General features: G+C 50.2%; 1 protein-coding gene across 1 annotated transcript; it reads right to left on the reverse strand.

Annotated features, from left to right (window-relative positions):
* Positions 1–9140: 9140 nt before the first annotated feature.
* Positions 9141–52485, reverse strand: Kcnk5 (potassium two pore domain channel subfamily K member 5). The gene is made up of 5 exons (XM_059273788.1): positions 51983–52485; positions 15519–15630; positions 13724–13890; positions 13376–13544; positions 9141–10644 (listed from the first exon to the last, which is right to left on the reverse strand). Exons 1-5 carry the CDS (start codon positions 52166–52168, stop codon positions 9773–9775), a joined length of 1506 nt encoding a protein of 501 aa, XP_059129771.1. The 5' UTR covers positions 52169–52485; the 3' UTR covers positions 9141–9772.
* Positions 52486–71609: the final 19124 nt, after the last annotated feature.

A 71609-nucleotide genomic window follows, 5' to 3' on the forward strand; every position in this document is an offset into this window, starting at 1 on the left:
TCTGGACACAGAACTCTCAGCTACTTCTCCAGCACCATGTCTGCCTGAGAGCCACCCTGCTCCCTGCCAGGACAATAATGGACTAAACCTCTGAAACTGTAAGTCCTAATTAAACACTTTCCTTTGTAAGAGCTGCTGTGGTCGGGGGCTGAAGAGATGGCTCGGCGGTTAAGAGCATTGACTGCTCTTCCAGAGGTCCTGAGTTCAATTCCCAGCAACCACATGATGGCTCACAACCATCTGTAACAAGATCTGGCGCCCTCTTCAGAATAAAAAAAAAAAAAAAGTTGCTGTGGTCATGGTGTCTCTTCACAACAATAGAACACTAAGATAATTCATAAACACAGTAGGGCATCTTTACATGTGTAGAAATGGCTATTAAGATCACCTGGCTGGCTAGGTGGTGGTGGCACACGCCTTTAATCCCAGCGCTTGGGAGAGAGAGGCAGGCAGACCTCTGTGAGTTTGAGGCCAGCCTGATCTACAGAGTGAGTTCCAAGACAGTCATGGCTATACAGAGAAACCCTGTCTGGAAAAAACAAAAACAAAAACAAAAAACAACAATAACAACAACAAATCACCTATCTGGATAGTCATAGACTCCAGACCTCCCAACACATTTTACAGATAACACAGAGGTCTGAAGACATGGAAACAGATGGGTCTTCAACATCCTGAGGATGAGAAATTGGACATGAGTGACATCTGGTCTCAGATTTGCTGTGTCCGAGGACAGAGTTTTCAAGTCAGGGTAAAAGGTGCTCTTTGGATCACATATACCCAAAAGCTGGCCCACTTTGCATATTTTAGATGTGTGTGTGTGTGTGTGTGTGTGTGTGTGTGTGTTTCCTGAGTTTATGAACACCCCCTGTTTGAAGGAGCCCTTGAAGGCCAGAAGAGGAAATCGGATCCCCTGGAACTGGAGTTACAGGTGATTCTGAGCCATCATGTGGGTGCTGGGAACAGGGCCTAGGGTTCTCTATGGAAGCAAGTGCTCTTAACCACTGAGCCGTCTCTCCAGCCTCCTGCCTCACCACTTTACATTTTACTGTAGCTGTGGTAGGTGCCAGGGTGTCTCTTGACGTGTCTACCTCACAACTTTCTCCACAGCCCAGCAGACAGCCATTTGCTTGGGATAGGCAGCAAATGTTTCAGTTTATTTCCTGCTGTGTAACAAACCATCCCCAAAGCTACAGACCACTGTATAGTCTGTCTACCGAAGTCAAGCTGGAGGCTTGATCCCTAGTGGAACTATATTGAAGGTGATAGGACCTTTAAGAGGTGGAGTCTAGGGAAAGAGGACTAGACCTTTGGGGGCACCTTCCTTAGAAGGAATTCATGCCTGTTTTGTGAGCATGGATTGGTTATCCCAAGGGCAGGTTATTAAAATCAAATTCAGGTCTGGGGATGTAGCTCAGTTGGTAGAGTCCTTGCCTAACATGCATAAAGCCCTGGGGTTCAATCCAGGCATCCTATGAACTGTGGAAGCACATGGGAGAGAGGTAGAGGTAGGAGAATCAGTAGCTCAAGGTCACCCTTGGCTACATAGGGAGTTCAAGGCCAGCCTTGGCTAGAGACTGTTTCAAAAAATAAAATAAAAATCAAGTTCGACTTTCTTGACTTGCTCTCATTTTCTCTTGGTTCTCTCTCTGTCTCTGTCTCTCTGTCTCTGTCTCTTTCTCTCTCCCTCTTGCCATGTGATGTTATCCACCTTGAAGGCCTCACCAGAAGCTCATGTCATTCCTATGCTCTGAGATCCCCAGCACTGAGGTGAATAAACCTCTTTTCTTTATAAAGTACTTTATCTCAGGTATTTTGTTATAGCAACACAAAACAAACGAAAACACAGGCTTACTACAACAACCATCATTTATTTGCTCATAATTCTGTAATTTATAGGAGGGCTGGCTAGGTTCCTTGTGACATCACCTAGGGCTGGGATGTTCAAGTTGTTATCTCAGTTGGCCAATCCTCTCACCGCGTGGTTGGCGTTAGCTTTCTTCATAGCCTGGGTCTCAGGGTGCTTGGATTTCTTAAACTGTGATCACCTCCCCCGGCACGAAGTGTCAGGCTTTCCTATCGTGTCCAAAAGTGGCAGAAACCACCTCTCTATTTTATAGCCCCAAACAGCCCAGGTGGGCTGGAAATGTAGTTCAGTTCTAAAGAGTTTCTCTTCCCAGAACTGCAAAACAAACAAGCAAATAAAAGTTAGCCACATTTAAGGGGGCTCCTTTTGTTGGGCAATGTAGCCAGTTCTCATCGCTAACAAGTTAGCAGGAGGAAGGCGCCTGTCTGAGGCATCCGTGAGTAAACCTGTCCCATCCTTCACTGTGGAGGATGGTAGGGAACAACTCCCCTGGGGCTGTTCTCAAGCCCTGAAAGTGGGAGCTCAGGACGAAAGAAGTCCTCCTGTCAGGAGAAGTCAGCGGGAGGGGAATGGCCTGCTGGGTCTCCACAGAGGCTCCCCAGCAGGAGAGAGCTCAGGCTTCACCCAGTGTGGCTGGTTCAAAGTGCATCTCAGCAGTTTAGAGCCCTTAGTGGGGGATCTGAGTTCTGCTTTTAGCACCATGTTGAGCAGTTCACAATTGCCTGGAACTCCAGCTCCAGGGGCTCGACCTCCTTGGCCATCCACACACATGTGGTACACACACACACACACACACACACACACACACACACACACACACACACGAGAGAGAGAGAGAGAGAGAGAGAGAGAGAGAGAGAGAGAGAGAGAGAGAGAGAAAGAGAGAGAGGCACATAAGTCAAACTTGAAAATATTTTGTTTTTGAGATAGGATTTTTCTGTGTAGCCCTGGCTGTTCTGAAACTCTCTTTGTAGACCAGGCTGGCCTTGAACTTAGAGATCCGCCTGCCTCTGCCTCTGCCTCCCAAGTACTGGGATTAAAAGCATGCACCACCACCACTCAGCTCAAAATAATTTTTTTTTTAAAGTATATCTCTATTGGCTCTTCTCCTTTCTCCATTATCACCCCACCTCTCTTTCTGTTACTTCTGACCATCCCCCAGATCTTGCCTGAGGCCTTGCTCTCCTGGGCCCCAAACCAAGACACCACCAGATTTCCTCCTTTGCAAAAGGCCCTTCAGTCTAGGCTGTAAAATACTGCACCTGTCCGCCCCAGCTTGTTGAGCAATCCCACACAGGAATGGGTGTGAAAGGGCTTTGTAAACCAGGAGGCTGGACACAGTTGTGCATGGCTGGTGAAGGCGGAGGTATTCCAGAAAGAACTGGGGGGCTGAGGAACTCTGCTTCCATCATCTGGAAACACTAAGAAGTAAAGATGAGGAGATGCACAGGAGAGGTCTGGAGCAACAGTGCTCTCAGGTGGGGAGACGTCAGGTATGCTGCGTCCTGGCCCTGCCCTCTCGACTCAGATGACTTGGCATAAGACGAGGTGACTCATCAGGCCACCTCACTCTGCCACAAGGTCCTTCAAGTTCATCCACCTGGCTTTGTTGGGACTCGCCCTCGTGGAAAGAAGCTTCACCCCTGCGTTGGCCTCTGCCCCAGGAACAGAGGGACAGAATTGCCAATGAGAAGGGTGGGACTTGGGGGACATTCACCCTGAATTTTCCCAAACACCAGAAAGCAGAGCCCATCTCCACACAGCCAGGCCCTGGTGGGAATCCAGTCCTTGCTACCCCAGTGAGTGGCTTTCTGCCAGGGGAGAGGGTACAGAGACAGGGAACGTGAACAGGTCACAGCAGTTTGAACAGAGGTGGTTTCCTGAGGGGACACTACCACACAGGAAAAGACACCCAGCCCCGAGTCAGGGAGGGCTAACGAGTGGCTATGGAAAGTTAATAGTAGATAGCTCCAAGAAAGTAAAGGCAAGTGGAGAAGTGGGTCAGGAATAACACGAACATCCCGGAGCTTCACAGGCTAGCTCGCACCTGGGGCCTGGGCCAGTTGTACCTGGGTTTCAAAATCGGGAATCTGGGGCCAGCAAGACAGCTCAGCAGGTAAAGGCACTTGCTCTCGAGCCCCAGGCCCTGAGTTCGATCCCCAGAACGCACATAATGAGAGATTTCCGTGTCCTGTAAGCTGTCCACTGACTTCCACAAATACAATGTAGTTGTCCACTGACTTCCACAAATACAATGCAGTTGTCCTCCTCTCCAAATAAATGCCTCGTTTGTTTGTTTGTTTGTTTGTTTGTTTGTTTGTTTGAAATCAGGAATTTGTTATTCAAACATGGAGAGCAGATGGGCAGGGCTGAGACCAAACCTCAGGGGTCTCCCGAAGAGAGGTCTTTGCCGGAGACCTCTCCTTGGCCAGAGACCTCTCCTGGGCAATCTGCCCACTTCCTTCCCAGATTTAGGCTTCAGAAACTCCCCAAGCAATCACCCTTGCCAGGCCTTTGCCAGGGTGAGGTGACACCCAAGGAGGTTGTTTTCTCCTCCTGCACCCTGGCAGGGTGACTCTTCTGGGGTCTCACAGGAAGGCCTAAAGGCAGCTGAGACAGAGTACGTGTGTTGGTTTCTCCATTTCTGGCCTCCCCAGCCCCTCAGATGGCAGGCTCCTTGAAGGCCAAAGCCTCAGCCACCTCCATCAGATTTTGAGGGTGTCTTTCTTATCAGATTAGGGACTGCCAGAGGGAGATGTGAGGAACAGGAAACAAGTCTGGGCAGGTGTTTTCTGCCACCTCACAGCTGTTTGAACTTGGGGAAAATTACTTTCTTCAGCTTCTTCATTTGTAAAATGAAGTTAATAATACGTTAGGCTTAAAAGACGTAGATAAAAGAGATCTTAGAGCATTCTAACGCAGTGGATGGGGGTTAATGCAAAAACTCACAACCAGTCAAGTGCAGAGAACAAGCGTCTGCTGGGTGCTCAGTCACAAATGGGACATCTGTAGCATAACCCCTACCCCAAGGCTCAGGGAACATTGTGGAAGAGGGGGCAGAAAAATGTTAAGAGCCAGAGGTCAGGGAGAATGAGGGCAAACCGTGTCTTTTGAACATGACAGGACCACTGCGCGCATGAACTCGACAACATGCTTGCCTGCGCAAGACCCACCACACAAGGTCCCCCCAGTCAACATGGCAGCATGCGTGGGGGATGCACCGGCCCCATCCCTAACTGAGGAGCTATTGACAACTTCTAACTGCAAGAGGAAGCAGAGTCCGTTTTCTTGAAGACTGTGGCCCTGGTATGTCCACTGTGCTCCAGTGGGTGGCTCACCCATGTCCACAAATTGGACTCAATGGGTTATTTTTAAAAATGAGGATATGAAGTTGGGAGGGGGTGAGAAATGAACCTGGGAAGTGTTAGGGGGAGGAATAGGGTAATATTCTTAGAGTAAATACAATAGAGTAATATATAAGATAAACATAAGAGTAGATATAATCAAAATATGTTGAATGCATACATGGGATTCTCAAAGAATTAATGAAGTGCTCTATTTTTTGTTTTTGTTTTTGTTTGTTTGTTTTTAAGTTCCAGGAGCTGGAGAGAAGGCTCAGCTGCTGTTAAGGGCATGTACTGCTCTTGTAGAGGACCTGAGCTCAGTTCTCAGCACCCACATCAGGCAGCCCAAAGCCACATGTAAACTTCAGCTCTAAGGGATGTGACGCCCTCTTCTGGACTCCTCAAGCAGCTGCACTCATATGCGCATACCCACACAAGACCATACATATAATTTAAAATTAGAAAATAAATCTTAGAGAAAAAAAAAAAAAAGACTGGGAACTACTCAAACAAATGAGTATCAATACCCATCGCACACTCTGAAAAGTGTCCAGCAGCACTCTCATTCCCTGGATGCAGGGTCATCTGTCAGCCCCACCTAGCAGCACCAGAAGTGTGGGCACCTCACCCAGCACAGAGCAGGTGACCAGTGACCAGTTATCAGTGGCCGCGGAGCAGTGAGCACAGTGACTCCAATGGAGAGAAGGGAGCTCTCTGACGCCAGGGCAGGCAAGCTTCTGGCAGCAGCAAGGCCTAGAGGCCGCTGGGAGGGGCCATGCTGGAGTAGGAACACCATGGACTTTCACTGAGTCTGCTGGTCTCACTCATCTGGGACACTGGCCCAGCCTATGGACAAGCCAGTGGCTTCAATGGGGGCTGTCCCTGCCAGAGTGTCCAGTGACTTCTGAGCCTCAGGCCTGCTCAGAACTCCCCACACCTATTCCTCTGTCCATGGCCATTCAGGAAGCTGGGGAGCCCAGGGCTCTGCTGTGCCTGCTGTTCAGCCTCTCCTACACGTTCAGAAAGCTCCAGATTAAGTTTGACCATAGGAAGACCACACCCTGACCCTCTTCGGTGTACGCTGATAATCTGCAGTGTGTCCGCTTCAGCTGTGGCCCCAAAAGCCACTCCCCGAGTCTCAATTCCAGTGTACGGTAACTGGTGGTGTTGGGACAGAAGGGCTATGCTGTGTCTTAAATGGCAAATGTCAGAGGAGTTTGTGAAGCAACCTCTTGCTAATAAAGGGTGTCGGTGTGATGATGCTTTTATCTTAAGGTCAAAGTCAAACCACAAAGTAGAAAGCCTTGGACCTATGTCTGAGTGTGTGTGTGTGTGTGTGTGTGTAGGGGAGGGGGATGGATAGGCAGACAGGAAGAAGGCTCAGTGGGTTAAAATACTACAGTTAGCTGCATCTGCGGACCATGCCCTCGTGAAGGACATTTATTCCCAGACGCCCCTGCTTTGGGCTCCTGAGCACTGGGATTACAGGTGTGAGTGACCATACCAGGCACAATTTTTTTTTTTTTTTTTTTTTCCGAAGACAGGGTTTCTCTGTGAAGCCCTAGCTGTCCTGGAACTCACTCTATAGACCAGGCTGGCCTCGAACTCTGACCGCCTGCCTCTGCCTCTGAGTGCTGGGATTAAAGGCGTGTGCAGCCGCCACCCAACCCAGGCAAAATTTTTGATTTACTTGTGTGTGTGTTTATGAACACGAGCACGTATGTACAGGTTGGTCAGGGCTTTTCCAGAATAGTTCCCTCCTTCCACCCTAGTTTTTGAGACGGGGTCTCAGTATTCCTGCCACTGTGCCATGCACGGGAGCTTCCACCTGATTTTCCCGTCTCTAACTCACGTCTCACTCTAGGGATGCTGGGGCTGGAATCGGACTCCAGCCACCTCATTCAGCTTTTTAATTGTACTCTGGGGATCAAACTGCAGTCAGGGCCACTTGGCAAATGTTTCTACCTGTGACTAATCTCTCCAGCTCACTTTTTTTTTTAAACGGGGTGTCCATGCTCTGCTTCCAAACTTCTTGAGTTGAGAAAGTCCTGATTCACCCAGTTGGTGATGGGAGGCCCTTCTAGTGATGTCAGACCCACCACAAACCTACTAGCCATCTCCTCATCCCATCATGATGGCTGTGGACAGACCAGGAACTGTGCTGCCTGGGTTCAAATCCAACCTCCCCATTTTTTTTTTACTAATGTTAGCACAGCTTTGTGCCTCAGACATCTGTCTGCTTCTTGCTCCATTCGTTTCTGGGGCAGAACCACTGCAAGGTGAAGGCTTTTCCTTTATGCATTGCTGGGTGTAGTCTGTAGAAAGGTACTGGAAGCTAGTGAGGGGCAGACTTGGCCACCACCATCCTACCTGTCCTGATCAGTCTTAATTGTCAACTTGACACTATCCGCTGAGGAGCTGCCTAGATCAGATTGGCCTGTGAGCACAGCTGTGGGGAATTGTTTCGATTATAACTCATGAAGAAGGGATCAACCCACTGTGGGTAGAGCCATCCCTAGGTGGACCTGGGCTGTCTAAGAAACCTAGCTAAGCATGAGTCTGTAATAAGGCATAAGTCAAGCCAACAAATGATGTTCTTCCACGATTCCAGCCCCCAGGTTCTTGTCCTGGCTTCTCTTGATGATGGACTGTGGCCTGGAAGCGTGTACGCCAAATAACTTTTCCTGAGATCGCTTTGGGGCAGAATGTTTTGTGACAGCATCAGATCAGTCAGAATAGCTCCTTTGCCCTGCTCCTGGATGCTCGAGTCCTTCTCGATCTCCACACCTCTTCTGCTCCACCCCAATCCTTCTGACCTACTGACATCAGCCAGTCCTGAGTCTTCTTGCTCACCCCACCCTCCCCTACCCTGCTCCCAGCCCCACACACCACACAGCAAGTGGGCTTGTTCATGTGTTTTATTGTAAAAATGTTCAAATAAATTACATCTGCCTTCACCACCAGTACATGCATACACAGTGGTTAGTGTGGCTCCGGGACTTTCAGCCTAGGGCATCTGTCACAGGAGCCAGGCTGTTCCTCCCACCCTGAGGCTAGCGTGGCCTCTACAACCGCTTAGAGAAAAGTGGGGGTGTGGACACACACCTCTCACTGTCATCATGTGGGGGGGCTCTGGCCCTATATGCCCCTCGGCAGAATGCACGTGGCAAGGGAAGGGGCTGAGGCAGGTTATCCGCTGAACTGGCAACTCGTGTCTCCTGCCCAGTACACAGTGACCTGCAGTGGTGTTCCCCCCAGCTCTGCTTGAGGCCTCAGCTGACATTACCACAAAAGGACAAGCAGAGTTGGGAGGACAACAGAGTGCCCTGTACAGACATCCATTCCACCTGCAGGGACCCTGTTCTGTATTGGCTCTGAAGCCAGTGACAGATTCTGGGTATAAAAAGAACAGTTCATAAAAAAATATTAATAACAAAAAATATTTAGGCCAGAGTGGGCTGGCTGGAGGTTGAGCATCGAGGACTTATACAGCAGCTAGTTCCCAGACCTCACCAGGAACATCTGGTCCAGTAAGATTCACATTTTCTTTTCTCCCCAGCCCAAACGCACACACACATGCCCATTGGCACCCATACACACTACCACCACAGTGGCTGGGGAGGGGAGCTCAATTCACAGTTCTAGAAGCCAAGAACAGTATGGCCTCACCCCACAGGCCCCACTAAGAGAAGAGTGACAGGGAGAGGCAGTGAGGGAATCCCCAGGGAAAGAGACGGTGGTTGAGAGTGTGGGTGCCCAGGCTGGGGCTGGGATTTCTACCTCCATCAGGCAGGGGCTGAGGGACCTGCACCTCCTCTCTGAGCCTCCTGACCATGCCCCAAGTCCTAGTTCCACAGCCACCCACATTTCCCCCGCACTCCCAGGGTTTAGAAAGCCTTGGGGCCTGCTGTTGCTATGCAGAGAGACTCTGGGATACACAGAGGACACCACCCTCCCTCTCCCACAGCCCCTGCCCTGAAATTTGCAGTAAAGGGCTTGCTGGGCAGAGTAACGAGTGGATGGGCAGATGGGTCCTGTTACTACTGGGGTACTGAGGGGCCCCAAACCCCCATCATATCTGTGCTTCCCCAGAACACTTGGGAACTCCTACACGACAACCCTGGGTCTTACAAGCTCCTTCTTCCAAACGCCTAGCTTAGAGCCAGGCACACAGGCGTTGCCCATTAACACTGGTGAACTCGGCTGAAGCTCCTGGCCTCAGAGAACCGTGTGACAGTCAACCGAAAGATGGGGGAAGATGAAGGCAGCAGACATAGGCCCTCTAGGGTGAGTGCTGCAGCCTCCATGCCCCGAGTCAGCAGATACTCTTGCCAGGCAGGCCCAGGACAGCAGCCTCCCCACGGGGGCCAGAGAATGGAGGCCTGTCCTGGGCCGACGTCACATCCCATGGAAGCAACCAGCTGGAGAAGACAGAAGGAAAAGCAGGCCCCTGGCTCCCCATCTCGTTTCCAGGCCCTCTCCTCGGGGGTCTGGCCATCACAGGAATAACCCGGGTGAGGAGAAGAAGCCAGTGGAGAGCAGGTGGGGAGCCAGGCCCGCCTCACGTGCCTCTGGGGCTGTCCGCCTTGTTGTACTCATTCATCAGCTGCTCATAAGGCACGGAGAGCTCGGACTCGGTGCTGGTGAAGGTGGACTCGTCTGATGACGGGAATTCGCCCGTGCTCAAGGGCGCCTCAACCACAGCCCCCTGTTGAGGCTGCTCCTTTGAGGCCAAGTTGTCCTCCTCGGAAGACTTGGAGGTCTCCTCATCCGAGAGGCCGGTTTCCTCGTTTTCAAAGGTAATGTTGGCGTTTTGGAAGATGAGCGGATGGTAGTCCAGGGCCTCCCATGGCTCGCCCTCCTCGCTGATCCGGTCTAGCTGGTTAATAAACACCTCAGCATTTGGGTAGCCGTCTTCGGGGGCCTGCGCCTCAGTCTCCGCACCAGCTGGCCTCGACACGTGACCTTTGCTTCTTAGAGTCTGAGATACCTCTTCTAAGCTGGGCACTCGATTCTTGGAATAGACCACCAAAGGTACCAGGGATGCAGGGATGTTAGATAGTCCATCCCCTTGAGGTCCCAGCCCGTGTCCCGGTCCTGGGACCCTCTCCCCACCCCCACTAGCTTTCATTGCCTTCTTCCCAATCTGTTTGATGAGGTCATTGTAGGTCTCCTCCTTTTTGGACAGGAAGCTGAAGATGTTGACGTCTTTGGAGGCTGTACTCCCAGCCATCTGCAGCGCCTTCCGGGAGTGTGGGGAGCTCTCGAAGGATTCCTTCCGCCGCCGCCGCCTCTTCTTGATGGCTTTGTGCACTTCCACAAACATGCTCACCTTCCAGTTGACAAAGAGGGACAGCCAGGCCAGCCCCAGGTAAATCCAAAGCTCCACAAAGTAGCGGTACAGGGCATGGTAGTTGGCATCGGGGTTCACACCTGTGAAGACAGGGAGCCCAGAGGGTCAGCAGAGGCCTACCCAAAGCAACGGCCAACGCTGTGCTGTCTGAGTGAACACCATGCAGAGCACAGTGTCAAAGAAGGGACCTGGGGAGACAGCCCAGGAAGAAGTGCTTGTAAGACAAGGGCCCGAGCTCCAGCATCAGAATCCACACAAGGGCTGCAGAGTTGGCTCCACAGTTAAGAGCGTTGGTTGTTCTCTTAGAAGACCCACGTTCGATTCCTAGCACCAACATGGCTGCTTACAACCCTGTGTAACTCTAGTTCCAGGGGCTCTGATACCCTCTTCTGGCCTCTGAAGGAATCAGACACACAGACATCCATGCAGGCAAAAACCCCTTGCACATTAAAAAAAAAAAAAAAGTTTATTTACTTTTCGAGAATCCACATAAAGGGGCTGGAGAGATGGCTCAGCCGTTAAAAGCACTGGCTGCTCTTCCAAAGAACCCAGGTTCAATTCCCAGCCCCCACATGGCAGCTCACAACTGTCTGTAATTCTAGTCCAAGGGATCTGACACCCTCACACAGATATACATGCAGGCAAAACACCAATCGCTGCTCATAAAATAAAAATAAATAAATTATTTAAAAAAAAAAAGGCAGAAGAATCCACTTAAAAGGCCAGGTGTAATGGAATGCAGCTCTACTCCCAGAGCTGAAGACAGGCGGGGGCCCTGAGGCTTACTGGCCAATCCACCAGTCTAATAGATGAGCTCCAGGATAATGAGATTCTGTCTCAGAAAACCCAAGGGTGGATGGCTTCTGAGCAAATGACCCGAGGTTGACTCTGCGTGCGCGCGCGCGCGCGCGCGCGCACACACACACACACACACACACACACACGCACGCACACGCACACGCACACGCGCACACACACAGGATAGGACGGCCATGGCCTATCTTCTTCCTCAAGGACTGTGGCTCCTGCCTAGCCCAACTCTGAACCCCAGTTTCTCCAACTGCAAAAAAAAGCCAGAACCGAGGCTACTTTTGGGTTGAGGAGACTTAAAGGGCTCTGGGGGTGACTGTTGAACAACAGCTAGCTCATTAGTAGGTGAGCTGTCCATTTCTCTGCTCCTCCTAGCCAGTGAGTGCACCACAGCTCAGTTAAAAACAGAATGGAAACTCAACATTAACCGGGGTGCTGGCAGCCTCAGCACCAGGGAGGGACTAACTGATTTACTATGAATGATGCTGGTGGACGGGTCAAGACGACCTGGCAAGAAGCACTCTAAACTCTTTGCCCCCCTCCAAGGTGGAGCCTGCCTCCCTGTCTCTGCCTCTTCAGGGTAGCTCTTCGACCGGTCGGCCTGGAGGGCTCCACCATTCTGTAAACTCCTCTGTGACAACAGGCTCCAGAAAGTCTTTCACCCTGCAGCTTCAGAGGTTCTTCTCCCTTCTAGAATGAGTTAAGAGTTCTTTCACGGTCAGATGACATGGCTCAGCGGGTAAATCTGCTTGCCTGAGGACCTGAGTTTGATCCGCAGGACACACACAGTCAGAGAGAACCAACTCCTGAAAACTGTTCCCTGATCTCCTATACACAAATAAATAAACGTAATTTTCAAAGACAGCCTTTCTAACTCTGTATTTGCAGCTACCTCGATCTTCATCCAAGATGGGAAGTAACTGAAGTGAAGGGCCCAAAAGAGGCAGCCTCCAGCCCCGATGAGAGCCTTCCCCAGAGCAGGAGCTAGAGCCCTGACTGAGGAGGTGCCCTGCTCTGACGGCAACCTTGCACAGGGCTCCTGATCACGAGCGGAGTCGGATAATGGCAGCAAAGAAGTCACAGCCTCACACAGCCCATTTCTACCTTCAGTGCCGGGGAACTGAAGTGGATTCAAATGTGCAGCTATTGTTACAGACGCTAAACATGGGAGGACGGGTCTGCTGTCTCCCTGGAGCTCAGAAGTACGGCTAAAGGTACCACAGGCTGCCCCTCAGCAGGCTCTGGGGCCCTGGAACTAAATAATGCACAGGCTGTGCCTCTCACTTTATGTCCAGACAGCAGGCCGGCCCCAGGAAGCTGGGGTCAGGAGTGTCCGCTCGAGCAAGCGTCCCGTTCCCTCCAGCTGCCCCCTCACAGCGTTCCACACAAAAAGGAGCATGGCATGACCTCCACCTGCCCTCGGGGCAGGGCAGCTGGTGCAGTGACCTCTGGGAGCGGAGGTGGAGGTCAAGAGGGAGGCCACAGCCTGACAGTGGTTCAAAAGGGCTTCAAGAAAGTTAGGGACCAGGAGGCTATGCAGGCCATAGGCACAAGGCACTGAGCATGGGCGGCTGGGACAGGCACAGGCCCCCACACAAAGGGGACAAAGAACCTCTTCATTGCCTGTGGGGATTAAGCAGAGGAGGGGTGCAGGGCTGAGGGGGCAGGGCAGTGGGGAGAAGGCCTCCCTTGTCTGGGAGCCACCCTGGCTCAGCTGTGTGTGGGGGTGGGGGTGGGGTGGGTGCTCGTGCACGCACGCACACGAGAGAGTGTACGTTTGGATCTATAGCTCTGGAAAAAGGCTCACATTCTACAGGTAGGAAGGTGAATCCAAGTGAATTTGGTGTTTGTGTGTGTGTTGGAGCAGGGGCAGGAGAGAGGTAAAACACTAACAACCAAGAGGAGAGGATACTTATCAGGCACCCCAGCAAAGGTCCTCAAACTGACTGAAACTGGAGATGGTGATGTGGCAGAGGTCAGGGGAAGGAGGCAGGGACTCACCGGCCACAAAGTCCCCAAAGCCAATGGTGGAGATGGTGATGAAGGAATAGTAGAGACCTTCGATGTAGTTCCACTCTTCCGTCACCATGAACACAAAGGGTGGGATCACCAGGTGGACCAGGACGCCCCACACGATGAAGATGGCCGTGCACGTGATCTGAGCCTTCCGCTGGTGGGGTGATGGGAAAGCGAGTCAGCCGTGGGAAAGGACTCCGGGATCCCGGCTGGGATTCAGAGCCCAAGGTGCTCCAGCAGATCTAGCAGGACAGCCGACATCCATGCCTACATCTCTCCTCCCGTCACGGTCCCTCCCACTCCTTAACTCTGTACCCAGGCTTTGGGACATACCAGGCTCACTCCTCTCCTAGTAAGAAACTGGCCCAGCCTCTTGGCACGTCCCCCGAAGAACTTGCCCAGGGCGCTGATCCACGTCAGGCACAGAGGCACCCCAAACAGACCATAGAAGACACAGAAGAGGCGCCCAGCTGGGGTCTTGGGAGCCACGTTGCCATAACCTGAGAGAAGACAGAGTGAAGCAAGGGGCACATTACAGCCAAGAACATGGAACCACCACAACTGGGTTCTTGCCTCTTGTGTGTATGCAAACATGCACACGCACGCACGCACGCGCGCACGCACACACACACACACACACACACACACACACACACACACACCACCCACACACACCAGCTTCAGAGGGACACATTCTTTAAGACAACCTGATCCTGTTCTAGTAACATAGATATATAAGCAGTATTTTCCTTGATCATGCTCTGACCCTGGTCATTTAAACAACTATTTCTACAGGAAGGGCTTTGTCCCCTCCATTATATTGGGACCTCCCTGGAGGCAGGCACGGGGCCCACCATCATTAGGGGCTCCACTGGTTCATTTGGTACAGAGATGCCCTGCCCTCACTGATTCGATACCCAGAAGTAGTGTGGAGAACAGACTCCAAAGACGGCCACTCCTAATCCCCTGCCCTTATGCAAATGCTCATGTCAGGGTGTAGTCTATGAGTGAGTATCAGTGACTTGGTTGGCCAGAGGGGCAGAAGTGGTGCAGGCAGGCGAGGCTGGGAAAGCCCACGGAGATTCCCTGCCTTCACGCACTTTGGAGAATCTTCCTTCTTGGAGGCCAGCTGCAGGGCCACATGCAGAGGCCCTGTGCATTCAGTCACAGCCAGCCATCAGCACCAATGGTCAAGCAGTAGGTGGGAGAAGCCAGCCCGGGCGCCAGGCCAGTGGTTAGCCACTATTTGATTACCCTATGCTGCAGAGCCCCACACAAGAACTGTCAGCTGAAACCAAACCCGGAAGATGGGAGACAGTAACTGCTTTAAGCCACTGACTTCTAGAGTGGCCAGCCATGTAGCCAGAGAACATTGGAGCTTTGTGCGGTGAACAGTCTATCTAAGCTGTGTGGCTCCGGCCATCAGGCCATGCCAATATTTCTGCTTAAAGGGACCAAGCAGAATTCAGAACCTTGGAATCCATGTAAAGGTTGGGTGGGTGTGGTGGCCGGCCTATAGCATCCCAGCACACAGGTGGAAAAGACAGGGATGCCTGGAACAAATTGACTACACTAGCCAAAATGGTGAACTTTTGGTCTGGTAGGGACCATGCCTCAGTATATAAAGTAGAGAGCAATCAAAGAAGACACCGATGTCAACCTTGAACTCCCGCACACATGCATACCATGCCTCAGTATATAAAGTAGAGAGCAATCAAAGAAGACACCGATGTCAACCTTGAACTCCCGCACACATGCATACCATGCCTCAGTATATAAAGTAGAGAGCAATCAAAGAAGACACCGATGTCAACCTTGAACTCCCGCACACATGCATCTACGTACACGTGTGTGCCCACACAAATACAAACACACATACACTCACATGCACACACCAACACACATACGTAAATAAAGATACAGAGTCCCACTCAGTTCCTATGGTAGTAGTTACACAGGTAAAGCCAATCACCCAGGACTTACTAAGTCCCTCCTAATCAGAAGGCCAGGGTAGAACTGTATGTGACTGGATGGCCAATGTGGCTTCAGTCACCAAAGTTGGATTCCTACAAGGTTCTGAGGAGTGAGGATGTGCATGTGGATATACCAAAGGTCTAAGGGGACTCACCAATGGTGGTGATAACCGTGGCCGCGAAAATCATGGCATTGGGCCAGTTCCAGTTGTTGAAAGTCTGGTTCCCTGTAATGGCCACACCCTGATCTGCAGCATCCGACACCACCTATAAAGAGAACCACAGGGAAGGTCAGGGCTGAGACGATTTCTGGGCGACAGAGATGTAGCTCAGTGGTAGAGTCCCCCTTGCCTAGCATGCATACATACTCTGACACACTTATAAATGCCAACACTGAAGAGGGAGCAGGAGGAGCTGGGCAGCGGTGGTGCATAATCCCAGTACTCGGGAGGCAGAGGCAGGAGGATCTGAGTTCGAGGCCAGCCTGATCTACATGGTGAGTTCCAGGACAGCCAGGGCTACACAGAGAAAACTCTGTCTCGAAAATCCAAAAAAGAGGGGAAGGATCAGGACTATCCTTTGAAGTCAACCTGAGCTACCTGAGACCCCACCCCAGACCACAACACACCTCAGAGCATCTTCATTTAATCATCCTAATATCTAGCAGTGTCTGTACTAAATAGATCAAACATTTCAGAGAGGACCAGGGAAGCTGAATGATCTACCCAGGTCCACACAGCTAGGGAGAGACATGAAACCAGGCACCTTGTTCCCAAATCACCCACAGAGCTGAGAAAGCTTATATTACAGGCTGCTGGGAAGAGGCCTTTTCAAAAGAGTTCCCAGGTGGTGCTGGTCCCGGGACTGAACTCTAAGCTACGTGATTATTTCACCTCTCTAAGAGGCAGATGACACACAGTCAGTTCGGAAGTCCCCTGTTCCTAAGTCCTCCTTGGCCTGGGAAGGAACTTCCAACCATTTTCCCGGTGGGATGGCCACGGAGTTCAGCTCGGTATCCTCTTGAGGCCAAGGATACATGTCCTTGAGGATATGTAAACCAGCTAACCAGCCTTTCCCCATACTGAGGATGCTCGTGAGCCCTCCTCCTGACAGGCTCCCCTTGCCTGGAGAGCCTTTCTTCTCTCTGCCCTGGGCTAAGCCACTGTCGGAGCAGGGACGGATAAACAGGTGGTGAGCACACCTCAAGGTGATCAAAATTGTGTTACGAGTCCCCCGAGTTTCCAGCAGGTAGGAGGCCCCAGGGCAGGGATCATCTACTCCAGTACTCCAGGACTTCCCGAGAAGTACCAAACCTGGTTCCACACACCTCTACCTGCCTCACTCCAAACCTCAGCTCTGCCCACCACTCATCTCAACCTACCAATAGAGCCGTATCAGCTGCCAGAGCCTGTACCCAAGAGCCCCATAAGGGGCTCTAAATCTGGGAGGGGGGTTTCAAGTTCTGCCACTGAAGATCAGCCCCAGGGTGACCCATCAGACTAAAGACCAGGAACTCAGCCAAGTTTCCTATAAAACCCAAGCCAAGGACAGCGGGGAACAGAGTGAGGGGTGGAAACAAAGGAGAGGTGGAGAAGCCATCATTTCCAGGCCGCCCGAAGCATGACTGAGGTTTGGAGGGAAGGAGGGAACGCATGGATGGTTCTAAAGGAATGCAGTTTGCAGAACCAGCAGAGACTGTGTAAACGGATCTGCGGACCAGGCGAAGAATTTTCCATGATGACATGCTTGCCCGACACCCCATCAGACCACAGGCCGCTTGCTGCTCTACCTCCCACTGCCGTTCCCAAGCCTAGGAGACACGGAAAATGGGATCTCACACATTCCCCAGGGTGCAGAGGTCTATGCAATCTATGTGAAGGGCATCTTAGATGCTGACGGACCTGAAAAACCATCCAACAGGTTCTTTCTTCAATTCTGGGGGATTGAACCCAGGGTCTCACACCTGCTGGGAGATAGCTCTGGTACCAAGACACACTTCAGCACCCAATTTAGTATTTAAAAATCTGTCTGGAGCAAGAGAATGAGGAAATTCTAGAGCTCCACATGTTGACATTAAACAGATGGGAAGAAAAAAAGCAGAACCATTTCAGCCCCCACCTGTTATCTCAGAAATCTTAAACCAGACAGCCTGAAACAGATAAGAGAATGCAAGAATGAGGCTTGTAGAGTGCTCACCTCGCACACTCAAGGCCCTGGACAGCACACTTGGAAGGTGGAAGCAGGATTAGGAGTTCAAAGCCAGCCTGCAGTAGAGGCTCTGTCTCAAAAATAAATAAGCAAGGAGCTGGAGGGATAGCTCCGGAGTTAACAGCATGTGGACTCTTCGAGGATCCAAGTTTGGTTCCCAGCCCCCACACTGAGCCGCTCACAACTGCCTGTAACATCAGATTCAGGGAGATGCAGTGTTTTTGGCCTCCTGGGGCACCTTCATGCATTTGCACATACCCAAATGCACACACATACATGTAATTAAAACTTATAAAAATAAGTTTAAATAAATAAATAATAGGCTGGGTGTAGTGGTCCATGACTTTAATCTCAGCATTCAGGATAGAGGGAGGTGGATCTCTGAGTTTGAGGCCAGTCTGGTCTATATAGCAAGTTCCAGGCCAGTTAGAGCTATATAAATAAATCAATAGGCAGAATAGCTTTGATTTGGATCTAAAATGACGCTGGGTTACCACCTCTGATAATTCCCATTGAAATCCTGGGGAACAGGAAAGATGTGTGTTTACAGAAAGAAAAAGTCTCTCTAAGAGGCCCAGGCTGGTCTCAAATGCAATTTTCCTGCTTCTGTCTCCTGAATGCTGGGCTTACAGGTGTGTACCACCAAGTATGACTCCCAAAGCCTTCCAAATGGGGAGACCTGAACATCTGGAATGAGTCACATACACTTCCTTCACTGAAGAGTGCAGAGCCTTGATGTCAGGTTCAAGGCACTCAACCCCAGAGCCAGCAAGGCGGCCCGCAGCCACCTTCAGTAACAAAAACCCAGTATCTGGGTCCATTCAAAGGCAGCTAACATCCCTAAACAGTACTCCCATTACCAGTCCAGACAGAGGTCTCCATGGGGTCATGCCCAAGGCCTGGCCTCTACAATGGCTTCTTTCATTCACTCAATGGCGTAGTCAAGTTATCAATAGCTCACCACTCCCTTGGGCAGAAGATGCAAGATTAAGAACCAGTGCAGAAAGGGAAGATGGCCACAATACCCAACGAGGAAACATGGTCAGAATTAATACAAAATGAGGATCTTTTCCATTTTCAAGTCTTCACACTTTTGAGCCAGAAAAGGCCAGTGGAGGGGGCTGGAGATGGTTCGTTCAGTGAGTACGGTGTTCGCCAGGACCTGAGTTCAGATTTCCAGCACCCACAGAAAAGCTGAGTAGGGTAGTATGCACCTATAATCCCAGGGCTGGAAGCAGGACAACTACTAGGTGGATATGTCTGGGGTGGGGGTGGGGGGTGGGGGGTGGGGGGGTGGGGGGTGTTGTTCCAATCTAGCTGAAACAGTAAGCTCCAGGTCCATTGACTGACCCTGTCTCAAACAATGAGGCCGAGATAAACAGAGGAAGAGACTCAATGTAGACCTATGGCTTCTACCTGTACATTCACATACCAACACATGGACGGACGCACGCGCGCGCACACACGCATGTGCATGCAAAAAAGAAAATGGAAAAGCTAGTGTAGGACAAAGGGGAGCGTCCTTGGTCTCAGCTGACTATAGATCAACAAACATAAGGGTGAAAAGTAAACCCCGAGGTAGATTATCTATCTACCCAGTGTTGGAGATACCAAGTTCACTGTGCTTTAGGGTCAGGCCACACGTCACATACGGTTCCACTCTGTGTCAGACTTGACACGTCATGTAAGAGCCACCAGGGGAGCTTCTGTAGATAAGATTCTGCCTCTGCAGTCATCAGCTCCTGGTACTGAGACGTGGTTAGGTCCGGGAGAGCACCGTCCATCAGGAGACCGTATGGTGCACATATATATGTACATATGGAGCCAGTTCGTTTCTGGAAGGCTGGCAGACAGCGTTCACAGGGAGCACTGTATGTCAGGTGGGGGACAGTTGTCAAAAGACAGAATCTGTCTTCTCCCAGGTTTGCTCTCATGGTTGACACGGAGACGCAGCTGCCATGTAGTGGACAGCGGGCCAAGGGCACTAAATGCTGAAGAATTCTCGGGACAGCCCTACCCATGATGCCTCACTGCTCAAAGGCCACCTGTGATTTGGAAATCATTGGGAAAGGACTAAACAGTCACGTAACACAGAGCTGAAGAATACAGGATGGCATGGAGAAGGGCAGTCCTGGCCTTCCTGCCCTCACCCCACTGGTGGTGGTGTCCTCTGAATGAATAAGAGCTCGAAGCCTCGGCCTCTCCCTGGGTTAACAGGAGCCACGGCTCACCTGCTTTACCCGTGACTTGCATGAGTTCTCCTGAGTCATCTGCCAAGGACAGATAAGGAAGATATAGAAGATAGGCCTTTTCTGATTCCAAGGGCCCCTGACGCCGTTAAACACCACAAAACCCTGCAATGGTGGGAAGGCTCAGTACTCTAAAAGGGCCGCAGAGGTAGGAGATGGGCGCGTGGGGTAAAGACTTGGCACACTCGTGCTTGGAATCTGTGCACCTCCAAGCTTTCCTCCCTCCACTGCTTCAACAGCCCCGGGGCTTCCCAGTGGCCCTTGCTGATGCTTCCCCTGCCCACCACTCCCAGATGTGGCTGGCTCTAGAATCTGCCTGGCTCCATGTCAAAGCTCGAACAAGGATGGGGGTTGGGAGGGGTGGTTACAGGACGGGACGCAGGGTGTTGCTGTGGACAGACACCCCCTTGCTTGGACTTTGACACATCCAGCACCTGCCTGGTTCTTCCCGATTCTGCCAGACATCACTTGGCACGGAGCTGAGTCCAGATATGAACTTGGGAAGGGCCAGCTACCCATTTTCCCACTGTGTGGAGCCATGGTTCTGGTGGAGATGCATGGCTGGCCATGGTTGGGATTCCACAGAGTGAGGAGGAGGAGGCCTGAACCAGTCTCCCAGAACAGAAGGGCTGACCCAGGATGGAGGTCATGCCTGGGTCAGGGGAGGGCCATGGGGGAGTCAGGCAAAGCCTGTTAGACAGGGCGTCCTGTTCTGGGGTTAGGGAAACAGCTTTCGCAGGAGGAGGTGGCCCCGCTCGTTTGCAGTATTCTTTAACTTGGCTCCTAAATTCACAAGAGACAATATTTTCATTTTCCTCCTAAGCCTGGGGGGTGATGGAGAGAGGGAGCCGAGCCTGCACAATCCAGGCCAGGCTCCTGTTTGGGGACGGAATTGAGTTCCCCGCTTGTCACCTTCATCATAAAGCCAGCGTGATTTATTGAGGTCTTACTACATGCCAAGGGTTGTGCTCAGCATTTTACGTGCCTTTTAGCCCATTTAATGAGGACAGAATTCTGCTGGAAAAGACACTATCATTTTTTCCACATTGCAAATGAGAATCTGAGGCTGAGACAGCAAGGAAGTAGCCAGAGGTCGCGGTACTAAAAGCTACAAGGCCCTGGGACTAGAACCCAGGGCCACCTAATCACGGTGATCCTGTCCCCTTCCCCGACAGGGACCACAGGAAGGAGGCCTATGCACACTTCCACTCCTTCCCACCAGCTGAAAAAACAGTGCCCTAAAACCAAGGCACCACTCCCCCCCAGCCCCCCAGTAAGCCAATATCCACGTCCCGACTCTGAACTATAGACACCAGCCATCCACACCGCCACAGTCAGGTAGGACATTTCTTTGCATGGGGCAGGGGAAACTGTGGCCAAGGCGTGAGCCGATTCCATCTAACCAGCACCCATGCAGCTAGTCGGCCTTGCCTGCAACTCCTACGGCCACTATGGCTTCCTGAACACAGAACCTTCTTCTGTTGTGTAAGATACAACCTGAGTAACCGCCCCTGCAGAAGTACAGACATACGGGGGTGCTCCAAGAACCAGAATCCTTGGACTCTCATTGGCTGCTTCTGGATCCCTTCTTCAATACTCTGTGTTCACATGGTCCCACTGGCCCGGAAAGCCAGCCCACCTGCCCACAGTGCTTGAGACTGCAAATATTGAAACCGTTCAGTTATTCTCACTGGCTGTTAAGCTGACATGTGGGCACCTATGGGGACAGGTGCTGATCAAAGTACTTAACACACTCTGCTCAGTGAATGAGTAGGCCCTGTAAAGCAGGTAACCACTATTAGTCTATTTTGAAAGATGAGAAAGCAGACTCCAGTCCAAGGCCAGTGTTAGAGCGGGGATGTAAACCCGGGCAGTACCACTGCAGTACAGAGGGAGAGGGTAGGGCCCGCATTAGGCTGCATAGTACACAATGAAGCCAGGCTGATAACACATTGCCCAGATAATCACAAAGAAATCTTCAATGTCACCAGAAAAGGTGGGTGCCCCCTGCAGTCTAAGCTCCAAGAAGGGAGAGACTTTGTACTCCTGGAGCCTTAGACCTCTGCCTAGCATGGAGTAGCTGCACAATTAAATACCTGTTTAGTGGACTTGACTGAAGAATGGGGTACTCTAGCCTCAGCTCTTTTGTCTTCTGATGCCCACACACCCCAAAATCTTCGAGCACTGTTCTAAAATAGTTTTGTTTTGTTTTTAGGTAGGAACTCATTGTGTGGCCCTGGCAGGCTTGGAACTTGCTATACAGACCAGGCTGGCCCCAAACTTATACAGAGATCGCCCTGTCCCTGCATCTCAGTGCTGGGATTAAAGGCTTACACCATCATGTCTGACTATAATTGGGTTTTGAACAATTTTATCTGCAATAAAGTAGAGGCTTTTGTCCAGCAGAAAAGAGGGGGAGGGTGCTGACCCCAGAAATGGTGGGGTGTCCAGCATAAGGCTGAATCCTGGGGTGGGGAAGACAACCTCCAACCAAGGGACAGTGGTTCCCCCAACCTAAGGGAAGGGAAGGAGCCAGCTGGAGAAGGGACGAGGTGGTGGTGGTGGGGGAACGACAGAAAGAGCCAAGGAAAGGCCACAAGACAGCAGAGCAAGCAGTGGCCGAGCCAGGCCAGGGGTAGGGGAATGCCCATGGGGTGACCAGATTGTCCTTCCTGCAGGAAGGACACCTGTCATCTCCGGAAACCCTCACAAAGGCAGTGGATATGGAAAGAACAGGAAAAGGAATATAGAAGTCAGAGCCGACTGATGGATTTACTACCAGCCTGGCACTTCACTGACTCTTTGCCAACACCCCCTCTCCAAATACACTCACCCCTAGTCACAGATACTCCACTGTAGCGATGACAGACTGAGTCATCTCAGACACAAGCTGTTCTCGAGGAAACCAGTTGGACCTACCTGGGACTGCGCTGGCCAGGGTCTCCCCAAGGCTAGCAGCAGGCCCTGGGTAAAGTGTCGGGCTGCTCTTGCCTGCGTTTTCTGAACACACGAGGAGCATCCAGGACCCAGTGAGGACTGGCCAGGTGTGCCTGTCGTCAGCACGAGAGCGCATCTGTCCTTCTCTGTCTAAATCAGGAGCAGAGCCTCTGTAGGCATATGAGATCCAAGTAAAGGCCACTTGCCCACAGGAGAGATGGGAAGAAGGGGTAGATCCAGGGCAGGACTACAAGCTCTCAGCCTGTGACTATGGCAGGGCCAGCAAGAGGAGGCGACGATTGTCAGTTCCTTTCTCTTCCTATATCATCTCATCCTCAGGCCACATGAAGAAATCACTGTGTCTCCATAGTTGGGTGTCAAGGGCAGGGAGAAACCGAGGCACCCTACCCATCCTTCAAAAGAACCTTACCTCCTGCCTCCAGTTCTCAGCCAGTGTGCCATCCAACTAAGCAAACAGAGCAGGGTGCTTTGGGGAGTGGGTCCCAGCACTGCCCTCCTCAGGTGAGGTCGCGGCCAGTAGGGACAGATGGCAACTTCTCTGAACTTAATTCCTAACTCTGCTCCTAACTCTCCTCAGTTTCACAATCAACAAAAGCCTGCCTGCCACTGGCCTCACACTCACTCACTGTCCATGTCCATTTGGTCTCTAATATGACACCCCCCCCTCCTGCCCCCATGGGAAGCCAAGGGTGGAGGACCCATTGGAAATGGAGGGTTCTCTACACAAGTCAACTGTTAGATACCTGTCAGGTAAATATTTGTAGTTTGGGCCTACTGAGTACAACAACTCTCTTTATTTTATTTTATTTTTTTAAGCTACAGACAGGCATAGGTCAAGGGAGGAAGACCCCAAACCATCCCTCATCCCTCAAAGCAGTTTAGGGTATCAGGGTGGGAAGTGAGGGGCCAATGGGGAGCGTCAGTATACCCAGCTGATCAGTTGGCCCCCACTCAATCTGATAATCCCCACTGAAACTTGGGGACATATATATCAAAAATATCTTGGAAGAACTAGAGATACCACTGCCTCTCCTGGGACTAAAGGCGTGAGCCACCACCGCCTGACCTGTTCACGGATTTTTAAAATTTGCCCCCAAAGTTGCCAGGCAGTTGGTGGCACACGGCTTTAATCCCAGCACTTGGGGGAGGCAGAGGCAGGTGGATCTCTGTGAGTTCCTGGCCAGCCTGGTCTGCAGAGTGAGTTCCAGGGCTACACAGTGAAACCCTGTCTGGGGTCGGGGAGGGCAGTTCCCCCAAAATGAGGCCTGGTAATAATGTCTACCTGCAATTCTGACACTCCAGGAGAGGCAAGAGGAGAAGCACAAGTTCAAGGCCAGCCTGTCCAAAACAAACACACCACACCAAATCAACAAGAAAACCATTTCCTTCAAAGCAAAATAATAAAAAACAAAACAAACAAACAAAATGCTTTAGCAGCTGGCTTTAGTGCTGGGAGTGGGAGCTGAGAACTCAGGCCTTCTGTCTTTCTGCCTAAGCAGACAGCATAGGGCAGGGAGAAGGAATTTCTGGTATTTTCTTCACTGCCTTCTCCCCAGCCCAGGGTGACTGGGGTGTGTCTCAGGGGGCAGCCATAGTTCAGACCAAGGTATAGCAAGAGTCCAGTGGTATCACCTCCCTCCCTGTGCCAGCTGGAGGCCCAGCTCACAGCGGTCTTTCCTTCTTACCCAAGAAAGGGCAGTCTCCTTTGGGGCAGGTGGTGGGTGGCAGGGGTGGGGGAGCTACACCTGTTGTTCCTTCATCACTTGTTACAGTTTCTTAGTGTGCTAGATGTCACAGCATCTCGCTACCAAGACCTGGAGGTTTCCCAGGGACCTCTAGCCTCTATGCCTACATCTTCTCTACAAAAGAAGATCTGACCATGACCTCCTAAAACCCCAGTTTTCTACTGCCCAGACCAGCACCTTTCCTCACCCTAACCCTCCTCTTCTTTGGCATGTTCAAAATATATATTGCCTTCAGTATTGAAAATTACTGCTCCCACATCAGGAACCCTGCTGCCAGGCCCACAGTTCCCCTTCCGTCTTCCCCATACCCCCTCAGGCTAGAGAGGAGGTCCTTCCTGTCTATACCCATGTTTCGTCCTTGAAGGAACGTGTCCGGTGCCCACCTACCCTGCCGTCCCTTAAACCCCTGAAAACGCAACCAGCCAGAACACCCTACCGAGCACCAGTGAGGCTCCACACATACACTGCCATGGTGGCCTTGCAGTGAAACTCACACCCAGGTTTAAACTGGAGCCCCAGAAACCCAGGCAGCCCGTGAGGCAGGGTGGAGAATGGCACGCTTTAGGGGGCACTACAGAACTGTCCCACTTGTCTTCCAAGACAACATAGTAGATGCCAGAGAACAGGGAGCGATGCATCACCTGGACCAATGGGACCCCAGTACTGTGAGACCCCAGCACAGTGACGAGGTAAGTAATGGGGAGGTAGCGGATACAGTGTGGATACACTGAACGAAGAGAAGAGGGATGATTCATGTCCCAGGCAGGAAGCAGCAAAGGGCATGAAATCTTACCATGTGACTCAGAGCAGTGAGTTAAAGTTCATGAATTACTTCTGGAATTTTCTGTTGAATACTTTTGGGCCGCAGTTGACCATAAGTAATCAGAAATTATAGAAAGTGAAACCACAAAGGAAGAGTACTGTGCTGTGGCTTCTTGACCTGGAGTGTACCTTAACATAGGGGAGGGGGAGTCATTACCTAGGGCTTACTGCACCCCACCCCCTGAAATAATAGTCAGGACTTGAATTGGAAAACTGATGCTTAAAAGCTGTTCCAGGTTTCACGTGCACACGCATGTGGGGGTGGGGGTAACGTGTGTGTCGTGCATGTGTGTGTTCATGTGAACACACACATGCACAAGTGTCTGTGCAGGTGGAGACCAGAGACCATCCTCTGATGTCTTCCTCAGCTCCTCTCCACCGTACCTTTTTTAGGCAAGGTCTCTCGCTGAACCTGAACTCACAGACACAGGCAGGCTGATTAGCTAGAGAGCTCCAGAACCCACCGGTCTGTGCCTCCCCAGGCCTGGGGTTACAGACACTTGTTTCTGCACCTGGATTTTCACTGGGGCACTGCCTGTGAACTCAGGTTCTCACGCTTGCGTGTGGCAAGCATTTTACTGACTGAACCATCCCCCCCAACCCTCCCCTCAACCAATTTTCAAAAACAGCTGCCCTGGACCTAAAGGGATTAAAGTCTGCCCACCCCCACCCCCCAGAGTCAGCACTTTGTGACTGTCTTCCCATCCAACTCTGGGATTCCCCTTCCGCCCTCGCGACCCTCTCTCAGCGGCTTCGGTGGAGCTCAGAGGCACCACCCGAAAGGTCTCACGCTCTCTCGAACTCGGGGAGCAGACTTGTGCCAAAAGGGAGCAGCGGGGGGTTTTAGCAGTTACTTCTGGGTTTCCGACTTTCACAGGCCTGGGAACCCTGTCCTCACTTGGAAGGGACAAAGAAAACAAGGCAGGTGGCCCTGTCCCCATTGTTCTCGGGCTGGGATGGTCACCTGCCTTGTTCCCGGCAGCCAGCACTCCTCCCTGGAGTGCAGAGAGAGCAGAGCTTGGCAGGGACTGGCTGAGCCAGGAGTACAGGGAAAGGCTGGAGGGGAATGTCAGCAAGGACACTGAGGCACCCGGAGGGCTGGGAATTACTGTGCATGGATGCAGTACAGAGCACAGCTGCTTGCCCAAGAACTGGCCCTGGGGAACAGGAAAGGGCCTTCCCTCCCAAACATGCACACCAGCTGGCCCCTCTGGAACCAAACTCTTAGAGTTTACCTATGGCTTACAAGACAAGAGGGACATCTTTCAGGTCCCTGCGGCATCTGCGCCCCCAATTCATCACCACTGCCCTCCCCCAAGTGACCCAGATCCCTGCTCTGTGCGCATATGTGTCCAGTCTGAGATGCTGGGCCTTGAGTTTGTGACTTCATCCCTTTCTACCCAATGCCAAGAGGGTACCCCCAGTGTGTGTGGGGGGGAGCGGGGGAGACAGGGAATGGCTTCACAGGCCTACCAGGCTGAGGATGCGGCTTAGGGCTCTGGGAAGGGGTCCCTGTACTGGATATTCCAGACAAGCAGGCAGACCTCTTGGCCCTGTGCTCGCACTCTCCCATGTCAAAGAGTAAGGCTCCCATGTGAGTCACCCTCTTCCCCTCTAGGCCACACAGCGGGCTCCAGTATTCCGGGGCCTTAACACCTCCCCTACATCCCCCTATGTTACAGGAGAGTCAGGAGATCCCTGGATACCCCTCTTACCATTTATAGATGAGGAATCTGCCTAGGGGCTCACCGACATGGTTGAAAACACACAGCAGGCTGGTGGCAGAGCCATAAGAAGCCCCAACGCTTGGCTGAGGTTCCCTTTCCACAGAAAAACCCGGCGATCCAGTGTCGACCCTAGGACTGTGTTAGGGAATGCCACCTAGGGCAGAGGACAGGGAACACTGAAAAAGAGGGCCGAAGGCATATCAGAGGAATGCCAAGAAGTGCTGTCCCCTGGGTGTGGTGGAGCTGTCCCACTCAGGAGCTCACAGCAGCCACGGTTATTTGTACAAGATCAAGTCGGTCAATAACCCGGCATGGATCAGGGAGGGGCTCATGAGGGTCCATCCGCCCCAGGCTGAGGAGCTACCAGCTCCTGATGCCTGCCAGGGAAGGGGACTCGTTTTCTTAGGGACTGTGGTTCCTGGTAGGTTACCCGTGGGCACATAGACAGCACTAATTGGTGTGTATGGGAGCAGGAGGGGCACATGTTGGCAAGGGCAGGGGCGGGATTGTGGAGAACACGGGAGAGCCATGGTGGCTATGATCAAGAACATGGTAGACACGTATGGAATTGTCAAAGAAAAGGGTTTTTTTTTGTAAAGATGAAGATTCTAGATCGACGAGGGCAAAAACATGGTAGGAGCCATGGTTGCACACTCTGATCTAACCTTGACTACGTTTTTAGGGTGCGTGCAAACGTAGGCTCCCTACTTTATTGAATTCAGCACGACCTTGAGGAGAGATGGAAGGAGTAACCACAGGAAACCATCCTCTCAAAGTTTCTAAAAACAGCACCTTGAGTAGGCTACAAAGGAGGTCACTGTGGGAACCGCTGACTGGCCATCTCCCCATCCATGGCAGACAACCTGGGGGTGGGTGGGGGAGGAGGTTGGTTCCCCTGCAGCTCAGCTGCCCTGCCTCATGCCTGCTTGCTTCCTGGCCCCTGGGGCCCAGGTCTGCACTGAACATACATGTCCAGAGGGCCAAACAAGTTCCCTTCAAAGCCCCAAGTGTCCAGTGTGGGACCCTCCTTTGGGAGCCTCTCCAGAACAAGGACCCTGGCTTTGGAGCAGACGTACCCAGGCTCTAACCCTACAAGCAGGTCACCCGGGGCATGTCCATGCCAGGCTAAATTATCCACATCTGTGAAACAGGAAGACCATGGTTCCATGTAAGCTAGGGTGGGCATCATGGTTCTGGACACATAGCATGCTCTAGAAGTGGATACTGGGAAGCAAAATGGATGCGGTCGTGGTTGTTTTTACACCTCTGAGATTCTAATTCTGAGGGTCTGTGATTGCTGTGTGTGACAACGCCTTTGCCCACCTATCACCTGCCACCCTGAAGGTCAGAGACGGGGACAGTGGCTCGAGCCTGGTCATGTTCCTGTAGGCACCTGCCCATGGCTCATGATCCTCCTTCACGCAGGCTTCATCTCCACCATCTCCTTCTGCAGGAGGGCCATCCGCCAGTGCTTCATCATACTTCATCATGCTATCAGGGCATCTGTTTATCTGACTCACTATGTACATTGCCTAAACGGGTCAGAGCTCAGAAGGCAGACTTCAGTCACACCACTAAACCCCAAAGCGGAACCTCCACTGGGGAGCCCTCCACATTAACCAGCGAAGTGATGGGGTCTCCACAACATCTGCCTGCTGGGGCATGATGTGAGTGCCCCGTGGCGGACGTGGGTGAGGTGCAGTACTAGCGCAGGTGGTGCTAACTGCTTTCCCCTTCCCCAGAGGTCCTGGCCTGTTGAGTCAACTCCTTGTGGACTTTGGAACTAGATTCCAGAGGAAAGAGACTGGATGGAGAGAGGAGGGTGAGGCTGAGTGAGGGATGTCCAAGGTGGTTGAAGGTCCGCAGGTCTTTTGGTGCATGCCATTAGCTCAGGCTCTCCTGGAAGGAGGGAAGGAAGCCCTTTCAGACGCCGGCAGCATCCCAATCCCAGTGGCTGTCAGTTCTGCTCCACTGAGCACAGGTGCCCGTGTTGGGGCTCCCAGCTCCTGCCTCCCCAGCAGGATGCCTGCTCCTGGCCCCTGTCACATGTTACTTCCAGATTATACCTGAGACCTTAGAGGAGTGTGGTTGACTCTGTCCCATTGTGTCCTTCAAGATGCCACAGACACGTAGCAAGCTTCCCCACCCCACCCCTGTACATCCCTTCTTCCTTCCACCTGTGGCGGGCAGCCTGGATAATGAGTAACTAACTACCCATCCTTAAAGGCTGGGGTTCCGATGATAAGGGGTTATGAAGCAGCCTATTGATTATAATTTGTTTAAGATGACCAAGTGGTTAAACTGTAAACCTCTTCACTAATTAAGAAATACAAGCCTCCAGGGTGCTAGGTGGCGGTATTAACTCCAGGAAACAGTCTACCTGATTGCTTGTGCCCCTCTCACGCCAGTCTCGCCTCCAGGACCTGTCTCCGAGGGGCTGTTATTCAACCGTGCTCCAAACATGATCTTGTTCCGTCTTCTCCACAAAGCTCCCTGCCCGCTCCTTCTGAAAGCCAACCACCTGTCACGAAACCCTTTCTGTACTGCCTGACTCTAACCTAACCCCCCTCCCGCCCCCCCCCCCCGCCCCCCCGGCTGTGGTCCAAGCCCATTTCCTCTACTTTAGTCACTGGCTGGAGACAGACAACAGCTGGCCTCCATCCTCTCTGGAATAAATTGTACAAGAAACTGCCAGGAACCGGGCACAGGCATCTTGGCATGGACGGTACTCTGTAGGTCAGGGGAAGGAGGGCGGTGCGGGAATGCTTTCTCTGCCTCAATGGCTTCTGAGGTCCAGACTTGACCCACTAGGAGGAGACTGAGTCACAACTGAGACTACAACACCCCACAAGCCCAAAGCCACTGGACAAGATGCAAGGAGGACTGTGACCCTGAAGTAGAGGCTCTCCTCTTAAGTCTTACACCAGGGGTTCTGTCCTGGACACACCACCCCATTTAGTGATTAGAGGCATGACATACAGAGGAACGCCAAACAGTATGGGGAGAAGTGGCCCTCGCCACTCAGGCATGTGGAAAAAGAGAGGGGCTACCTAGACTAGCTGGCTCTGCTTTTCTACTCTGTCCAAATGGTCCCCCGCCCACCTATCATCACAGGCCAAATACAGTGTGGGATGTGACCAGGTTAAGAAGCATAGAGCGTTTTGTACTGAGGTGATGGAAAAACACAGCCCGGGCTCTTCCAGGACAGAGGGGCTGGGCGGAGGTGAGGGTTGTGGTGGGAGCTGAAGAAACCTCCCAGTCTCACCAACCTGGGGCCCAGGACCAGGGACAAGCTAGGCAACAGGAAATGGAAACTCTGCTGCTGGCACGGCACAAGAATCTTACCAGAGACAAGGGCCCACTGCCAAAACTAGGGGCCAGAAGTAAGCAGGACCCTGCCCTGCTCACACACCTGTGCGCCCCACTCCCCGCCCCCCGCCCCCCTGCGGGTAGTTTTGTTTTGTTTTAAACAGGGTCTCACTAGATAGCCCAGACTGGCCTGCAATTCACTGTGTAGTCCAGGCTGGCCTCAAATTCTGTGACCTTGTCTCAGCCTACTCAGTGCATGCTGTCTGTGTTCTTAAGCAAGAACATTCCTCCACATCAGGCATGTGTTACATCCCAGCACTCAGGAGACTGGGGAAAGGGGCCCCAAGTTCACCAGGCCACATAATAAGGCCTTTTTCTCCAAACAACTATCACAAGCAAAAAAAAAAACCAAAAAACAACAACAAAAAACAAACAAACAAAAAAACACCTTAAGGTTATTTAAATCCTTAACTCTCTCAGGCTTCCTACTGAGCGGAGAACACTCAGCTGGACAGGTCTGCCCAGTGCCAGCTACTGCCTAGTCCCCTGAATCATGACCTCAGTTTCTTCACTTAAAAAATACAAATACTACCACCTCCCCACCAGTTCATGGGGTACAGTCCTCAGCATTATTATAGCAAAAGGGTCCACGGCAAGCATGAAGCCAGGCAGAGGATCCTCAGCCACAAGCTTGCAGACAGAATACAAACATCAGGAACTGTGGCGAAAGGTGGGCTGGGTGTGCTCATGGGAGACCGAAGGATGAACAAATGCCGCTATTCCCAAGTCACCCGAGGCTCAAGCAGAAGTAGGTGTATGTCCTCCTGTGAGCTCAGCTTCCCGACAGCAGCAGGAAGGACTTTCCTGGAATTGCCAGAGGGTCCATCTATCCTCACATCTGCTGAAGCAGAGGCCCCTGAGTTGGGCCAGTGGTCACTTAAAAACTAACCTAGAAGCCGGAGAGATGGCTCAGCAGTTAAGAGCATTTGCTGCTCTTCCAGAAGACCCGGGTTCAATTCCCAGCACCCCCATGTGGCAGCTCACAACCATTTGTTAACTCCAGTTCCAGGGGATCCAATCCCCTCTTCTGTTTTCTGGGGGGACCAAGCACACAGGTGGTACACACGTAGGCAAAACATCCACACACATAAAATACCAATAGTAAAAATAGCCCAGCATCAGACGTCAGTACACATCCTGCCGTCTTCATGGCCCTTGGCCCACCCCATTCTAACATGAGGCTTCTGGTCAATCCCAAGGAAAAGAGAGTGAGACCAAAGGAAAGATGGGAGAACAAGGAGGTTTTTTTTTTCACCTTCGATTTCCCCAGGGGCCTCTGAGCCATTCGCCTCTATGGAGGGAAAAAGGGGTAGCTGTGTCTGGCTGCTTGCTGCCAATGCCATGTGCCAGCCAAGGACCAGCACCCCACCCATGTGCAGGGCAGTCACTCAACCCATTTAACCCAAAGGAGGTGGGACCAGAGCCGTGGCTGGACATTCCCTGTTCCAGGCAGCTTGGAACAGAGCCAACGGATTCATTTAAGTCTTGGCTAAGCCACAGCCGTGTGCCCAGAAAAAAGGGGCAAAACAACGTCAGGGCAAGCCACTGCCTGCCCAGGAGAGGCCAAGCTGGTGGACGGAAGAGTTTTGCAAAAAGATACCAAGAGGACAGAGAACAAGCAAACCGTGAGGCTAGGCCGGTCCCTGGGGCCCACACCGTCCCTTCAAGAAGAAGTAAAAGGCCCAAAGACAGCAGAGGCAACTAGGCATGGTGGCACAGGCCTGTTAGCCTAACACTCAGAGGCCAAAGCAGGAGGTTCCCAAGTCCAAAGCTAGCCTGGGCTACATGGCAAGAATTTGTCTCAAAAAACAAAACAAGCCAGACAGGAATAAGCTAGGCATGTGACAATCACTTAGGCATATACTTCATCCACTTAAAAAAAAATAAAAATAAAAATAAGCCCATCTTACCACCCTTCTCTCTCTCCCCACTTTAGGGTCTTCTAACCTTGGACATGCTGTCAGCCCTCCTTAGAACAGGAACACAGATGACTAGGCACACACAGGTATGTGCTATTACCAGCACCTACATGCTGTATTCCTGTGGCTTAGATATGATATGAGTGCCCCCAAGGGCTTATGGGGCTGAAATTTAATCTCCATAGTGAGCTGTTAAGAGTGTGGAAATTTAATCCAATTTGGTGTTCTGAGCTGGGCCTAAGGGAGGGGATCAGGATTGGATAAGGTCATCAGGGTGGGGCCCCATGACTGAATCTTAGTAGCTTTATAAGAGAGCAGACACACACACACCACACACACACACACACACACACACACACACACACACACACACACACACACACACACACACACACACACACACACCAGTCTCATACTCTGATATATGCTGTGATGCACCACTTCAGGATGCTGCTAGCAAGAAGCCCATCGTCAGACACAGGCCCTTGATGGTGGGCCAAAATAAACCTTTTTTCTTTGCAACTTACAAAGTCATCTGTGGCGTTGCGTTATCAGCAACAGAAAACAGCCCAGCGCGCAGTCCAGCAGAACTCTGCACAATGAGATATGCTCATCTGTGCAGTCTCGTGTGGCCACTGAGCACTTGAAACTTGGCCAATGACTGAGCAATGCGATCTGAACTTTCTTCATTTATTCTTTTAAACGGCTTCAATGAGCAATAGCATATTGAGAAATAAAAGCAAGCACATCTTGGCATACCCTACTTGTAGACTCTCTACCAAGCATACCTGATCTGAACCTCCCCTAGTGTGTGCCTTCCCTGGACTGTCCACAATAACCTACTTCATATCTTGCCTGAGCTCCTATTTTTTGTTAATCTCAAACACAGGGTGAGATTTCTTGGGGCCCAAGGAAGGTGGTAGGGCTGGAGGCATATAGGGGTCAGGACCTCACTTGTTCACAGACCTCCAGAAGAGGGCTTCCCCCACCCCACCCTGGCCCATGCAAGACACCAACCAACACTGGCAGTACAATGGAGCTATGTGCCTTTCTTGGCCCACGTCAGGCCAGATGACCAGACTTACACTCTGTGCGTGCATGCGTGTGTGGGTGTGTGAGTGCGTGTGTGTGTGTATGTGTGTGTGCGCGCACCCCAAAGCTGATTTGGAGTATCTTCCTCAATTATTTTCCCTTTTTTTTTTTTTTTCTAGATCGGATCTCTCAATAAACCTAAAGCTCACTGATTGGCTAGGCTGGGCTGGCCACCAAGCTCCACAAATTCTCTTGTCCACTTCCTCAGCCTTGGAATTAGAGGCACACGGTGCTATGGCCAGCTTTTCACACGGGTGTGAAAATCTGAACTCGGGTAAGATGACGGAGCCACCTCTACAGCCTGATCTCAAACCTCCACCCTGTTTCCTCCAGCCCCTGGCACTGTCACTCAGCAGGCTACAGGGTTCTAGAAAGTTCTTGTCATCCTGGGCACTGGCTTCCCAGCAGGTTGCACTCTGGTAACTAAACTGAAAGACCGCACACGTCCCCTGACTACTGAAGGGGTACTGGCTTCCAGAGGACACTCTGTTAAAACCAGCTCTGTGTTCCCACACATTAAGAACAACCAGCGTGTAACAGGTGAACAGCACACCCATGCATTTCATGCCATTAAAAAAAAAATCAAGTTCTTTGTTATAAACACAATACAACCGCATTACAGAAAATGCACAAAGCAGAAAGAGAAAAAAAAAACAAAAACAAAAAAAAACCATACATCAATCACCCAGTCTCCAAAGCTCGGCCCTGCCTGGCTTCTGTTTTTTAAATTGAGTTTCTGTGACTCAGAGCTGTGAACTTACAGCTCCTGGCTTGTTTTTTTTAAGTCTGAAGTGTGGCTTGAACCTCAAACCTGCTTTTAAAATCACTCAATGGAAACCACCATGTCCCAAGCAGCTCAGGCATCAGGGTTTCCAAACCATCTGGGTAGGGGCCACCCATGCCATGGGCTAAAGCATGCCAGTCTGATCAATAAACACAGGTTGAAACTGTGGGAGCAGAGCCACGGGGCAGAATGCGCAACAGTATCAGGACAGATAAGAACTGGCTTCAGGAAGCTGGGGTGTCCTGGGAAACTGTAAGACATGGGTACAAAGAAGGGCTGGGGACAGTGCTTGCTTCGCATATGCAAAACAAACCCAAAGATACCAAAGGATCCACGACAGAACCAGCAAGGGAACTGAGGACATGAAGCTTCAGTCTCTGGACAGTCTAAAGACGAGAACGTCAAAACACACCTCCGTTAATCTTCAGTGTACCAGGTAGCAATAGGAAGCTTCTAGAATAGAATCTAAAAGTGCCCTCCAGGACTCAAAAGTTGTACCTCCCCTGGTGGGGGTGGGAGGGTGCTGCCAGACAAACTCCTAGGGAGACGCTGACGTACTTTTACCAGCAACCTATGGACTTGCCTTGCGGAACAAAGTGTCCCAGCCAAGAGAGTGCTGCAGCTAGGGGGCAGGAGCGCTGTCAGCACCCTGGGGGGCTTGCTGGGCATGGAAAGCCTGCTTAGAGCAGCCTCTGGGCTGGAGGTGGGCACACTGAAATTGGCCAAGGGAGGCCTGGAGGTCGCTGGCAGGAGAGGCAGGAGACCAAATTATCGTGGCTCCAGCCGCTCAAAACAGCTTCTCATGAATGATTACTCTCCTACTGGGTCCTCGGTTTCGGATGCAGCAGGACACAAGTCAAGAGCCCTGTGGAGAGCAGTGTGAGAGAGAAACTGGACAGGACAAACCCCAGAGCAGTGAACTGAGACATGGGGCTCAAAGGAGCCAACCCCCAGACCCAGCATCAGGGCATACCACCATAACATCCGACCTACATTTATTTATTACTGGGAGACCCTTTGGTGGCTGCAGTATGCTATGCTTATACCTAGTTCTGAGCACTGTGTGGTACCACCACCTCCCCAACACACGCCAAGCCCCACCTACTTCAAAGGAAGGTACATGGCATCTAGTATTTCTCTTCATTCTGACAGCCCTTTAAACCAGTACTGAGCCTACAACCGGAATTCCCTGTTTAATTGGCCTTGGTGAACAAGCCTTTGGCTCAGGGGTGCAATGGCTGGCCCAGTCACACACACTCTTCTGAGGCTCCCCAAACACAGGTTAGCAAGTCCCACTCATTGGGCCAGTCGTTCCAATGGATATAGGGGCTGGGACCAGAGTCTGAGAGGGGGGAGGGGTGCGGAAAAGTTGCTAAACCAGGCCGCCAGCCCTCTTCCTGCTACCTACCTTGGGGGTGCTGACAAGACACTCCCGCACCAGCCTGCCCCACTTAGCCTACTCAGCGTTTGTCCCCCTGGCTGCTCTGGAGCGGGGGCAGGGATGCTGGGAGGGGAAGGGCATCCTTCCAAAGCCAACATTGGCAGGATGCATTCCACAGCCCAGGGGACATGAGTTTTATTTGACCAGCAGTGATGGGGAGGAATGGGTCTGACGTTCCTTCTACTCTGGGGTCCGTGGACAGGTGCCTACCTCCATCCTGCATGGGGGGTGGGGCCCAGGAGCAGCAAGAACCCTACAGGAGACACAAAGGCCACCCCAGCCAAGATAACACCCAGAGCGCCACCCCCACCCCCACCCCAAGCCCTTGGCATACGACAAGCCACCTCGCTGTCCCTGGCTAGGGCTGTGTCTGGGTGACATGTGAACCACCAGAAGAAAGAAAGACTAAAGAGTCTCTCCCAAGTGCTAAGCAGCGTCCTATGAGGGGCGGGGGGGGGGGGGGGGGTGTCACTAACCCTGGGGAAGCCAAGTGCAGGTGCCTATCACAAGTGTGGCTCTAGCTGACAGGGAGGTGACAAGTGACAGCTCACATCTAAGGTGATTACAAACTCCCCTCCAACTCCTTAATTCTTTCTTGTGGGGTCCTTTCTGAGGGTCCCCTGGCCCATAGTCACGCCCAAGGATAGGAGGCTGAGATGGTACATGGAGGCCAAGGGCCTCTTAGGGGTGCTGACAATAGGGGTGGGGAACAGGCTGGAGGTAGAGGCACTGTTGACGGTTCTGGTATAACCCAGGTTTCCTGACTTAAAAGTGTTTATGCCTAAAGTGGTAAACAAACCTATGTATATGGTCTGTTTGGGTGGTACCTGGGATATCAGAACCCCAAAGGCTACAAAGAGCAATGCTCAGGGCAATTCCCGAAGCCAGGAGCAAACAAGGGTCTGAAGAGAGCTGGGGATGTAGCTCAGCTAGAGTGCTTGCCTAGCTTGTATGAAGCTTTGGGTTCCACGACCAGCACCAAATGAAAATGCTCGTGGTGGTGCCCGTGTGCCCGCCAACTCCAGCATTCTGGAGGTAGAGGTTCAAGGTCGTCCTTAGTTAAAAGCCAGCCTGGCTACCTGAGACTCTATCTCAAACAAACGAACAAACAAACAAAGGAGGGATTTGCGGCCCAGCAAGCCTCTAAAATAAAGAGCAGCGTTACAGGCCAGTCAGGGCTACATAGTGAGACCCTGTCTTAAAAAAAGAGTAACACCACAAACCTCATCTATGTTGGTCAAATTGAGGGACACATGCCACAGGCATGCAGGGCTGCAGAATACCTCTCCTCCCACGGAAGGTTGACCTCCAGTCCTCCGTCTGCACCAAGGCCAACCAGGATCAACAAAAAGAATCCTTAAATCTCAAAATCAACAGTCCACCCCCCTACCCCACCCAGCCCCAGGCGACTGTGAGGGAGGAGTTGTCCCAGGCTTTTCCAGGTTGGGGGCCAAAACCCCAGGCTGCTGGGGCGGTGACCAGGAGAGCCATTGGCAGGTGTGGTGACCACCTTTGGCTAACTGACCTGCCCTCCGAGGTCACTGTTCCCAAGAAGCCTTTCCTTAATTGCCTGCCCCCCAGCTCTAATGGCTCTTGAATGCACCTCCCCACCCCTGGTAAGCAGTAGTCTTAGACTAAGTTGTGTAATTTTCCCTAAAGGGCTGGGCCTTGGCTCCGGGAGGCTGGTTAAAGAACTACTAAGATCCTTCCAACCTGACATTTTTAAGCCTTTGCAGCCAGGAGAGGTGTCCTCGATGTCAATCACCTCCTGCAACCTCTCCGATGGGGTGGAGATAGCAACCAACAGCTCCTTGGATGTAGAGTCCAATGCTGGAGAAAAAGTCCCCAGGAGAGTGGGGTGGGGGCTGGGAGTGGGCCTCAGGCCGATCCCTTCTGCCCCAGGCTCGAGCCTGGCCCAGGAAATATCCTCCCTTCTGTGCTACCGGGAGTTTCCCACACAAGCAACCTTCACTTTTTCTCCCATCGGTGCTCATGCCAAGGGAAGCCAGCCCCCCAGATCCCAGGGAAAAGTGTGCTGGGCAGGTTAGGCCAGGAAGTGAGGCAGGCTCTACACCCCCAAAACAATCAACACCTTTGCAACTTAAAGGCAATGCTGTAAGGATGCGGTGGGCCCCAAAGATGGCTCATGCAGTGTAAGGATCTCAGCTCGGATGCCCAGAAACCAAGTCATATCTGACAAGGCCACCCTTGTCTCAGCACTCCCAGCGGTAAGATGGGAGGCAGAGGCAGAATTCCCATGGTCCAGCTGGCCTGCTGTACGAAGCAGTGAAGAGAGACTGTGTCTCAAAGTCAAACAGGAGGACTGACCTTCCACGCTGCGCCATGGCACACGCATACCCATGCTCACACACACAAAACGTGCAGACACACAACGGTATCAGACCCATGCACACATAGAGGGGTGTGTGTGTGTGTGTGTGTGTGTGTGTGTGTGTGTGTGTGTAACTGGGCTAAGAATTATCTCTGAAGAAAGGCCCACAGCCAGACCCGAAATCAGTACTGCTTGATGAACCTGAACTTGCCTCTCTGCCCAAAACGTCCAACATGCAGCCCACAGGTCACACGCATCCCAGGATAGCTACGCATGTGGCCCAATACATTTGCAGATCATAATGTCATGAAATGTGGGCAGGTTAGACACCCTGCAAGATGGCTCTGCCACCACCTTAGTCCCTCCTTACCAGGCCCTGGTTTCCAGTCCAACAAATGGGATAGCATATAGCTGTCTATCGGGGGAGAGGTCCCCTCCCAGTGTCAGGCCCGTGGAGGAAGCAGAAGGAAATCGTCAAATGAATGGTTTGACCCTTGGAAAAGACAAGGTGGAGGGTAGGGTGGGCACAAGCCCGCATCTGCAAGCTTTTTAGAAGACCGGGTAGGGTCATCTGGGTGCTATAGGAAACACCCTGCAAACACTTCAGCTCCCTCCCTGTGTGGTGGGGGGGTCACCTAGGTGCTATATAGGAAACACCCTGCAGACGCTTCAGCTCCCTCCCTGTGGGGTGGGGGGGTCACCTAGGTGCTATATAGGAAACATCCTGCAAACACTTCAGCTCCCTCCCTGTGGGGTGGGGGGGTCACCTAGGTGCTATATAGGAAACACCCTGCAAACACTTCAGCTCCCTCCCTGTGGGGTGGGGGGGTCACCTAGGTGCTATATAGGAAACACCCTGCAGACGCTTCAGCTCCCTCCCTGTGTGGTAGGCCAAGGGGTGGAAAAGCCCAATGTGGCTGTGGTCTACCATGTCACACCACCGACTATCAGCTAGAGAGCCGCCTCCTCATGCAAACAGTCCTGGCCTTCTCAGAGCTCCTCCTTGCAAGGCTCTGAAGATTAAACAAGGGCAGGGACATGCACACATCCAGATGGCCCACCCCAGCCCATCCCCATTTCCCCATAACACAGCCTAAAGACATTCCCTAAACTGAGGGAGGGCCGAGGCTAGCCATGGACAGCCTGTAGATCTAGTCACCCGCACCTGCACCCATGTGTGTTCACGCTTAGTCAGCCTGCTCTCAGCACGTGCTTGGTATCTGCTGCAAGAGGGCTGGATATGTGCACCCTCAAGTTCCTTCAAAGTAGAAAGCACAGCTTCCCCCTCCTACCCCAGCACCCAGCAGAGAGCTGAAGACCAGGGCTTGGCAACCACAGCCTGGACCTCCAGCATCCCAGGAAGAGGTTGGAGAAAGTTTATAAAACAAAGGATGGCAGAGATGGGACAGGATGGAGTTGGGGGTGGGGGTGTTCCTCTGGAGATAAACAGACCCAGACTGGGAAGCTGCTCACTGGGACACTCCCATCAAAGGGGGATGACCGCAGCTGGAGGGTGCTCGGCTGAGTGACAGCTGAGTGACTGGTGACTGACTCCCAGGATTCTCCCCAGCCCCCAAAGGCAGAGTAACTTAGGTGCTTACCATAGGACTAATTCATAGACAGGGAAGGCAGATTAAATCCCAGGGTGATAATGAGGTGAGGGAAGGATGATCAGGAGTTCAAGAACAATCTCAAATACATAGCCAACTTAAAGCTAGCCTGGGCTATTTGAAAATCCTGCGTCAAAAGTATCAAATCCATCCATCCATCCCAGGAAGGCCTTAAATGCCAGTCTTCAACAAGCACAAACACATGCTGTCATTTACATGGAAGCCTGAAAAACTCCTCTCTAAGAAGAGAACAGCTGGATTTTGGTGGCATGTGCCTATAGTTCCAGCACTTTTAGAAACTGAGGCAGGAGAGTTGCTGCAAGTTCGAGGCCAGATGGAGCTACAGAGTAAAACCTTGTCTTGGAACTGAAGAGAAGGCTCAAGGTTAAGAGCTCACACTACTCTTGCAGAGGACCTAAGTTTGGTTCCTAGCACCCATGTTGGGCAGCTCACAAGCGCCTATAACTCCAGCTCCAGAAGGATTAAGGAATGCCTCTGTAGGCACTGCATACTCATGCAGAGACCCACAGCATACACACAATCAACAACAACAACAACAACAACCCCAACCCCACCCCCACCCCGCTGCCGCAAAACAAACAAACAAACACACAGTAGAATAGTGGTCTAGGTTGTATGGCACATATGTGACTAGAACATACAATTTATTACCAAAGGCTCCGAGTGGGAAGAAATGGTAAAGGTACAGAAGCATTGTTACTCTTCTTTGGCTATCACACATCATACACACTTACTGAATAATCATACTGTATGCACACACATATATAACTTTTAAAAAAATGACTCTGCCTGCCCTTACCTAGTACCCCCAAATGTAGTTTGAAGGGGCAGGGTGGGGTGGGGCAGGGAATTGTCTTAGTTAGGGTTTATATTGCTGTGATAAAATACTGCAATCAAAAGCAATTTGGGGAGGAAAGGTTATTTGGCTTACACTTCTACATCACCGTCCATCACAGAAGGAAGTCAGGGCAGGGACCTGGAGGCAGGAGCTGATACAGAGGCCATGGAGGGGTGCTGCTTATTAGCTTGCTCCCATGGCTTGCTCAGCCTCTGTCTTACAAACCACAGGACCCCCAGCCCAGGAGTGGCACCACCCACCATGAGCTGGGCCCTCCCCCATCAACCATCAATCAAGATAACACAACAAAGGCTTATCCCCAGGCCAGTCTGTGGGGGCATTTTTTCAGTTGCGGTTCCCACTTCCCAAATGACTCTAGCTTGTGTCAAGTTAACATAAAACTATCCAGCACAGGGATAAACTTTTTATTGCAATTAAAATTTTTTATTGTGTGTGGGTGTGTTCAAGTCATGATACACGGGTAGAGGTCAGAGGACAACATTCAGGAGTATGCACCCTTACCTGCAGGGCCATCTCACTATCCATAAACATTGATCACTTCTTTCAAAGCTTGTGAGAGACCAAGGCTAGTGAGTGCAGCTTCACCTGGCTGAAATCACCTGGCTTTGATCTTACAAGAGGCCTGGACTCCCTCTCAGACTTTCATGAGAAGGTGTGTGCCACTGGGCACCTGGGCATGACAGAACATGAAGCAAGTACTTCATGCTGGATATCTTGAGATGGGGCATGGTCACACAAGTCTGGGGACAGAGAGGTGTCCCATGTTGGGCCCTTATGGTCTAAATTCAAAGGCACTCCAATCTTTCAATAAATGGGTGAATATGGAGTGGTGAAATCTGGCCAGGGTCACATGGCACAAACTAGTATATAGGTAAGATTAGACCTCCGGTTATGACCAGCTTTTGTCTTCACAACGGCTCAAACAAAGGTTTCCTTTCCCCATCCAAGTATAGGTTGACTCAGACAAGTGGAGGAGCCCTGGGGTGTACAGTCCTCCAGACCAGGCTGATAAGATTCCTGGTGACCTACAAGGCCAGCCTCCAAACTACATGATGGAGCCAAGTTAGTCTCGCCACCAACTACCCTGCATAGGTTCTCCTCGGCTTTGGACAAGTACACCACCATCCCCGCCCCCACCCCACCCCCTGTGTAGGAAGGAGCTGGTTCAACAGCTGTAGTCCGATTACAGCAGGGCATGGAGGAGTGAGTGACAACAGCCAGAGAAGTACACAGTCCTTCCTAAATATTTCATCGGGAAGCCTAAATATTTAGATGGATGAGAGGAAAAAGAATGCAGACTGCAAAGCTCATCAAAGAGCCCTGGCCACCAAGAGAGCCCCAAGAGTGTTGGTACTGTCTTGCCTCTAGGGAGGGCTCAGTGTTGCCTCCAATCCTGCATGGCCACCACCTAGGAAAGATGGTCCTGGGGCCACCTGGACCCAGGATTCTCCAGGGGGAAAGACTTAACCAAGGCTTGAGACTGGAAGGGAGAAGTCACATTCCCAAGCCTTGATTATACCCTTCGTGAAATGAATCGTGAGTTAATTTGAAAGGAATGGAAAATGGTGGAGGGCACAATTCTTCCACTATCAACCCAACAGAATGTAGGGCAAGATGGTTCCAAGCAGGAGGGCCGGGTGTCAATCTTCCTCATTCTCCTAATTGCGAGGCCCCAGACATGCTACAACCTCTATGGTTGTTGTGGTTACTCTTCTTGTTGCCGTAATCAAATACCTGACAACATCTTAAGGAAGAAGGTTTTATTCTGGCTCTGCCAGGCCGAGAGCATAGTCAGGGCAGGGAAGGCATGAGCATTCTGGTCTTCCAAACTTGACCAAGGCGGCCCATTAAACTCTGCTTACAGCAAGCGTTCTGGGGCCTCTCTTCTACATTCCTCATGCCTACCGGTTCCAAAGACCTCCAGATGATGTGGTCAGGTTTACCACAGATACTACCACCAATTCATGGGACCAACTGACCTTTCTTCACCATTGTGACCAACAAAACAACTTTTAAAAAGAAGGGTCAGGCCGGGCGGTGGTGGTGCACGCCTTTAATCCCAGCACTCGGGAGGCAGAGCCAGGCGGATCTCTGTGAGTTCGAGGCCAGCCTGGGCTACCAAGTGAGTTCCAGGAAAGGCGCAAAGCTACACAGAGAAACCCTGTCTTGAAAAACAAACAAACAAACAAAAAAAAAAAGAAGGGTCAGGGCTGGAGAGATGGCTCAGTGGTTAAGAGCACTTGTTGCTTTCACAGAGGACCCAGGCTCAGTTCCAAGCACCAACACGGTGGCTCACAGTCATCCATAACTACAGTTCTAGGGGATCTGAAGTGCTCTTCTGACTTCTGGGGGCAGGGCACCAGACGTTCACGTGGTGCACATACTATACATGCAGATAAAACATGCATACATAGGGCTGGAGAGATGGCTCAGAGGTTAAGAGCACTGTTTGTTCTTCCAAAGGTCCTGAGTTCAATTCCCAGCAACCACATGGTGGCTCACAACCATCTGTAATGAGATCTGGCACCCTCTTCTGGCCTGCAGGGATATGTGCAGACAGAACACTGTATACATAATAAATAAATAAACCTTTAAAAAAAAAACATGCATACATATAAAAATCTGTGCCCATATAAAAATAGAAATCATTTTTAAAGGGGTCTATTTTAGCTCAGTTTAAGGGTACACGACCCAAGAGGCATGAGGCAGCTATTCATATTTTGTCCTTTGTCAGGAAGCGGAGATAAACGCTGGGGTTCAGCTCACTTTCTCCTTTTTCATCAGGCTGGGCCACAGTGTGTTGATGCTGGCTTTACCTAGGTGTGCCCTCCATGATCAGTTAGACCTTCCTGGAAACGATCTCTCAGACATACCCAGAGGTATATTTCCATGGTGACTCTACAGCCAGTCAAGGTGACAGTGAAGACCATCACAGTGACCTATTCTGCTGCTCCTGCTGTGAGGTGATAGAACCTGCTACAGAAAGCCTCAGGCCAAAGACTCAGTGAGGCTCTGCATGCCAGCGGTTCTCCCAGCTCATAACCAAGAAAATTCTTAGTAGCAGTCTCCTCCTGGCCCATGACCACGCTCCAGTCACTGGCTCTACCATGCATGGGCAAGACCAAGGCTTAGTTGACAGGAAAGAGAACCTCAGTCCTACCTTGGTGTGTCGATTCAGACAAGGAAAACAGCAGTCCTAGGCTGTCCTAGAGACACAGAAAATGTGCCAGTCCCATGCCTGGCACAGACAGCAGAAGTCCACGGAATTCCCAAAGGCCTGCTAGGCACATTCACCACTCTTCCTTCCTTGAATCAGAGAATAAAACCCATGTGTCCACAATACACAATCAGATACTGCAGGCACACTCACCAGCACCACCCTCCTAGGGGCTCTTCCTCGGCAGCCCAGGACCACCCTGAGGACAAAGGCTGGGAGCCCGATTCCCCCAGGGAAGGGGTTCTTCTACAGGCTTCTGGACATGGGAACTGAAACCTCCAAGGCCCCTCAACCGTGTCCTGCCCTCCAGCCTCCACCATCTGCTACCCGTCACTCAGCACTTCTGCCTGTGGCTCCCTCACTTCACCACCCCAGTCCGGTTTCCTCTCCCCAGCAAGACCGAGCTCAAGGGCTCAGAGACCCTCCAGTTCTTGAGATTCCTCTGCACAGAAATGCTGGCCAGCAAGAGAGGGCCCCCTTTCCATCCCATTAGGGTTTCTGGTGGCTGGGGGTTGAGCCTATAGGCTTCGGGAAGCAGTGCAGAGCTCAGTATTCCATCCTCTTCCATGAAAGAACAAAGGACAGCTGGGGAAAGTCAAACTGGAGTGGAGTGTCTGGGGAGACTATCCCAGACCTGGGCCTCCACAGGGACAGGGCCCATAGTAGGGAAAGAGGCACCTCAACTGGTGTCTGGGGTGAAGAAGGGGGCTGGAGTGGGGCTTTCTGGGAAAAGCCACACTCCGTTTCACCAGAAGTGGAGAGGAAGGAGGAGGCGACCTTATCAGAACACTCACGAGGTGAATGGCTCAGCCTACGGAAATTTAATTTCGGTCAGAATATTCCACTGTTTGCAGTTGTAAATGGCTGTGAAGAAGGAGAGAACTTTCTGTAACGTTATCCACTCCCCTCCTTGAAAACGGCAAACATTTGATGGAGTTCAAATTCCTTGGCTAAGCTCACGAGGCTCTGTCATCTGACCCTCACCTCCCTGGCCTGTGGCTGCAGCCCAAGCCCCATCATGCACATTTAAACGTCTCTCGGGGCTACGGAAGGGGAGATCCACCATCCCCTCTCCCACTGCCTTTCATCTAGTTCTTTAAAATATTCCGTTGAGGGGCTGGAGAAATGGCTCAGCAGTTGAGAGCATTGGCTGCTCTCCCCAAAGACCAGGGTTCAATCCCCAGCAGCCACAGTATCTCACAACCATCTGTAAGTCCAGCTCCAAGGGCTCCACGGCCCTCTTCTGGCCTCCTCGTTCACCACTCACACACATGGTGCACAGACATACATGCAGTTAAGACACCCGTACACACACACACAAAGTAACCGTAAAATAAAATACCCAGTCGACAGTTGGGAGGTGGCTCAGTGCCCCTGCATTTGCTTAGCCAGAACACATTATACGGCAGGGCTATTTTTAACTGATAAGAACCTCCATGTGGTTTTCTACTGGCCGGACCATGTTCCACACCAAAAGACAAACACGACATGATTCAATCTACCCAACGTACTTGAGGGCATCAAATTCACAGCAACAGGAAGCATAATGGCGGTTACCAGTGGCTGGGTGGAAAAGGTGGGGAGATAGGTGGTTGATAAGTAGAAAGTTTCCGTTCTACAAAAAGAAAGGGTTAACAACACAGATCTGAATCACAACCGTGTGAAGATAGTTATCATCACGGAATGGCACACCAAAACCAGTGAAGACAGAACATAGTTACTTTTGGTATTTTTAATCACAAGTGTGGGGGGTGGGGGGGTGAGTGCACATGAGCGCATGTACCCTTGGAGGCTAGAAGAGGACCTCAGATTCCCTGGAACTGGAGTTATAGGTGGCTGTAAGCCCCATGCCAGTGCTGGGAACTTGAGGGTCCTCTACAAGAACAGTACTTGCTCTTAACAGCTGAGCCATCTCTCCAGACCCTCTATCTGTTTTTTATAATTAAAAAATAAATTCAGGGCCAAGAACAGTGCTCAATGGCATGGCATGTGTGCCTAGCATGCATGAGGCCTTCCCTGTGTGCTAGCTAGCCCCAGAATTAAATGCTCTAGAAAGACTTGGGCCCATGAGAGGGCTCAGTGGGTAAAGATATTGCCGCCAAGCCTGACAACCTTAGTTTGATCCCTGGGACCCACATGGTAGGCAGGATCAGCTTGTCCTCTGACCTCAGTCACGTGGCCATAGCATACATGCACATGTGCACCCATATACAAACACATAAAATAATGTACAAGTCCTTTTGATTCTTTACAAAGCCATTTAGAAGTTCATGATGTCTGTGCATGGGACACTCCATGGCAGAACATCTGGCAGCTACAGTCCTGAATAGGCTGGCTATCCTCTCTCTGAAAAATCTAAATTCAAAACTTTTTGAAGCCAGGCAGTGGTGGCGCACACCTTTAAGTCCAGCATTTGGGAGGCAGAGCCAGGCAGATCTCTGTGAGCTCGAGGCCAGCCTGGTCTACAAAGTGAGTTAGTTCCAGGACAGGCTCCAAAGCTACACAGAAAAACTTTGTCTTGGGAAGAAGAAAACAAACAAACAAACAAACAAACACCAAAACTTTGAGTATTAAAAGTGATGTCACAAGTGGAAATTCTATACCCGATCTCATAGGCTGAATAAAAATGCAGGCGCACCACAGTCCATAAAAATCACTCTCAGGATGGTGTACAGGCTGCACATGAAACAAAGGAGTTTCATGTTTTGACTTGGGTCAGGTCCTCAAGCTGGTCATGTAGCTGCAGACACTCCAAATCTGTGAAAATCCAAATCACTTCTGATCCCAAGCACCCTGGATGGGGCAATGACATCTGTGATAGAGGCCAGCTCTGAGCAAGAACGTACTATGGGCTATAATGTACTCTAATGTGCTCGAGCTCTGGGGCGGTATCAGCGGCCATGTGGAATCATCAGGCACACTGCTTATGGTGATGCAGAAAACCTCTGACTAGGGCAGCATTGGACACACAGTCTACCTACCTCCTCCACCTTATTCTAGGTGTAGGGGAGGAGCAGGGGCAGGGCGGGATGGACACAGACAAGTCAGAGGGGCCCAGGGGACTAGACTCAGTGAACAATGGAAAGAGACAGCTCCATTCCCATGCTTCCTGGCGGTTACCTACCTCACTTCTCACTGGGTTCTTTCTCTGCTCCCCAAAACTTTGCATCTCCCTTCCCTCCCATCTACCCCTCCCAAACACAACCTCACACAGAGTTCAGAAGCTGAGCCCAATTTGACAGCAAACAGCCAAGTTCAATATGAAAGCCTTTGGCCCCAGGTCAGGGTTAGCCAAGCGCAGCATCCAAAACCAGGGGATTGTTTTTCTTTTAAACACCAGCCTATAAACAGGGCAAAGCCCCAGGAAAATACTTGGAAGTGACAATCATCACCTCCCTCCTCTAGGCCCCCTCCTGGAAGCCTCCACCACCCCACTTTCAACCTTTCAACGTGTGCCAATTTCTACCCTGGGACGGTTCTTCACAACTGTGTCATCTGATCACCCTAGAGGCGCCATTAAAACTCTCAAGACAGCTAATAAAAATGTATTTTAAGCCGGGCGGTGGTGGCGCACGCCTTTAATCCCAGCACTCGGGAGGCAGAGCCAGGCGGATCTCTGTGAGTTCAAGGCCAGCCTGGGCTACCAAGTGAGTTCCAGGAAAGGCGCAAAGCTACACAGAGAAACCCTGTCTCGAAAAACAAAAACCAAAAAAAAAAAAAAAAAATGTATTTTAACTGGTAAAACTAACCAGTACAGTTAACTAAGGTGGACTTGTGGATTTGAGGTAGTGGTTGGGGTTTTTTTTTCCAGTCTTCAACTTAAGTGTAACTTGAGAAAACAAGTAATTAGAAAGGGTTGTCTTGCCAGGCGGTGGTGGCACACGCCTTTAATGCCAGCACTCAGGGCAGGCAGAGGCAGGCAGATCTCAGTGAGCTCGAGGCCAGCCTGGACTACAGAGTGAGTTCCAGGACAGCCAGGGCTACACAGAGAAACCTTATCCAAAAAAAAAAAAAAAAAGGTACCCACTTTCTACCTCTGCAGCCCTAGACTAGAGAATTCAAGTTGAGCTAGAGACATGGAGGCCTCCATGATCAAGGCTCCAAAGACTTACTGTGTTTCTCTATCACGGGCAGGTGAGAAGATCTGTGAGCCTCATGGTATCCACCGTGGCTTGAAACAAAAATGGGTGCTCATATTAACCCTGTGTTCCCCTAAACCAAGCTCAGAGAACTTTTTCTCCAAGCCTTCCAATACGCCTCGTTTTAAACGTTTTGGTCAGAAGTCATTAGGACAGAGTCCAGTTTTGTCTTTTATAACTTGGGGGAGGACAGGTGTTAGTAATGGTGTCAGAATTCCAGGACTGGGATGTGTTACGCCTGTTGAATGTGTGTGGAGGATTTAAGGATTTATAAATAAAAGGAGGTACACATGGAAACCCCTAGAATATTTTAAGAACTTTGGAGGGATGTAGCTCAGGGGGGTTGTCAGCCTGTCAATTCAACTCAGTCCTCGACTTTGGGGGAGGGAAGAGGGCCTTCCAAAACACACCTATGAAAAGGAGAGGGGTGAAGCAAAGCACAGTTTCCGTGCCGGAGACAGGGCCGGGTCAGCCAGGCAGCCACACCGGAGGAGCCTGCGTGCCGGTGCCTGTTCCAGAGGAAACAAAAAAATAGAATTTCCCAGCTGTCCAAAGTCAAGCTGAACCAATGAACTCAGCTCAATCAGAGAGCAACACTCCTGCGGTGGGGTGGGCTGGCGAAGGTGGATACTGCTTGGGGGCGATCCCAAGGCTGAGACTCTTGTCCATGTGGCCACTTTAAATTCCCTGGGTGTCAGCTGCCTTATCTTAATGCATGAGGTCACTATAAAGCACCTGAAGCAACCAGGTAAAGCACTTGGCAGGATGCCGTCCTCAGGGAGTGCTCCATAAAACTCAATAAACGTTAACGTTAGCGGCAGGAGCCTGCTTGCTTCTATTCATACCTTCTTCCCTGGAGCCTCACCAAACTGCTCATTTTGCCGATGAGGGAATTGAGGCTAAGGTAAGTTAACTAGTTTGATGAGGAAATGGCCCAGCCAGGAGGCAATATCAGCTTATGCCTTCCCATAGAATGAGGATAATTTTAACCACAGTACCCAGTACAGTAGATGCACTATCAATGCTAATTTCCCTTGCTGGGTAAAAAAAAAAAAAAAGCGGGGGAGGGTTCACTTTAACAGCTAGGAAAGCCAGCCACCAAAGATCTGGTGATGCCAAACATGGAGGCATTTGCTTATAATCTCAGCATCCAGGGGGATAAGGCAGGATGATTATGAGTTCAAGGGCAACCTGGACTACACACCAGGACCCTATCTCAAAAACTAGTTGGACTGGACCATGGTGGTGTATGCCTTTAATGCCAGCACTCAGCAGTTCGAGACCAGCCTGGCCTACATAATGAACAGGACAGCCAGAGCTACAGAGTAAGACCCTGTCTTAATCAATGAACTAATAAGATTTATTATAAAACTAAAAACTAAAAACTAAAATCAGAGCTAGAGATATATCTCTAGGGTAGAGATGCTTGCCTAGGGTACAAAAATGCCCTGGGCTCTACCCCCAAGCACCTGCATTCACAGCAAGTGGTAGAGTACAAGGTGAAAGGCAGGAAGATTGGGAATTCAAGGTCGTCCTCAGCCACACAATGAGTTCTAGGCCAGCCTGAGCTACTTGAGACCCTGCCTTAAAGTAGGAAAGCAAGGAGAGCAGCCATGGGGTCCCAGGTTGGTAGGTTGGTGCAGGGCACTTGGAAGGCCGCCTGTGTGTTGGCACAGCTCAACTACAGCATGGATAGGGGAGGAAGGCCTGATAACGTCTTCCTAGACTTCTCCCTCTTTTCCCCTGCCTTTAACTACACAGCCCAGTTCGCAGCAGTAAACCCCACCCCCACCCAAGCATGGCTACCTCCCGCTCCCACCCCAGGAATTTTCAGCTAAGGGGCTTTGTGATGACCAGGGCAACTCAGACCAGCTAAAACCCAGTACCTCAGGTGGAAAATACCCAGGATGCCATAGGCAGCCAGATGGGAAGGAAGATTTTCAAGTTTTCGGGTTTTTTTTCCCCCTTAAACCAATTTCCTGAGGCCTGAGGCAGAGCCCCAAGTCACAGATCAGAAAGAAAGCCGAGAGAGGCAGATTTTTGCAGATTAAGCTGAGGCTGGCAAATGCCTTCACTGGTCCTTTTTCATTTCTTGGGTTTTTCCTTTGCAAGGAGGGAACTGCCCAGTTGGAGTTGACAAGGCTCTTTTTGGGGGGGGAGGGATAGGGTGGGGGAGACGCAGGGGACGGTGACTGGGCTGTCCTCATTCATTCAAGCAAGCATCTAGAATCTGCTCCAAATTACACTGGCCTGACGTTGCTCAGATCCTTTTAGAAAAGTTACCTGTCCACTTTGAGGGTGGAGGCACCGTTGACAGACGAGACCTCAAAATAAAGAGCATTTTGTTTTTTCAAACACCCTACGGAAGCCGCCTGGCTTGTAAAGCTACCACCACCACCAGATGCACCCGGCTGTGCAACCCCTACCCCCCCCCCCTTCCCTTCTCCTTGTGTTTTGAAGTTTATTTTCCCACATTTAGCCTTGAATTCTTTCCTTCCTTCCCCTGCCATGGCGGAGGAGCAGCAGGGAGGGGGCACTCTGAGGGCAGCTCAAACCTCATCATCCTCCCCTGCCCCCTCCCCCCAGGGCAAACCATACAAAAACTCTCCTCCGGAGATATTGTTTCCTCCAGGGAAACCATAAACTGGCCACCTTCTTCCCCCAGCACACCCAGACGCAGCAGGCACCCAGCAGGGGGGTCCTTGGATCTTTCCAGAACCTCTTCGAAGAAGAGGAGCTAGACCAACCATGCATCTTTTGAAACTCACCCCCAGAAAACTGCGTAGCGGAACCAATGACCCTACTCAAAAGCAACACCCCACCTGGTAGTTAGTGTAAACCTGTCTCACAGGCTTCCTAAGGGCAATTCTCTACATAGCCCAGGATCCCTTAGGCACCTAAAATACGTGTCTTATCTCTGTGAATGTCCGTCTGTGACCTGGAGGCAAAATAGGTTTTAGTACCAGTAAGATGTGCTCAGGTTTTCTGTTTTCAACAGCCCAGGGTAGGACAAGGATGAAGATGGGTTTGTTCCCATTTGGCATCAGGAAACTGAAGCCTGGAAAGTGAGGGACGGGACAGGTGGAAAGAATTGGGGAGGTGATATCGATTACATGTACCTGATCAGATCTATAATAGCTTGGACAACCTATCCCTGCTCCAATCTAACCCTACCATTATTGATAAGAGGCCATCGGCACAGGGATGGGTGGTTGGGGCTGAGCCTTTAAGAAACAGATACTGAGGGACCTCTGACCCCAAGTTGGCTCAAGGTTCCATTAGAGATGGCCAGTCAAGTTTACCATGGTGAGGTCAATGCCGTCCACTGGGTGTGTGCATTCTCAGATAAGGGACTTCTCAGACCAACATCGAGGAAACTTCCCCTCACCCACACTCTCCTCCCTCTCTGAAAAGGGACTACCTGGGTTTGGGTGTTCATTTGTGCAACCTGCTACTTTGACGAAGTTTAACTCCCGGTCCTAGAGGGATGTCTCAGCTTGATTAAGACTTCCCGGAAGCCTGAGAGCGTCCCCAGCATTCCAGCCATAGGCCTTCCCCCGGGGCACTCAGGACACGCCCGGGCCCCCTGCCCAACTCTTGAGAGCAGGGACCGGCTGGTGTAGTTTTGCCCGCGACGGCTTTGGGACTCTCCACTGTATTCAAGTTCTTAAGAAAGGTCGAGCGGGAGCGGCAAGGGCCCGGGAGCAGGAGGTGGAGAAGCGAGGGGTGGCACCCGGCTCCGCTCCCGGACTCCGGGAGCGTCTCCAAGGAAAGATAAACGCCTTTATCCGCCCCACAGCCTCCCTCCAAAGAGGGAGGCACCCGCACACCCACACTGAGCTACCGCGGGGCCCAGTTCACCCTGGAGTCAACCCCAAATTTTCTCGGAACGTTCTAGGTTCTGACCAAGTCTGCGCGCGTGGGGAATCCCCTTGTCTCTGGACGAAAAACACAGATCTTTTCAACCTGACACCTGATGGGGAATTTTCTTCCCACCACCCAAGGACCTCTTGTTGGGGCTGGAGGGGTGTCATCTGAAGCTGTAGGAGGGGAGTCTCCCCTAAAACACCGCTGTAGCCCCAAATGTTTCAGATGCATGTGGGAGATTCAGGCGACTGACGGCTCACCTGTAGGATCTTGTCCAGGCCCTCCTGGCTCAGGCACGGGAACTCCTTGAGTAGATGCAGTTTCTGTGTATAGTAGTTTTTCTTGGCTTCCTTCCAGTGCGGCTCCTCCAGCACTTCGAAGATCGCCGCCCCGATGGCCAGGTAGAAAATGATGGCCGAGGTGAGCAGGGGACCCCGGTCCACCATGGCTCTTCAGTGGCCACCTCCTGGAGAAAGCGTCCCCTAGTTCCAGCGACTCCGAGTCCACCCGTCCTGAAGCCCCGGACACAGCTGTTTGAATTTGGAGCTCCGCATGCGCAGTGCCCGGTACCCACCGCGCGCCGCTCCTGGGACAGTTGCTTGGCCAAGTTGGCTCCGTGAGCGCAGGGAACTGCGTGGATCACGCTCAAGCAGGCCAGGGTGAGCGCACACCAAAAAGAGGTCTGGAGCCACCCCGAGCCTCTCGATCCTGAAGGGTGGAGTGAAACTCAGGACCCACACGGGGAGACACGTGTGCCGCCCTGTGCGCGCGACAGTACGCCGAGCGCGCCTCCGCACCGCTCTTTAAGTAGCGCTCAGCCCGCCCGCGCCAGACCCTGGAGTGGGTGTGGTCCCGCTCAGGACACGCCCCCCTCTGACCGCCCTTGACCCCGCCCACCGCGTGCCTGCCGCAGGCACCCGGCTCTCCACGCTCCAGGCGCCAGTGTCTAAGGCAAAGCCGCGTGGCTCGCACTGACTTCCACGACCCGCACTGTCGCAGAATTTGTGGTCTGCAGGACTCCAGATGTGTATTAGCAATTGGTGTAATTAGGTAAAACGGCCGAGCATCTTACTGCTGAGGTCAGAAATACATTGCTAGTGTTAACGCTCATGTCCAGATGTTTCTTCCCAGAGAGCTTAGGTTTCTCATCTATTCCTGGGGCACACACAGTTACCTACCAGCCCGGAGTAAGGGGGTTCGATTTGAATTAGGATTACTGGGAACTAATCCCAACTACAAAAGGGTAAAGAACCCACCCAGGTCTGTTCTCTCCGAATCAGAGAGGCAGCAGGGCAGCCACACCCACACTACAAGGGCCTCTTCCTCACGCCCAAGCCTACTTAAAATTACTACACTACTTCCCTACCCCACCACCACCCCCCCACCCCACCCCCACCCCCACGCCCCGCTTCACCACAACTGGAATACCAACTGGAGAGGCTAGAAATACTTTCTGCTCAATCATGCATCTATCCACAAACCTGTTACTAGTAATAAACACTCAGGCCAGGTGTGGTGGTGGTGTGCACCATTAGTCCCAACTAGAGAGGCGAGAGGATCTCTGTGCATTTGAGGCCAACCTTGTCTACATAGCGAGTTCCAGGCCAGCAAGAGCTACATACTGAAACCCTGGCTCAAAAACAAGGCCAGTTGTGGTGATTCTCACCTTTAATCCCATCACTCAAGAGGCAGAGCAGGAAGATCTCAATGAGGTATTGGTCAGCCTAGTCTACACAGAGAGTTCCAGGTCAGTCAGGGCTGCATAGTGAAACCTTGTCGCAGAAATAATAAACATGACTGAGGTGGGCGGCTGTGGCGCACGCCTTTAATCCTAGCACTCAGGAGGCAGAGGCAGGTGGATCTCTGGGAGTTTGAGGCCAGCTTGGCTTACAGAGAGAGTTCCAGGACAATCTCCAAAGCTACACAGAGAAACCCTGTCTCGAAAAACAAAAAAATCATCATCATCATCATCAACACTTGATAGTAAGTACAATGAAGGTGTGAGTACATATGTCATAAAAATGGGTTATTTCTCACTTTGCTTGCTTTCTGAGCATCTCTAAACTCTGGGCAGACTCCACGTTTTGGTATGTATCATCATCAGGGTGTGTCATTAGATCACTTCCCAGTGAAGAAATGGAGGCCCTGGAGGAGCTATCTGGGCAGTCTCCACTAGGGCAAGTCAGAGGTTGGAGGTGTTGGGACCACAGACTGTCCCTCTCCACAGGCCTCTGTGGAAGCAGGTGCAGCAGAAGCCAAGCTCCCCAGCACTGCCCCTCCCCGGGACCTTTTCTTTTTGTGGGAGACAGGTGATTAATCCTCACAGGCAAGTAGTACAAGGAGGCTATCTGTGGATCTCCAAATCTTGCTGGACCTGAAGGACTAAGGCTGACTCTACATTGCTGATCAACCATTGATTTTTGTTTTGTTTTGTTTTGTTTTGTTTTGTTTTGTTTTGTTTTGTTTTGTAAGACAGGGCCTCACTGTGTAGCTTGGGCTGTCCTGGAACTCACTATGTAGATAGACCAAGCTAGACTCAAACTCACAAAGATCCACCTGCCTCTGCTTCCCAAGTGCTGAGATGAAAAGCCTGGCCTCAAATCCTTGTTAGTAGATCTTGTTAGTAGATCTTGTAGATTCTGAGCATGCCCTGAGGGAGAAGCCTGAGCAGGAAACAGAGAAAACCCAGACTTCCAGGGCAGGAGAGGTGACTTAGCAGTTAAGGGACTGACTGTCACTGCAGAGGACTCAAGCTCAGTTTCTAGCACATGAACTGCAGTTCACAACCACCGTAACTCCAGTTCCGAGAGTCCAACGTCCTTTTCTGACCTGTGTGAGCTCATACACACACACACACACACAGACACACACACACACACACACACACACACACACACATACACACACACACATACACACATACACACACACACACACATACACACACACACACACACACACACACACACACACACCAAATAAATAAATTAAGTAAATAAATGAAAAGAAAACCAAGACTTTATAATTTTGGATCCTAGAGACCTACAGTGACTGTTTCCTCTGTTCCCTCCGGGTACTTCCAGCCAAGGCTAACTCTGAACCAGGCCTTAGGTTAACCCTTCCCCAGAGGACCCACTCCTCAGCACCAGGTTGTCTTCCTGCCCTAAGCAGGTTTCTCTTCTCTACCCTTTCTCTTTCTTTCTTTCTTTCTTTTTTTTTTTTTTAAGATTTTTTAAGTCATTTATTTAACTTTATTTTCTGTGCATTGGTGTGAAGGTGTCAGATCCCCCTAGGATTAGAGCCACAGACAGCCGTGAGCTACCATATGGGTTCTGGGAATTGAACCCAGGTCCTCTGGAAGAGCAGCCACTGCTCTTAACCACTGAGCCACCTCTCCAGTCCCTCTCTACCCTTTTCTAACACCTATCCCTCTAACATCCCTGAGGTAGTGTGAACCCCAATCTCACAGTCTCAACTCTCCAGTCCTCAGCTGGCTGTGGAAACCAGACGACTGTCTGTCCCAAGGGTGCCCAGACCTCCCCATAACCTGGAGCTCATCCTCTCTGTGATCAAGTCGGACTGCGCGGGGTGTGAACATTTCAACCAACCTGTGGTAAGCACAAGTGGAGAGGTCCCCTGGCCCTCCAGAAAATTCTTTACCGTTTCTGTCTGCCCTGGCAGCTGTGCGCTCTTCCTGGGAAGGAAGGGGGCCTCTCTCTTATTTCCACTTCACTGCTCCACAAAAGCACTGCAGCATACACTGGGTGAACTGATCTTTATTCAAAGTCCTCCCTCTCCCTCCCCCTCTCCCTCTCCTCCCCGTCTCCCTCTCCCTCCCCTCCCCCTCTCCCTCCCCCTCTCCCTCCCCCTCTCCCTCCCCGTCGTCGCCCTCTCCCTTCTCCGAGAGCACATATGTGCATGGAGGTCAGAGCTCAGCCTCAAGTGTCACACCTTAGGTACTCTTTAGCTTTTTTATATCATTTATTTTTAGTTATATGTCAGCATGGGCCTTTGTGAATGTATGGGCACCACGTGCATGCAGGAGCCCACGGAGGCAAGAAAGGGCACTGGATCCCCTGAAACAAGCCACTGTGAGCCTCCATGGAGGCGTTGGGAACTGAACTCAGGCCCTCCGCAGGCTCTCTCAAGCGTCTCTCCAGCCCCCAGTTGCACTGGCCTCAAGCTGGCCCATGAGGTTAGACTGGCTGGCCTCAGAGGCCCAGAGGTCACCCTCTCTTGACTTCCCGGCACTGGGATCCAAGCATACTGCCACCCTCTGCGGGTGTTGGAGTCAGGATCCCATGCCTGTGCAACCGAAAACTCTTTCTCCAGCTCCATTATTCAATACGTTTTCATTTTTAGTTTCTCTTTCCTCCTTCTGTGCCTCCGTTTCCTGTCACTTTTTTTCTTTCTGCCTTTCCTTGTGTCCAGGATGCTGTCTGTCCATCTTCCTCTGTGGCTCCAGCCCTCACCTTTCTGTATCTTCCCACACTCCTTTCCTTAGCTCTCTCTTCTCCTGCCTCTCGCTCTCTTACTTGTCTCCTTCCCTCTTGAATGTATCCTTCTCCCTTTCCTTCTCCCTGGACTCATATTGGATCACGCATTCCCCAGGAGACCAGGAGCCCACACAGCTGCACAGACGCCACTAGCATGAGCTACGTCTATTCTCCATGACGCTGAGCTACGTCTGTTCTCCATGACACTGAGCTACGTCTGTTCTCCATGACACTGAGCTACGTCTGTTCTCCATGACACTGAGCTGTGTCTGTTCTCCATGACACTGAGCTGCGTCTGTTCTCCATGACACTGAGCTGTGTCTGTTCTCCATGACACTGAGCTACGTCTGTTCTCCATGACACTGAGCTATGTCTGTTCTCCATGACACTGAGCTGTGTCTGTTCTCCATGACACTGAGCTATGTCTGTTCTCCATGACACTGAGCTGTGTCTGTTCTCCATGACACTGAGCTATGTCTGTTCTCCATGACACTGAGCTGTGTCTGTTCTCCATGACACTGAGCTATGTCTGTTCTCCATGACACTGAGCTATGTCTGTTCTCCATGACACTGAGCTACATCTGTTCTCCATGACACTGAGCTACGTCTATTCTCCATGACACTGAGCTACGTCTATTCTCCAAACAGGAGGGCACCCGGTAGGGGCCTTTGTCAATATCAACATGTCTAAGTAAAATGAGCCTCAAGGATGGGGGGAAAAAAAGTCTGTACTAGGGGGTGGATAGGATATATATTTTTAAATTTTTATTTAAGTTTCTTTACATTTTATTTACATATGTATGTGCATACACACATGCTTGTTACAGAGTTCAACGCCCTCAGGAAAAGACCTCCAGACTCCATTTAGACGATAATTAACCAAATTTATTAAAACTGCCAGCAGGGATACAGTCTATAAGCCAGAGATGGGCTATGAGAAGGAGCATGAGGGAATGATTTTTAAAGGCAAAAACCACAAGAAGACTTTGAGTATCTGCATAAGCAGGTTACAAAAGCCAAAATCATTAGTTAGTCATACCATAACAAGCATGGTCATGGCTGTACATTTCTGGGTGGTTGTCAAGAATCAGAGTTGCAGGGAACTTTCCTTTTAGGAACCTGAGTTAGAGATAAACCAGGATGGATGACTAACATGGCGTTTCTTCAGCCGTCACATGCTCACGGGCTTGTGAAGAGTTCAGAAGACAGCTTGTGGGATTTGGTTCTCTCCCTCCACCATGTGGATCCATCCCAGAGACTGAACTCAGGTCCTCAGGCCTGGCAGCAAGCACCTTTATCCACTGAGCCCTCTCGCTGGCCCCTACAGTACTAATCATCATTTGGGAATAATACCTCCGAAAAGGCAGGTAGGTTCTGAGAATGGAGTTGAGCCGACAGCAGTTCCTACCACTGGGTGTGCGTGTCTCAGTCCCTCTTGGAGGAACCGGCAGAGTGAACAGTTGTACAGCCTAAGGTCACATCAGGCTCTGGCCACAGAAGTGTCCACACCCAGCTCTGTTTCTTCCTCATTACAATTAGGCAACCGGATTATCCTCTTGATAAAACAAACACTTGATAATCCTTTTATTACTGTTGAGATGCCCCTTCACTGGCCACAACCCTTGAGGTGAACCCACTATGGCCTGAAGACATCCAAAAGTGCATTTACAGCCCCTAGCCTGCAGAGCACCGGAATGGAGCGCCATAGTCCTGGACAACGGGACGGATCGGTGGTTTCCCGTGTGGACTCAGTGTCAATAGAGAGCTGTGGCTAGCAGCAAGTCGGAACAGGGGAAAGGACTGTGTATCTAAATTGGAAATGTAGATTTTACTGAATGCTTGCTGCTGCTACACTGTTGTCAAGTAAAAGAACCAGCAAGCCTGACCACCTATTTCTATTTAAGAGTATTGCTGTGTCTACTAATTTCCCTCGGAAGAGTGAGTCTAACCAAAAGAGGTATAGAAAAAGCCACGAAAAACATAAAGAAGTTCAGTAACACGTTTACTTTTTAAAAAAAAGGTCACCAATAACTTATTTCCAAAACAAACAAACAAAAACACAGAGTCAGAACATAGTGGCACACGCCTTTGATCCCAGCACTTGGGCTGCAGAGGCAGGCGGATCTCTGTGAGTTCGAGGCCAGCCTGGTCTATAGAACAAGTTCCAGGACAGCCAAGGCTACACAGAGAAACCCTGTTTAAAACACACACACACACACACACACACACACACACACACACACACACACACACACAGAAAGATGGACCAGTAGAATGAGTGTCGTCGCTGCCAAACCTGACAACCTAAATTCAATCCCCAGGTCCCATCCGGTGAGAAGAGCAGAACGTGGCACACAAACCCACACCCTCAACACAAATAAAATGTAATAAACAACAACTGCTCCTTCAAAAAGAAAAAAACCAGCCCAAACCAAAACCCCACGCTGTGGTGCCGTAGTGCGTTTGTTTTGGGTTTGTTCACGTGCCTGTTTGTTTGTCAATTGGAGGAAAGCTAGATTAATCCGGGAAGGGGAAGCTTAGCTGTAGGCAAGTCTGTGGGGCATTTTCTTGATTATTGATTAGTGCGGGAGGGCCCTGACCACTATACATGATGCCACCCCTGGGCAAGTGGTCCAGGGCTGCATAAAAAGCCTTTCCTCCCCAAGATGTTTTTGGTCCATGTTTTATCACAGAAAGCGAAAACAAATTAAGATAGGTGCTCAACTGAGGCAGGAGAATTATAGAGTTTAAGCTAGCCTGGGCTACATAGAAAGTTTAGGCCAGCTGGCTGGAAAGAGACTCTGTCTCAAAGGAAAACAACGACCCCATTGCTCTCAATTCAGAAGGCCAATAAGCAATGTTTCTTCTATTGCATTCTTGTTGTATTGGGACAGTATCAATGCCTTATGCAATCACTTACATTGTGAAATTATCAGTGAGGAGCTTGCTCTATTTCTCAAAGATCACTTAAAAACCTTGAGGCAGGGGCCTCCTGCCGAATATTCGTGTCCCTGCCCCACCCTACCCCACCCCCCTTTGTCAATTAGAAGTTTTTTAGCTGGGAGTTCAATATTCTTGACCAAGTGGCATACTTCTTGTTTTAGATTTACCAGGAGGAAACTCACAAATAGCAATAAAGTTGTTTTTTTTTTTTTTTTTTTTTTTAAAAAAAAAAAAGGAGGCCGGGCGGTGGTGGCACATGCCTTTAATCCCAGCACTCGGGAGGCAGAGGCAGGCGGATCTCTGTGAGTTCGAGGCCAGCCTGGGCTACACAGCGAGATCCAGGAAAGGCGCAAAGCTACACAGAGAAATCCTGTCTCGAAAAACAAAAAAAAAAAAAACAAAAAAAAAAAAAAACAAAAAAAAAAAAAGAGGAGGAGAGGAAGGGGAAGAAGGAGGAGGAGAAGGAGAAGCAGTGAAAAGTTAGGCGGGTATGGTGGCACATACTTGTAACCTGGCATGGAGGAAACGAGAAACAGGAGAATGAATGTAAGGTTGAGGTCACCCTTGTCCATAAGAAGGAATTCCCAGACAACCTGAGTTACAGAGATCCTGCCTCAAAGACAAAACAAAATAGCAACTGCACATGGCATGCACTCCTATAATCGCACCACTGGGAAGGTTGAGGCAGGAGAATGGCAAGTTTAAAGCCAGCTTGGCTCCACAACAACATCAATAAACAACGTAAGTAGGAAAAAAAATGCTATGCACACATAATGGAATATTACCCGGCTTTCAAAAAAGGAGATCCTGGCATGTACTAAAACGTATTTGACCTTGATAACTCTATATCAAGTGAAACAAGCCTATCCAAAAACAAATACTGGACAATTCCATTCATGTGGGTTTTTTGTTTTTTTGTTTGTTTGTTTAAAGCAGCCAAGCTCTTAGAAAGTAAAATGTATAGGAATTGCCTGGGGCTGGGAAGAAAGACGGCAGAAACTGCTGCATGAGTGAGAATACGGTTCCTTTACAATATGATAAAATTCTAAAGATCTAAAGCTCTTGTACATCACAAAACGCAGTGGGGGGTGGGGGTGGCGGTAGTGTGTGTGTGTGTGTGTGTGTGTGTGTGTGTGTGTGTACTTGGAAATCAAACCAGGGCTTCTCATGTACCAAGCAAATAAATGTTCTATCATTAAGGTACACTCCTAACCCAATATGGTAAATTTTAAGTTAGGTATTTGTTTGTGTGTGTTGTATGCTTGTGTACATGTTCATGAATATACGCGTGTGTTTATGTGGAGGCCAGAGGTCAACATGTGGTGTCTTTCTCTATCTTTCTCTGAGTTTTTGAGACAAGGGTCTCTCATTGCACCTCCCCATTTCAGCCAGACTAGTTGGATCAGCAAGCTCCTGAGGATCCTCCTACACCCCCTCCCCACCCTATGTCATGGTTAGTCACATGCCAGTGTGCCCAGGGCTTTATGTAGATCTTGGTGATATGAACTCAGATCTTCATGCTTGAGCAGCAAGCGCCTTACCCACTATGTGTTATAGGTGTTTTAGAATCTGAAGACATCACAGCAGAATGTAGAGCTGCAGAGATGGCTCAATAGTTAAGAGCATTGATTGCTCTTCCCATGGACCCAGGTTTGAATCCCGGCACCCGTATGGTGGCTCACAACCAGCTGAAACTCCAGTTCCAAGAGACCCAACACCCTCTCCTGGCCTCTGAGAACACTACATGTACATGTTGCACAGACATATATCCATACACCTACAAACCATCCATACACATAAAATTTTTTAGAAAATATGTTTGAACAACTAACACCAATACTCCTCAAACTATTTCATAAAACAGGAAAGGAAGGAGCACTTCAAAGCTCTTTTTATGAAGCCAGTATTACCCTGATACCAAAACCAGACAAAAAAGGAAAAAAAAAAAAGAAAGAAAGAAAATTATCAGCCAATCTCTCCAATGAACATAGGAGCAGAAGTCCTCAGTTAAGTACTGATTCAAGAACACATCAAAAAGATTATCTACTGTGATCAGTCTGGCCTCATCAGAGGGCTACTGTAGCTTAATGTAGTACTGATGGTTTAATGTATGTAAATCAGTAAATGTAATTCACCACATAAACAGACTCAGCGACAGGAACCACGTGATCCTCTCATTAGCTGCAGAAAAGGCCTTTGACAAAACCCAACATCCATTCATGACAAAGTCCTGAAGAATCTAGAGAGAGAGGGAGACATACATCAACATTTTAAAGGCGGTACACAACAAGCCCACAGCCAACATCAAGCTAAAAGGAGAAAACCTCTAAGCCATAAAATCAGCAACAAGACGAGGATGTCCACTTTCTACATTCCTGTTCAATAACCACGTTTTTCTGTTTTGTTTTGTTTTGTTTTGTTTTGTTTTGTTTTGTTTTCAAGTCCGGGAATAATAGACATTCCTAATTCAATGAAAGACATTGGAAGTTGCAAGAATCAGTCAGGCATTGAGGAGAACAGTGTGGCCAAGGGGCGGTGATTAAATGGAGTAAGCGCTGCCTTGGCGGGGTTTCAGCTGCGCTTAGCAGCAGCGCTACATGCCCTTTGCTCTGAGAGCCAGTCTAGCTATTACGGGCGAAAAGAGAGCCAAGCCCCCATTGGAAGGGTTAGTGTTTGAAGACTCTGCACAGGTCTCCACCATCATTTGAAAGGGGTTCCCCACCACTCTTTCTCATGTGTATGTGTATATGGTGTGTATGTCTGTATATAAGCACCACACACGTACTCGTGTGTGTGTGTGTGTGTGTGTGTGTGTGTGTGTGTGCGCGCGCGCGCGCGTGCGCATGGGGGTGAGGAGGTCAGAGAGAACGACACTGGTTGTGTTCCACAATCGCTCCTCACTGAGGCAAAGTCTCTTGTGGAACCCAGAGCTTGCCAATCTGGCTAGTCCAGCTAGCCAGCTTGCCCCCAAAATACCGTAATCTCTGCCCCCACCCCCAAGAGCTGTGACTAGAGGTTGGCTCCTATGCCCACTGGCTTTTATGGAAGGTTTAGGGATTTGAACCCTGATCCTCAACTTTACACTGCAGTCACTTTATCCACTAAACCATCTCCCAGTCCCTCTAAGTCTTTCCCTTAAATAGAAAATAGCAGAATTTCACCTACAGTTTCTATTGACAGGAAAAGGCACCTCAGTTACGAGACCACCCCCTCCAATCTGACTAATTCAGAGACTGTCCCTGTATCATCACCAGGCATGGCTGGAGCCCCTAACCCAAAGCCTTCCTCCCCAGGGTCCACTGACTCCTGAATCCCACCATTTGAGAGTCGTTTCTTTGAAACATTGCCTTTCCCCAAGACCTCTTTTCAAACCCAGAGAAGGTCGTAACAATAAGACATGACAAGTTTTATGTCTGTGCTTTGTTTGTTTTGGTGGGAACTTTATGAATCTATGTCCACTTCTATGGGAGAGGGAAATGTGCCTGTGAGCACACACGTCAGAATTTTACACAGTTTCTCAAGTTCACAAGACTCCTGCTCTCTTCTTGCCCTCTGAGCCCTTGCAAGATTGAGTCTCACTGGAAAACTCTTTAGAGACCTTTGGCAGGGAAGAGGGTGGAATGTACTGCCTCCAGGATGGAAGAAAAAGGTTAATACTCAGGTAAATTTGAATGAACACAAATTTGTCTGTTCCTATCATAAGGTATTTTATTTATTTAGGTTTATTTTATTTTTATTTGTGTGCATATGTTTGTATATACATGCCACATAAATGTAGGTGCCCTGGAAGGCCAGAAGAGGGCACCACATCCCTTGGAGCGAGAGTTAAGAGCAGTTGTGAGCTGCCTGAGTGCTAGGAACCAAACTCCAGTCCTCAAGAGGATTCCTAACCAGTGAACCAACATTCCAGCTCCAATTAGATGCTTTTAAAAGGTTCACTCTAGCTAGATATTGAATAAATATGACACAAGATGGGACAGACGAAACACTGATTCAATCCTAATATTATCTCATATAACGGAGACAATGGCGCCATGAAGAATTGTTAGCCTCTTTCACAGATGAGGAAACTGAGGTTTAGAAAGAGGAAACAGCTTGCTCAAGGTCTCCGTGGTGAGCACAAAGCCCTTGGTTCTTCCCATGCCAAGGATTGTCCACAGTCCCTACTGCCCTGCCCTGTGGCCTCTCTACTCCCTGTTTCCTCCTGTGTTCCCTCAACACACGGCCCCGCCCCACCCCCATTCAGTGTCAGGTGAGGTGGCAGCTCTCGGGAACATCTCCCCTGGCTCCCCGCCCTGTTGTGAGCAGTTTCTTCTGTAACTTCAACCATCTCTTTTGAAGATGGCCTGTCCCTGCCCGTCCCTGTCAACTCAGTCTCCTTGCTGGCAGCCATCGATGAGAATAGACATGCTAAGGACAGGAATACGATCCGGAGGGACCACTGGTCTTTGGGAGCAACTGTTTATAGTGCATCATATACTTCAATTTTTAAATTTTATTTTGCGTATATGTGATGCACACATACCATGGTGTAAGTGTGGAGGTCAGAGAAATACTTTTTTATTTTTATTTTTTATTGAGACAGGATCTCACATGTAGACCACGCTGGTCTTGAACTCACTAAGATCCACTTGCCTCCACCTCTCCAGTGCTGGGATTAAAAGTATACACCGCCACACTCAGTAGAAGACAACTTTTCAGAATTAGTTTTCACATTGCACCTTGTTTGAGACCAGATTTTCTCTTGTCTCCTTTAAAACATCAGAAATAAAGTATGTAAGATAATGTTTTATTTTGTCAGTACCAGCCACTTAACCCTGCACTTTGCCTGGACTAGTCAAGTGCTTTACCAACTGAACCACACTTAAACTCTGAATAAAAGTCTTTTTGAGACTTTTTGAGACAGGGTTTCATGTATCCCAGGCTGGCCTCACTATGTCGTTGGGGATGACCTTGAACTTCCACTTCTGCAGCCTCCACTTGAGTTCTGGGATTACATGCATGCACCAAGAGGTACACTTGGTTTGTGCGGTGCTGAGAACCAAACCCAGGACCTCCTGCCCACTAGGCAAGCACTCCACCAACCGAGTGAGCTACATGCTTAAGGCCAGCCTAGACACTTGTGTATCTCTAACACCGGCGTCTTTTATTTTATGTCTTTAAAACCCTGATACCAGGAAGAAATCTGTCGGTTTCACCAGGACTGCCAGATGGGGAGCACGCACGAAAACTAAGTTTAAGCATTTTGCCTGGAAGAGGTGAAGCAGGCAATCGTCCTGGTCACGGTAGCTTTTCAGGTATTCTCCTGGGCAGCGATGGTCCTTTAGAAAGGGTTCCAGTAATTCAGGAGCAAGATGAGGGAAACGGGTGTGTGTGTGTGTGTGTGTGTGTGTGTGTGTGTGTGTGTGTGTGTGTGTGAGAGAGAGAGAGAGAGAGAGAGAGAGAGAGAGAGAGAGAGAGAGAGAGAGAGAGAGAGAGAGAGAGCAGCAGCAGCTTAGAGGCTGCTGGGAAGACGGTAGTTTTCCCTGCTTTGGGGCTTTCTTGTTTTCTGTGTCCTGTTGCTTCTGTGGATGAAGAACCAGTTGCCTTCTGGAGTTTAGTGGCCATGGCCTTGTGCCTCTCCCTCTCTGCAGAACCCTCTGCTCATACCTGGGTCTCTCCCTCAGCCTGCCTCTCCTGCCCGGCTGGTCCCTGGCTATACCCAGCACCCAGCAAGCCTCGCTGAGTTCCACATTCAAAGCCCGTGGCAGCCTCCTCTGGCCCCGATGCAGCCTCTCGCCAGGGATAAGAAGATTCCGGAGACAATTGGCCACTTGTCTACCAGATGGGCAAAGGCCTGAGAACTGGTTGAGAGGAGGGTGGGGAGAGGGGGAGGTTACAGGGGTGCCAAGAGGAAGAAGGAATTGAGATTTCTGGAATTTCTGCCTCCTTTGCCAACATCCATGAAGAAGCCGGGCAATAAACAGAACTTGGCATGCACAGGACTTTGGCCCTGGAGTCCTAGGACACGTGAAAGCCTCTGAGAAGAAATGGCTTTCTTTGCCAGAGTTTACAAGGGAGGCTCCCTACTATACGAGAAAACAGTCAGCCTGGAGGGTCACAACAAAGGACCTGGGGCCACCAAGGCCACTAAGGAGACCAGCAAGTTCTCCACAGATGAGCAGGGAGACCAGTGTGTCTCGAGCCCACCTGAGCGTCGACCTCCCTTCTTCTCCTAGGGCCAGAAGGCCATGCAGCCTGATGGCCCTGGGGTGCGTCAGTGGTTGCTGGAAGAGAGACAAGTTTACATGTGCCCAAGAGAAATATCCAACACCACTCTGAAGGAAATTTGCCAAAACTGGAACTTGAATCTGATTAAATCCCTAAGTCCAACCGTGGATGGAGTCCCTAGAGATCACAGGAGTGAGTCACTGTACCTCAGGGATCTTTACACAAACGCAGGTAAGGCAACTGGGCTTGCTTCTCCCTCCCTCCCTCCCTCCCTCCCTCCCTCCCTCCCTCCCTCCCTCCCCCCCTCCCTCCCTCTGTCTTCTTTCCTCTGTGTGTACACATTTGTGGTGGCTAAGAAACTCCATTTTATGCTAGGCATCCGTCTTGGTACCCACTAGCAGTTTGTCTCCGGCTCTAGTCCCTAGAAGTCAAGTTCCCAGTAACCCTGACTCAGTGACCCTCACCCAAAAATGTTCAGTCGTGACCATCTACTTGTCATATATGACTAACTGCTTTTTGGCTTCTGTGACCTGCTTGTGCAGACATTCAAGGACTGTTCTGAGGTCACCTTGACTACCTAATCCTGGCGGAGCAGAACACTCTTGGCTTGTTTGTACAGATATTCAAGGGCCTGCTGTGGTTTTTGCCTTTAAAAACCCTTCCCCTTAGCCAAGCAGTGGTGGCCCACACCTTTAATCCCAGCACTCGGGAGGCGGAGGCAGGCAGATCTTTGTGAGTTCGAGGCCAGCCTGGCCTATAAATCAAATTCCAGGACGGCCAGAGGTGTTACACTGAGAGATCCTGTCTCAAAAAAACAAAAACAAAAACTCCTTGGGGTTGGGGATTTAGCTCAGTGGTAGAGCACTTGCCTAGCAAGCACAAGGCCCTGGGTTTGGTCCTCAGCTCTGAAAAAAACAAACAAACAAACAAACAAACAACTTCCTTCTCTTGCCAGGTGGTATTGACACACAGCTTTAATCCCAGCACTCGGGAGGCAGAGGCAGGCGGATCTCTGTGAGTTCAAGAGCAGCCTGGTAAACAGAGTGAGTTCTAGGACAGCCAGGGCTACACAGAGAAACACTGGCTCAAAATAAACAAATCCTTCCCTCATCCTCCTTCCCACAGCAATTTCTAGTTTGGTTCAGAGCCTGTCGTCTTGCTAGCAGCAATCAGTAAATCCTTTAATTATAGTTGGATTGAGCCTGTGGTCTGCCCTTGGTGGTTCCGAACTTCATAACACATTCGTGTATGTGTGTGCTGGTTGGTGTGTGTTGAGGTCAGAGGTCAATATCAGTGTCTTCCTTAATTACTCTCCACCTTTTTGTTCGTTTGGTTTGGGTTGTCCAAGACAGGGTTTTCTGTGTTGTCCAGGCTGTCCTGGAACTTGCTCTGTAGATCAGGCTGGCCTCAGATTCACAGAGATCTGCCTATCTCTGTGTCCCGAGTGTTGGGATTAAAGGTGTGAGCCATCACCGGCCATATCCACCTTGTTTTTTGAGTTAGGGTCTCTTATTGAACCTAGAGTTCATCAATTTGATTAGACTGGTTGATAAGCAAGCCCAAGAGACAATGAAATTCTGATCCCCCTGCCTCCACATCCCCGGGACTGGAATTATAGGGCAGATGCCCCCATACCTGGTTCCAGTTTGCCTTGTTGAAAAGGAGTCTCACCATGAGGCCCAGGCTGGCTTTGAACTCATCATTCTGCTACTTTAGCATCCTGAGTGCTGGGATTTGGCCATGGTGCATGCCCTCACTCTTGGCAGTTGGTTTTAAAAGACTCTCTAAGGACTAAATAAAAAGTTTGTCCAATCTGTTTTCCCATTCCTGGCAAGATAAAGACCTAAATTCAGTCTGTGACCTCAAGGCCAGCTGTTACTGACTCTCCAGTTCCACCAACCTCCCACGGTCTTTCCTTCAACCCTTCCAGCTCCATGTTCCTTTATATCACAGCCACGTTCTTCATTTTATTTTACTTCTTTGTATGTGTGTGTCTGTGTGTATATGAATATGTGTGTATGAGTCTGTGTGTTTCTCTGTGTGTGTGTATGTGTGTGTGTGTGTCTGTGTGTGTCTGAGTGAGTATGTGTATATGAGTGTGTATATGAGTCTCTGTGTGTCTGTATGAGTGTGTGTCTGTGTGTATGAATGTGTGTATATGAGTCTGTGTTTATGAGTGTGTGTCTGTGTGTGTATGAGTATGCATCTGTGTGTATGAGTATGTGTGAGTCTGTGTGTATAAGTGTGTGTATGAGTCTGTGTGTCTGTGTTTATGAATGCATGTGTAAGTGTGTGTGTGAGTGTGTATGTGTGTATGAGTCTCTGTGTATATGAGTCTGTGTGTGTGTCTTGTGTGTCTATGAGCGTGTGTGTATGTATGTGTATGAGTCTGTGTGTGTGAGTGTGTGTCTGTGTGTGTAAGTGTATATGTGTCTGTGTGTGAGTGTGTGTCTTGTGTGTGTATGAGTGTGAGTGTGTGTGTGTGATATATAGCGGTCAGAAGACAGCTTCATAGTCGGCCCCCTCCTTCCACCCTTATGCCGGTTCTAGGGAAGGAACTCAGGCCATCAGGCTTGTGTGACAAGTGCCTTCATCCTCTGAGCCGCCCTCACCGCCTGGCACTCGTGTGTGCACACGAGCACACGCGTATTCATAGGTCCCATACACGTTTGCCTGCACAAGTCCCTCTACATTAAGGAAACTTTTAAAAACATATTAGTATAAATGTCCCCATAACGAAATGAACTTTTACTCTCCTCAGACACTTGACCTCTTCTGTCTCCCTGGCTAAAATGTCTCTAGCTAAAGGCCTGGACTCGGGTACTGGCTCAGCCTGTAAAGTGCCATACAAGCTTTAGGATATAAGTTTAATCCCCAGAATCCACATTATAAATAAATAAATAAATAAATAAATAAATAAATAAATAAATAAATAAATAAATGCCAAGCAGACATGGTGATGTGGGCTTGTGATCCCAGTGCTAAGGAGGTGGAGACAGGTGAATCCCCTGGGGCTCAATGACCAGCTAGCCCAAGCCAACTGCCTAGCCGAAGGCCAGTGAGAGACCCTATCTTAAAAAAACAAGGCAGCTGAGGAATGACCCCTGAGGTTGGCATCTGTGAAGAGACTGGAGACCACATTGCTGAAGTTGAGGAAGACTGAATGGAGCGAGGCCTGCTGTACTGTAGATAACATCTCTGAGGAGTGACCACCTAGGCAGGCATTGTTCTAACTAGTTTTTTTCTTTTGGGGGTTGGAGGGGGTGGGAGTGTGGTGGGGGTGGATTGGAAATAATCTTCTTTGGCTCAAACCTGTGGAAGTCATCAATTCCTTCAAGTGAGCCTATAGGAATCCAACAGATGAGTTGTTTATATCAGAGGGCCCACCTCTACCCTCAGGTCTTGCTAAAGTTGCCATGGTCTACCAGATGTTTAGTAGGAAACTGGGAAGTCTTTCCACACAGGTCCAGACAGCGGGTACTTTCCCCTCCCTTATCTCCCATCACCTTTCCCCAATACTTCTAACCACAGCTTTTCCTCCCCTAGGTATCCCGGACCCCAACCCTGGGAAGACAGAGTTGAGTTCGCGGCTCCCTCCTTACGTTTGGTCCTCTATTGAACAGTGTAAACTCTTTCTGCACAGAGCTGGCTTCAGGGGTCAGCTCACTGGGTGGTGGATGAAGAGGAGTCTGGTTCAGTAAGAAGATCTACACTGGAACCTTCAAACATTTTCTTCTACCTAAAGGTTTTCTCCTCAAAGATAGGGAACCATTTTCACAGGCTCCTTTAAAAGGTGGACTCTGGACACATGGCTGAGTGAGTCAGCTCTGCCTGCCAAGTTCAATTTCTGTCTCAGTTCCCCCTCATCTTGGTAAATCCTACCTGTCCACAGAGAAGCCTTTCCCAGACTCCCCCCAAGTCCTGTAGCCCATCGTTTGCCCCTATGAACCACCACAGCTGAATCTTCCCTGTGTCTTCACCGTCAGGCTGTGCCCTTTGGTTTTGTTTTTTGTTTATTTGTTTGTTTGTTTGAGACCGGTTCTCACTGTAGCTCTGGCTGTCCTAGAACTCACTATGTAGAACAGGTTGGCTTCGAGCTCACAGAGATCCTCCGGTCTCTGCCTCCCGATGCACATTACCACCCCTGGTTTATGACTGTGCTCTTTGTATCCTTCGAATCCAGCCCAGTGTTCAGCACATGGTGGTGCTTAGCAGCATATATCATGTTGGGGCTAGGGATGTAGCTCAGTGGTAGAACTCTTGCCTGGCATGGACCAGGCCCTGGATTGATCTATAGCACCCCAAATAAGCAAACTAAATCTATCTATCTATTTATCTGTCTGTCTGTCTGTCTAGCTATCTAACATCTACCTATCATCTGTCTATGATGACTTTAGTTAACAATAATATGTTGCACCCTTGAAGATTTCTGAGAGAACTCAGGATGCTGATGCATATTCTAATTCTGGCACTTGATAGACAGAGGCAGAAAGATCAAAAGTTCAAGAGCTCCAAAGGGCTGGAGAGATTGCTCAGTGGATAAAAACACATAATGCTTTTGCAAATGACCTAAGTTTGATTCCCAGCACTCACATCAGGCAACTTACAACTGCCTGTTGTTCTAGCTTCAGAAGATCCAACACCTTCTTCTGGTCTTTTCAGATACCTGCACACATGTGTGGACACACACACACATACATGCATGCACACACGCACATGTTTGTGCACATGCACACAGTATTAAAAATAAAAATGAATCTTAAAAAAAGTTCAATTAGCCTCAGCTATACAGGCCACTCTAGGCTATACAAGACTGTTTTACACACACACACACACACACACACACACACACACACATACACCCCATATGCATGGATGAAAATAGCACAATAAAAGCCATTATTTTATACAACTGATGTACACTAATAATAAAAATTTAAATTACAAATTTCTCAAATTATAATAGGCAATACAGTAAAAATGTCTAACTATTTTTTTGTCTTTTTTTTTTTTCAGAGCTGAGGACCGAACCCAGGGCCTTGTGCTTGCTAGGCAAGCACTCTACCACTGAGCTAAATCCCCAACCCCAAAATGTCTAACTTTTAAAAAGATTTGGAAGCGAACAGGCTTCAAGTCTTCTTATCATGATATACATGTTAAGCAACCACATGAAGTAATCATGCTAATTGGCTGGATTTGGCCATTCCACAATGCACACATATTAAAAAAAACAACAACACGTTGTACACGATAAATGTGCCTACGTTTGTCAACTGAAAAATAAAAATTAAAAACAAAACAAAACAAAAAACAGCTGGGCGGTGGTGCCGCACACCTTTAATCCCAACACTCGGGAGGTGGAGGCAGGTGGATCTCAGTGAGTTCAAGGCCAGTCTGGTTTACAACAAGTTCCAGGACAGCCTGAGCTACACAGAGAAACCCTGTCTGTAAATAAATAAATAACCCAAGAAAAAATTGGCTGAACAAAAAAATAAAAGTGGGAAGAAATGACAATAGTGTTTCACAAACTTCCAATAAAAGAAAAAGGGAAATGTCTACAAAGAAATACACTAAAACCCAAAACATGTAGCGGTAGGGTCAACAGGGGATGCAGGAAGTAGGAAGAAAGGCAGGACATGGGTGACTTTGATATGTTCTACTGTGTTCTCATTGGTCAGCTGGACCTTGCATATCAAAAAGATTGAAAACCGGGCTGGGAATGTGGCTGAGTAGGTAGAGTGCCTGCCTATCATGCACAAAGCCCTGTTTAGGAGCCCAAGCACTACACAGATTAGGTATGGTGGTGCATACCTATAATCCCAGCACTTGGGAGGTGGAGGCAGGAGGATTAGGGATGTAAGGTCATCCTCCTTGACATGTAGGCTCTGGAACGAGGCCCTGATCTGAAAACAGAAACAGGACCAAAGCAGGGCTGGTGGAGATGGCAGATGTAGCTCAGTTAGTAGAGAGCTTGCCTAAGGTGCATAAAACCCTGGGCTCGATCCCTATCGCCCTATAAACTGCATGGGGTGGTGCATACCTGTAACCTGAGTGCTTAGTATGTGAGAAAGCATACCATGGACAATGATAAGGGAGTCACCTGGGACATTTGTGTGCATTGAGGGAGAGGTGGTTACAAGCACTCTACCTCAGAGCTACATCTCTAGCTTTTTGTTCTTTGGAGACAAATCCAGGCTGGCCTCGAACTCCTGCTCCTCCTGCCTTAGGCTCCTGAGTG

Source organism: Peromyscus eremicus, chromosome 9 (assembly GCF_949786415.1).
Source record: "Peromyscus eremicus chromosome 9, PerEre_H2_v1, whole genome shotgun sequence".
Lineage (NCBI taxonomy): Eukaryota > Metazoa > Chordata > Mammalia > Rodentia > Cricetidae > Peromyscus > Peromyscus eremicus.

What these genes read in the sequence shown, in the direction of transcription:
- Kcnk5 (XM_059273788.1), bottom strand. Translation starts at nt 52,168, where the DNA reads ATGGTGGACCGGGGTCCCCTGCTCACCTCGGCCATCATTTTCTACCTG. An exon ending in GCCTGGACAAGATCCTACAG is followed by an intron (nt 15,631 to 51,982) that starts GTGAGCCGTCAG and finishes TTCTCTTTATAG; the next exon opens with GTGGTGTCGGATGCTGCAGA. An exon ending in CTAGGAGAGGAGTGAGCCTG is followed by an intron (nt 13,545 to 13,723) that starts GTATGTCCCAAA and finishes TCACCCCACCAG; the next exon opens with CGGAAGGCTCAGATCACGTG.